At 49.9% G+C, this 72,089-nt stretch overlaps 1 protein-coding gene across 1 annotated transcript; it reads right to left on the reverse strand.

Annotated features, from left to right (window-relative positions):
- Positions 1 to 25,637: 25,637 nt before the first annotated feature.
- LOC147097547 (hepatic lectin-like) lies at positions 25,638 to 55,637 on the reverse strand. The gene is made up of 4 exons (XM_085971400.1): positions 55,598 to 55,637; positions 55,181 to 55,332; positions 28,142 to 28,254; positions 25,638 to 26,403 (listed from the first exon to the last, which is right to left on the reverse strand). Exons 1-4 carry the CDS (start codon positions 55,635 to 55,637, stop codon positions 26,274 to 26,276), a joined length of 435 nt encoding a protein of 144 aa, XP_085827526.1. The 3' UTR covers positions 25,638 to 26,273.
- Positions 55,638 to 72,089: the final 16,452 nt, after the last annotated feature.

Genomic DNA, 72,089 nt, shown 5'->3' on the forward strand with positions numbered 1-72,089 from the left:
TTGAATAATGATAAATCTGAAGAACAGAGAAAAATTTGCATCTGTGGAGACTTCAAGGTGACTGTAAACCCGGTGCTTCACACGGTACAGTATCCTCTTCCGAGGATAGAAGATATTTTCGCCTCACTATCCGGAGGGAAACGTTTCACCAAAATTGACTTGCACAGGCATATCTACAGATGGAGGTTGAAGAGGCCTCTAAAAAATATCTCACGATAAATACACACAAAGGTCTGTACCAGTACAATCGACTGGTTTTCGGAGTAGCATCCGCTCCAGCTATCTGGCAAAGAGCTATGGAGCAAGTCCTCCAAGGGATTCCGGGGACTCAATGCTACCTAGACGACATCCTTGTAACAGGAGAAAACGACAACGAGCACCTTGCCAATTTGGAGCAGGTGCTCACTAGGCTGAGAGAACGGGGCCTACGAGCAAATCGCCCCAAGTGCGAATTTTTCCAAAATCAAATATCATATTGTGGCCACATAATTAATAAGGAAGGGTTGCATAAGTCACCTGAAAAAATTGAAGTGGTCATAAAAGCCCCAGCACCTGAAAATGTTTCACAATTAAGGTCGTTCCTGGGATTAATAAATTACTATCATAAATTTTTACCGAACTTATCAACTCTTCTACACCCTCTTAATGAACTGCTACAAACAGGAGTAATTTGGAAATGGAGCAAAGACTGTAAACGTGCCTGCCATAAATGCAAAGACTTAATCATGTCCAAAGAAGTTTTGGCTCATTACAACCCATCACTGCCAATCAGACTGGCATGCGATGCATCCCCTTACGGCGTAGGAGCAGTATTATCGCATAAATTCCCTGATGGCTCGGAACGGCCGATAGCTTTTGCCTCACGCTCATTGAACTCAGCTGAGCGTAACTATGCCCAAATCGACAGGGAAGCACTCAGCCTGGTATGGGGAGTGAAGAAATTCAACCATTACCTACACGGACAAAAATTTACCTTGTTGACTGACCATTAACCCCTCATCTCCATATTCAACCCTAAAAAGGGTGTTCCCATTATGACAGCGCAAAGGCTACAGAGGTGGTCCCTTTTTCTAGGGGCACACCAATACAACATAGAATACAAAGGATCAAAACAGCATGGGAATGCTGATGGGTTATCGCGCCTACCGTTGCCAACGGTAGAAGAAGCACCTACCGTAGACCCAGTGGAGATTTTCCACTCTACCATAGTCGAATGTCTACGAGTAACAAATTCTGCCATTGAAAGGGAAGCTAGAAATGACCCGACTCTCTCACGAGCCTATGATTTAACAGTGAAGGGATGGCCAGCACATGGCGAACCACTGTTGCCAGCATTGTCACAAAGAAGAGAACAGCTGTCAGTGTGCCGAGGAACCTTGATGTGTGGATCCAGAGTGGTGATTCCACCCAAACTCCAGGATAAAGTTCTAAAGGAGCTTCACGAGGGGCATCTGGGTGGAGTGAAAATGAAGAACCTAGCCAGGGCATTTGTATGGTGGCCAGGTGTCGATGGAGACATCGAAGAAATGACCAAGAGCTGCCTAGGATGCCAGAAGGTCCAAAACGCTCCACCCCAAGCCCCTCTACATCCATGGGAGTGGCCCTCATCTCCCTGGCAAAGGGTACACATCGACTTTGCTGGTCCATTTATGGACTCAATGTTCTTAATCGCAGTTGATGCACACTCCAAGTGGCCGGAGGTAATAAAGATGTCCTCCACCACCACGGAAAAAACCATCACAGTATTAAGGACCATATTTGCCAGGAATGGGCTGCCGGAACAGATCTGTTCTGATAATGGACCGCAATTTGTGTCCGAAGAATTCAGAAAGTTCTTAAAAAACAATGGGGTTAAGCACTACACGTCCGCCCCATACCATCCCGCCACCAATGGATTGGCTGAAAGGTTTGTCCAGACCTTCAAGAAGGCCATAAAATCCATGGGTAATCAACACACAGACACAACAATATCCACTTCCGCGGATTGAAGATATTTTCGCCTCGCTATCTGGAGGGAAATGCTTCACTGAGATTGATCTGGCCCAGGCGTATCTGCAAATGGAGGTAGAAGAAGCATCAAAAAAATACCTCACAATCAACACCCAAAAAGGTCTCTACCAATACAACCGGCTGGTATGCGGGGTAGCATCAGCTCCGGCTATTTGGCAGAGGGCAATGGAACAAGTCCTGCAAGGGATCCCAGGGACCCAGTGTTATTTGGATGATATCTTGGTCACGGGCGAAAATGACAGTGATCACCTTGCCAACCTGGAGCAGGTGCTCACTAGATTGCAGGAATATGGGCTCCGAGCTAACCGCCCCAAATGCGAGTTTTTTAGAAAACAGATCTCGTATTGTGGCCACGTTATCGATAAAGAGGGGTTACATAAGTCCCCAAAGAAGATTGAGGCAGTAGTCAAGGCTCCGGCACTGGAAAATGTGTCACAACTGAGGTCGTTCCTCGGGCTGGTAAACTACTACCATAAGTTCTTGCCAAATTTGTCTACAATACTACACCCACTGAACACCCTACTGCAAACTGGGTGCCATGGAAGAGGAGTGACGAATGTAGATGAGCTTTCCAGAAGAGCAAAACACTAATCACATCGAAAGAGGTATTGGCCCATTACAACCCAGCATTACCAATTCGGTTGGCATGTGATGCGTCACCCTACGGCATTGGAGCGGTGCTGTCGCACAAATTCTCGGACGGCTCAGCGAGGCCAATAGCCTTTGCGTCACGATCACTAACCTCAGCCGAGCATAACTACCCCCAGATTGACAGGGAGGCCCTCAGCCTAGTGTGGGGAGTGAAAAAGTTCAATCACTATCTGCACGGGCAGAAATTCACCTTGCTGACTGATCACCAGCCTCTTGTCTCCTTTTTTAATCCGAAGAAGGGCGTTCCGGTGATGACTGCGCAACGACTACTGTGGAAGTGTAAATAAAATGGCCAACGAACTGGCTAACAAAATGGCTTCGCATAAGGAATGAATTGCATAAGGTAATAATAGATGTTTTTAGTTTTGGAAAGGGAGCAAAAAAAAAGGAACTTCAGCTTCGCAAAATGCAAGCATAGCAGAATCGGCAGTTTGCAAACTCAATAAGAAGGAAGAGGAACACCTGCTCTTTGACCTGTGGTTTAGTATTAAAGAACAATAAAGGTCACGAGGGCTTGATTGCTAGATGGAAGATTGAATCATTGCAGGATATGGTTAACTAGCTATTGTACGGCATCCAATCGCGATTCGGCACCTCAGAAAGGCATACGCTGTGGTAAGATAAGACAGGAACTTGTGCTTCAGATGGTTGGACTAAGTAGAGATAAGAAGTGGAATTGAAAGAATAGGCTTTGTTTAATGTAAGTTGTTTTTTGAGAAATTAGTGTTGCTAAACCAATGATGTAATATCCACAGATTATCTGGAACTTGTTTACTCCAATGTATAAATATGAGCCTCTTGTAAGCTTTCGTCGGAGTTGTAGCCTCAACCTTTGATTGAGCTGCCCTCCCCTTGTGACAAGTAAATACAAGTGTTGTTTGCCAGCTACTGTGTGTCTGAGTCTTGCTCGAACTTCGACACTACAAAGATGGTCACTTTTTCTAGGGGCGCCCCACTATGAGACTGAATATAAGGGCACGAAACAGCATGGAAATGCTGATGGGCTATCACGCCTGCCACTGCCTACTGCAGAGGAAGCACCAGCAGTGGATCCTGTCGAAATATTCCATTCGACTATCGTTGAATACCTACCGGTAACTAACGCTTGTATCGAAAAGGAAACCCGAAATGACCCGACACTGTCTCGGGTATATGATTTGACGGTGAAGGGATGGCCAGCACATGGCGACTCACTGTTGCCAGCATTCTCGACAAGGAGAGAACAGCTGTCAGTGTGTCGGGGAACATTGATGTGTGGATCCTGAGTGGTAATTCCACCCAAGTTAAGGGATAGAGTGCTCAATGAGCTTCATGAGGGTCATCTGGGAGGGGTAAAAATGAAAAGCCTAGCCAGGGCTTATGTGTGGTGGCCGGGAATCGATAAACAAATTGAGGACCTGACCAAGAGTTGCTCAGGATGCCAGAAAGTCCAAAATGCACCACCACAGGCCCCTCTACACCCATGGGAGTGGCCCTCATCTCCATGGCAATGGGTGCATATTGATTTTGCTGGTCCATTCATGGACTCAATATTTTTAATAGCCGTGGATGCGCACTCGAAATGGCCTGAGGTCATCAAAATGTCCTCCAGCACCACGGAGAAAACTATTGCAGTCCTACGGACCATTTTTGCCAGGAATGGCTTGCCAGAACAGATTTGCTCCGACAACGGACCGCAGTTTGTGTCCGAAGAGTTCCGGAGGTTCACAGAATCACAGAATCACAGAATCTACAGTGCAGATAGAGGCCATTTCGGCCCATCGAGCCTGCACCGACACATATCCCACCCTATCTCTGTAACCCCACGTATTTAATCCCCTAACACTAAGGGTCAATTTATCATAGCCAAATCAACCTAACCTGCACATCTTTGGACTGTGGGAGGAAACCGGAGCACCCGGAGGAAACCCACGCAGACACAGGGAGAATGTGCAAACTCCACACAGACAGTCGCCCGAGGCCAGATTTGAACCCGGGTCCCTGGCGCTGTGAGGCAACAGTGCTAACCACTATGCCACCGTGCCCCCTCTCTCTGCACTGTGGGGTTTCTGTGAGGTTCTTGAAAAAGAATGGGGTAAGGCATTACACATCCGCCCCGTATCATCCAGCCACAAATGGATTGACTGAGAGGTTCGTACAAACCTTTAAGAAGGCAATAAAGGCTATGTACAATGACAACATTCCGCTGCAGCACAAGGTGGACAATTTCCTATTCGTCTACCGGAATGCGACACATGCAGTCACCAACCAGGCCCCAGCCATGATGTTCTTTAACCGAAGAATAAGATCTCGCCTGGATTTGCTCAGACCAAACGTACGAAGAGATTTTGAGAGTAAGCAATTCCAGCACATCCATGAGAAGCCAACAAGGAGCTTCAATGTAGGGCAACCAGTCTTGGCCCGCGACTACCGAACAGAAAAATGGCAGCCAGGAACGATATGCACACGGCAGGGCCCACTAATGTACACAGTGGACGTTGGGGAGAGCATCGTGAGATGCCATGCTGACCAGATCCTAGAGTCACAGGAACAAGTCAACCCCATGCCTCGCCCATACGTACCTGGTGATGAACCCAATGTACAGGTCGCATCTACCCCAGAAACAGTAGCATCGGAAGCTGATGAACCAACCGACGACAGGGGGCCAGAATCGCCTCTGCACCAAGAGCAAGACACTCGGGAAAGGCGCTATCCAGAAAGGATCAGGAAGCCTCCCCAAAGACTGAATATATAAATAGACTATTTTCAGCTAATGTTGCATGTTAAAAGTGTTAATTGTAATTAGTTTGATATTTAATTGTTAAATGAGTGTTATGGTACTGTTAATCTAAAAGGGGAGGAATTGTAATGTATATACCTTTAAGGGGGGAACTATCTTTTACAGCTCATGTATACTGCATGTATACTGCAGTACCGGCAGTGACCACACACTGAGTAGTAATCTGTACAGATCAGTTGCAGCGTGATCCACGTTGAGTAAACACCTGTTGTACCGTTCTTCTGCAGTCTGTGTCTTATTATACACGGACACAACAGACAGGTTTTTAGTTTATACTAATTAAAGCCTGCTTATCTGCCCGCCAAATCAGTCTCGGTTCATTGTTAAATTTTCGGCGGGCTCGTTAACATTGATCTGTTCAAATTGTTTCATTGGTTTTGGAATTGGCCCCATCGATTGTTTAACCTCTTGTTTTAATTGTCAATTTTGTCCTTAGTCTTTGAGTTTCCTGTGGGGCCTTGAGATTGGCTAAACAATTTGCTTTATGCATGACTTGGATGGGTTCTGTGAGGCTGTTCTTCCGTGGGTCTATTGTCAGCATGTAAATGTCTTGATAGGGGCTGAGTGACGTTTACAGTTTCCCCCAGACAGTTTGATTACCTCGAATACTCAAACTGGCTACTGCATAGGTAGATCCGAAATTCTTTGTTGCAGCCTTTTTCCCAAACATGCCTGAACGTGTCCTTTTAAAATAACCAAAATCCTGGGGTTTTGACTTTAAGCCCCTTTTGGCCCAATATTCTTATACAGTCCAAAAATCTCTTCTCTTCTTGGTTTGGGGGAATCTGTAGAATTTTGCGAACCTTACACTTGCCCCACGGAACTTATCTCTTCCTATCTCGACTCTATTTTTTCTCCCCTTGTCCAGTCTCTTCTCACCTACATCTGCGACTCTTCCACTTTAACAGTTTCCAATTTCCTGGCCCAACTGCCACCTTTTCACTGTGGATGTCCAATCCCTCTACACCTCCATTCCCCACCAGGATGGCCCGAGGGCGCTCCGCTTCTTCCTTGAACAGAAGCCCAACCAGTCCCCATCCACCACTACACTCCTCTGCCTGGCTGAACTTGTTCTCACATTGAACAACTTCTCCTTTGACTCCACTCACTTCCTCCAAATCAAAGGTGTTGCTATGGGAACCCGCATGGGTCCAAGCTATGCCTGCCTTTTCGTGGTATATTTGGAACACTCTTTGTTCCAGTCCTACTCAGGTCCCCTCCCTCACCTGTTTTTCCAGTACATTGATGACTGTATAGGTGCCGTTTCCTGCTCTCGCCCTGAATTAGATAATTTATTTCACTTTGCTTCCAATTTTCACCTTTCCCTCACCTTCACATGGTCCATCTCTGACTCTTCCCTTCCCTTCCTCGACTTCTCCATCTCCATCTCTGAGGATAGGTTATTGACAAACATTCACTACAAGCCCACTGACTCCCACAGCTACCTGGACTACACTTCCTCCCACCACGCTTCCTGTAAGGACTCTATTCCATTCTCCCAGTTTCTCCATCTCCGCCACATCTGCGCTGACGATAGAGTCATAGGGGGAGAAATTTGGTTGTTAGCGCCACTGATTAACGCCTAAAGAGGCCGAGAAGTGGGGCGCTAGCCAATTTCCGGGCGGGCGCAAGGCGCCTAGCGCCTCGCCCATATTGAGCATGCATTTAGCGCCGGTGCTAAATCTTAGCACCCGCTCATGCGCGCAGGCTGATTATGACGTCATTTGAGTGTGCAACGCCTTTTGGGCACCCTGGACCGGAAATTCAGTGGCGCCCCCCTCCGTAGCGCCTGGCGCTAATAGTGACAGCTTACCTGGATCTTAGCAAGTTGCTATCGGGCTGGAGGAGCGTTATTTAAAGGGGAGCGCTGTGGTTTAAAAGCGGCAGCCATTTTTGGAGCACAACGTCGTCAAGAGCTACAAAGAGTTGCTGAGCTGCACACTGAGAGCCATTTGACCACCGAGCCAGTGCAGGCAGATGATCTTCAGCCTTCTGACCATCACCTTGCTGTTGGTGAACTTTGACAACGGGGAACCTTCCTGTGGGCACTTATTATGGGGGCTGCATTGGAGGGGAACGTCCTGCTGCTGAATCATCTGGAAAGGGCACTGAGACGCTGGGAGAGGGGGGCGGGCGTGGCCAGACGGAGGAGGGCCAACAGACGTCGCCATAGCAGACCTTACGCTGGCAGGGTTTTCCGACAGCAGTTTTCCTACATGAACATGCCGGAGGAGCAGTGTGTCAGAAGGCTGCGATTTAGAAAGGAGGTGGTAACTGAGCTGTGCCAGCTGCTTCAGCCAGATCTGCAGCCTCAGATAAGGTGCAGGACATCTCTGTCGGTGGCTGAGAAGATGCCTGTTGGCCTGAACTTCTACACGAGCGGCTCTTCTCAGGCTGCGCGTCAGAGGCTGATCAGAAGTAGCTTCTAGGCCCCTCTCACGGAATGCTTGCTGCCATTCCAAGAACAGGAATGGAACCGGTCTGATACCCCCAAGCCTGTGAAGGGCAAGATGCATGTAAATAGACGGCATGGCCATTGTAAATGAAGAAAGTGTTTCATTACACAAAATGTGGTTCCTTCAAACATGAGAAAGCTATGGCAACGGAAAGCAAAATGAATACACTGACACATAACTGCTCTCACACCTGGGAGACTGTCCAAAACATAAATCACATTCCGACCATCTTCCTTGGCCTTGATTCCACTGCGCCAACCAAAGCATCCAATGCCCCATCAGTGAGGCGTTCCACCCTCTGCCTCACCCTTTCCATGTCTTGCTAGGCTGGTGCGCCACAGGTAGGCTCCCACCGCTTTGAAGGCCTACAAGGCAGTGAGTGTGTCTGGTGATGCCAATTGACCTGCCCCTTTAAGAGCTGGCCGGCACCACTGTGTCTCAGGGAAAGTGATTGGGTTGCGCCGCCGGGTTAGCGCCTTAAGAGTAGCGTGCAGCGCCTGGCGCTAAACATTGCGCATCGCCAGGACTAGCGCCCCAAACGCGGCTATACCGAATTTCTAGGCCATAGAGTTATACAGTACAGAAAGAGGCCCTTCGGCCCATCGTGTCTGCGCCGGCCATCAAGCACTTGGTCCGTAGCCTTGTATGCTATGGCGTTTCAAGTGCTCATCTAAATGCTTCTTGAATGCTGTGAGGGTTCCCGCCTCTGTCACCCTTTCAGGCAGTGAGTTCCAGATTCCAACCACCCTCTGGGTGAAAAGGTTTATCCTCAAATCCCCTCTAAACCTCCTGCCCCTTACCTTGAAACTATGCCCCCTGGTTATTGACCCCTCTACTAAGGGGAAAAGTTTATTTCTATCTACCCTATCTATGCCCCTCATAATTTTGTACACCTCAATCAGATCCCCCCTCAGCCTTTTCTGCTCTAAGGAAAACAACCCCAGCCTGTCCAGTCTCTCTTCATAGCTGAAGAGCTCCAGCCCAGGTAACATCCTGGTGAATCTCCTCTGCACCCTCTCCAATGCAATCACATCCTTCCTATAGTGTGGCGACCAGAACTGCACATAGTATTCCAGCTGTGGCCTAACTAGCGTTTTGTACAGCTCCATCATAACCTCCCTGCTCTTATATTCTATGCCTCGGCTAATGAAGGCAAGTATCCCATATGCATGCCTTTTTAACCACCTTATCTACCTGTCCTGCTGCCTTCAGGGATCTATGTACATGCACACCAAGGACCCTCTGATCTTCTGTCCTTCCTAGGGCCCTACCATTCATTGTGTATTCCCTTGCCTTGTTAGTCCTCCCAAAATGCATCACCTCACACTTTTTAGGGTTAAATTCCATTTGCCACTGTTCTGCCCATCTGACCAACCCGTCGATATCGTCCTGTAGCCTGAGGCTTCCCTCCTTGCTATTTACCACTCCACCAATTTTTTGTCATCTGCGAATTTACTGATCATACCTCCTACATTCATATCTAAATCATTAATGTACACTACAAACAGCAAAGGACCCAGCACTGATCCCTGCGGTACACCACTGGACACAGGTATCCAGTCACAAACACAACCTTTGACCATCACCCTCTGCCTCCAGTCACTAAGCCAATTTTGGATCCAATGTGCCAAGTTGCCCTGGATCCCATGGGCTCTTACCTTCTTGACCAGTCTCCCATGCGGGACTTTGTCAAAAGCCTTACTGAAGTCCATGTAGACTACATCAACTGCACTTCCCTCATCCACACACCTAGTCACCCCCACGAAAAATTCAATCAAACTGGTTAGACATGATCTCCGCCTGACAAAGGCATGCTGACTATTCTTGATTAATCCTTGCCTCTCCAAGTGGAGACTAATTCTGTCTCTCAGAATTTTTTCCAATAATTTCCCTACCACTGATGTTAGGCTCACTGGCCTGTAATTCCCTGGTTTATCCCTAATACCCTTCTTGAATCATGGTACTACATTAGCTATTCTCCAGTCCTCTGGCACCTCCCCTGTGGCCAGAGAGGTTTTGAAAATTTGTGTCAGAGCCCCTGGAATCTCCTCCCTTGCCTCACACAGCAGCCTGGGATACATCTCATCTGGGCCTGGGGATTTATCCACTTTTAAGCCTGCTAAAACCGTTAGTACCTCCTCCCTCTCAATGCTAATTTTTTTGTTGAAGCATATCACAATCCCCCTGCCTGATTTCTATGCCTACATCGTCCTTCTCCATCGTGAACACAGATGCAAAATATTCATTTAAAACCTCGCCTACATCTTCTGGCTCTACACACAGATTGCCACTTTGGTCCCTAATGGGCCCTACTCTTTCCCTGGTTATCCTCTTGCCCTTAATATACTTATAAAACACCTTGGGATTTCCTTTATTTTGCCTGCCAGTGTTTTTTCATGCCCCCTCTTCGCTCTCCTAATTTCTTTTTTAAGTACCCCCTGCACTTTCTGTACTCCTCTAGGGCTTCCACTGTTTTTAGTCCTTTGTATCTGCCAATAGCCTCCTTTTTTTTCCTGATCCATTGTCGTATATCCCTTGACATCCAGGGTTCCCTGGGTTTGTTTGTCCCACCCTTGACCTTTACAGTAACATGTTGTCGTTGTACTCTCTCTATTTCCTTTCTGAAAGACTCCCAATGCTCTGATGTGGATTTTCCGACAGGTTGCTGATCCCAGTCCACTTTGGCCAGATCCTGCCATATCATATTAAAATCGGCCTTCCCCCAAATTAGAACCTTTGTTTCCGGTCCATCTTTGCGCTTTTCCATGACTACCTTAAATCTCACCGAATTATGGTCACAGTCACCAAAATGCTCTCCTACTGACACTTCCACAATTTGCCCGGATACATTCCCTAGAATTAGGTACAGTACCGCCCCCTGTCTTGTAGGACTTTCTACATGCTGGCTCAAAAAGCTCTCCTGGATGCACTTTAAGAATTCCGCACCCTCTAAACCTTTCACACTCTGACTATCCCAGTTAATATTGGGAAGTTGATATCCCCTACTATTATTATCCTATTATTTCTACACTTCTCTGAGATTTGCCTACATATCTGATCCTGTATCTCCCCCTGACTGTTTGGGGGCCTATAGTACACTCCCAGCAAAGTGCTTACCCCCTTTTTGTTTTTAAGTTCTACCCATATGGCCTCATTAGAGGAACCTGCTAAGATATCATCCCTCCTTACAGCAGTAATTGACTCCTTGATTAATATTGCGCCACCCCGTTCTCTTTTACACCCCCCTCTGTCTCACCTGAAGATTCTATACCTCGGAATATTGAGCTGCCAGTCCTGCCCCTCCCTCAACCATGTCTCTGTGATAGCAACAATATCATACTTCCATGTGTTCATCAACACCTTCAATTCATCTGCCTTACTCGCAAGACTCCATGCATTAAAATAAATGCCATCCAGCCTTGCCATACTCCCTTGTGCCGTTGCATATTTGCTCTGCCTTCCAGGCTGACTTGTTTTTTCCTCTATATTTGGCTATAGATATATACTATATCTATAGCTCCACTCCGTATCCCATCCCCCTGCCAAATTAGTTTAAACCTCCCCCAACAGTACTAGCAAAGCTCCCCGCAAGGATGTTGGTCCCGTTCCAGTTCAGGTGCAACCCGTCCGACTTGTACAGGTCCCACCTTCCCCAGAAGCAGACCCAGTGATCCAGGAAAATAAAGCCCTCTCTCCTGCACCAACTCTTTAGCCATGCATTCATCTGCTCTATCCTCCTATTCCTATACTCACTAGCACGTGGCACCGGGAGTAATCCAGAGATTACAACCTTTGAGGTCCTGCTTTTTAATCTGCTACCTAGCTCCCTAAATTCTTGTTGCAGGACCTCATCCCTCTTTCTACCCATGTCGTTGGTACCAATGTGAACCACGACCTCTGACTGTTCACCCTCCCCCTTCAGAATGCCCTGTAGCCATTCAGTGACATCCTTGACCCTGGCACCAGGGAGGCAACATACCATCCTGGAGTCACGTCTGCGGCCACAGAAACGTCTATCTGTTCCCCTTACGATAGAATCCCCTACCACTATTGCTCTCCCACTCTTTTTCCTCCCCTCCCATGCAGCTGAGCCACTCGTAGTGCCACGGACTTGGCTCTTGCTGCATTCCCCTGAGAAACCATCTCCCCCAGCAGTATCCAAAACGGAAAATCTGTTGGAGTAGGAGATGGACCCAGGGGACTCCTGCACTACCTTCCTAGTTCTTTTACTCTGTCTGGCGGTCACCCATTCCCTGTTTACCTGTGCACTCTATACCTGCGGTGTGACCACCTCGTTAAACGTGCTATCCACGAAGATCTCAGCTTCGTGGATGCTCCACAGTGACTCAAGCCGCTGCTCCAGTTCTGAAACGCGGATTTCGAGTAGCTGTAGCTGGAGACACTTCCTGCACATGTGTTCGCCCGAGACACCGAAAGTGTCCCTGACCTCCCACATCGCACAGGAGGAGCACTCCACGCTGCTGAGCTGCCCTGCCATGTCCCACCCTTAATTTACTCCCTTTACTTCCTTTAAATTAAAGAATATTAAATACACTAGGGACCTTATTTTCCTTTAAGCGCTACTTACTCTAAACTAGAGACCTTACTTTTACTTCAATGACTGGACTGTAGAAGTACTCACCAGGTCCTACTTACCAATCAGCTCCTTCCCTGGTTGTGACGACACTTTAGCGGTTTTGCAGCTGCTGTTGTTTGACTGCTCCCGCTCTCGGACTCTTTCCCAACTCGCAGCACTCCGGTGTCGGGCCTCCTCTGCCGCTCTCCTTTATGGCCACTCCGCCTTCTCTCAGGTCCCGTTGTCACTCCCACACAGGTCCGCCTCCTCCGGGTGCCACCTTCCATACCAAGCTTCCGACATGTCTTCCTTTTTCCTCAACCGAGGATTCCCCTCTACTGTAGTTGACACAGCCCTTGACCGTGTCCGTTCTATCTCCCGCTCTCCTGCCCGCACCACTGCCCCTCCCTCCTGGAACCACGGTAGAGTTCCCCTTGTCCTCACCTTTCACCCCACCAGCCTCCACATTCAACGCATCACGTTCCGCCATTTCCACCGCCTCCAGCATGATCCCACCACCAAACACATCTTCCCCTCACCTCCTCTTTCAGCATTCCGATGGGACCATTCCCTCCGTGACACCCTGGTCCACTCCTCTATCACCTGAAACACCCCTTCCCCTTTGCCCGACACCTTACCGTGCAAGCACAGCAGATGCAACACATGCCCTTGTACCTCCCCCCTTCCCACTGTCCAGGGCCCCAAACACCCCTTCCAGGTGAAACAGCGATTTACTTGTACTTCTTGCAATTTAGTATACTGTATTCGCTGCTCACGAGGTGGTCTCCTCTACATTGGAGAGACCAAACGCAGATTGGGTGACCGCTTTGCGGAACACCTCTGTTCAGTCCGTAAGTGGGACCCCGAGCTTCCGGTGGCCTGTCACTTTAATTCTCTGCTCCATTCCCACTCAGACCTCACCGTCCTCGGCCTCTTGCATTGTTCCACGGAAGCTCAGCGTAAGCTCGAGGAACAGCACCTCATCTTTCGATTAGGCACTTTACAGCCTTCTGGACTCAACATCGAGTTCAACAATTTCAGATCATAACCTCGGCCCCTATCATGTATATATTTTTTATCCACAACTTTTGTTTGTGTCTTCTTTTCTTGTCCCCCACACGGCAGCTGTCTTTCATTCTGCTGCACAATTCACACTTCATCTAGAGCCATCCTTTGTTTCTTAACCTGTCCCATTACCATCTCCTTTTGCCTTGAATATCTCTTAATGTCTCTTAATCTCTCCGACCTTCTATCCTATCACAGGCCTTCCCTTTTGTTCTTTCATCCCCTCCGCCCTTTCCCAGCTCCTACACTTGCTTAAAAATCTGTTCCATTTCCTGCTTTTTTCCAGTTCTGATGAAAGGTCATCGACCTGAAATGTTAACTCTGTTTCTCTCTTCACAGATGCTGCCTGACCTGCTGAGTTTCTCCAGCTATTCTGTTTTTACAGCAACAATATTAGCTAATCACCCTTGTGCAATCCCCTGGTGCCCTTCGTTACTGTGCCTTTGCCTACTCTAGCGCTCCTACGAAGTGTTGGCCCAGTGGCTGCAGTAGGGCAGGTGGAAGGCTGCTGAGTGTCCGTGCGGGAGACTTCAGATGGCCTTGCAGGACGTCCTGGACCAGCTCTGGGTCTAGAAGGCCCGGCTGTAGACTGCACCACCTCAGGCTGGGCGGCAGCAGTCTGGTCTGGCTGGATGGGCAGCGACAAGGGCAATGGTGGAGTGCCAGTGGTGGGAGCAGGAATGCTGTCATTCCGAGAGAGGACAGTAGGTTCCTGCTCCACTGACCCACTGCCACTCCCCCGGGCAGCACCTCAGCATCACTACCAATCTGCTGGAGCACAGATTGCTGGCCTGCTGCGACACCGTGAAAGCCCTGGTGGATGGTGGTCGGCCCAGCCATGATGGCAGCAGTCAGAGCTTGCATGGCATCAAGCTGAGACAGCATCAGAGCAGTCTGAGACTCGATGGCAGCAACCATAGGCTGCATTGCAACACTAAGACCTTGCGTCGCTTCCACCTGTGCAGCAATGGAAGCAGCAACATCACCCATCACACGCGGCATGAGGTCTGGGTCACCACGGTCTCTCTGGGAGTCCAACATCCTTTGCAGACTGGAAATGATGGGCTCCATGGTGCGCGCAGAGCCTTGTGCAATGTTGGAGGTGGACTCCTCCATGCTCCTTACCATTGCCGAGAGGCTCTCAGGCACCCTTGCCATTGCACCTATCGTCTCCGTGTGCATGCCCATCACCCTTCTTCTAAAGGCCTCCCCATTGAGGTCCTCATCTGAGTCCTGTGCAGCAGAACTCGCGTGCGAACTTGTCCTCTGGGGAGCTGACTCCTGAGCTACCCTTTCACCTGGCCTTGCTGCAGCGCACTCATCCCCGGTGCATCCCACTACTATACTAGCCTCTAAAGAACGCGTAGTGCCAGTGTCTGAGCTGGTGCCTGCGGGTGAACATGCAGTGACACGGTGTGTTCTTCCTCCTCCTCTTCTCCCGCCTCGCCCTCTATGGTGCCCTCAGGGACAGGCTGCTCAGGTGCTTGCTGATTATCTGAAAGCATAAAGGCACAAGAGACGTGTTAAGGTGAGGGGAGGGGGGCAGGAAGGGAGAAAGGCATGCACACAGCATGATTAGCTGGAAAGTGGGAAAGGCTTGTAGGGTGAGGGGGAAGTGGGATGTGAGAAGAAGGAGTAGGGATGAACATACCGTTGTTGTCCCCAGGGGGTCAATGTCGCCGGAGGTCATGGCGCCCACCAGCTGGCGCCCAATGATTTGCAGCACACTTTCCTCCAGCTCAGACAGTGATTGGGTGTCAGGTTGACCCCCGCCTGTGCACTCCTGCTCCCTCCTGTTGTGAGCGACCTTGGCCCGCTAGAGAGAGGTAAGTGTGTGAGTGTGAAGTAATGTGTTGGGGAGATGTGCCTGCCGTAGTTGAATAGCTGTCATTGTGTGTAAGGTGTGAGATGTGGGTGTGAGTGTTGGTAGGTGGAGGTTGTTGGTGGGTGAGTGCTGGGGCTCTGGTGCTTTGGGCAGTGTGTGTCTGCCCACAGTCAGCCAGCCTCTCCATCTGGCTGTGGCTGGGAAACTGAGGCTTCAATTGCAAATCCAGCCCTGCCGTTAAATTCGGCAGGGACTGTGGGAAACCCGTTCTCCCAGGATTTCCGACCGCTTCCGAGCCCCCAGCCCCCACTGCAAATCCGGCAAAGGATAAAATTCAGCCCATAATCACACTAGGAAGTGATTTCTGTCCTGAGTCAATATCACTTCAGATAATTATTCTCGTACCCAATTCAAAATCTATTTCCCCAGTGAGCGCTTACTCCCTCTGGACTGAAACATGACCTGCTGCACAAATTATTCTGGGGTTGCAGGCCTCAGGGTGAATAACGAACCCCTTGTACCATTAAGATAGACATTAGTGTAATGATCAATAACATGTCATTCTAGAGTGGTACACTAGATGGAGCCGTAGAGCTGTATAGAGCTGTATATTTAGTTGTATGTGTTTAAGACTACACGACCCACGATGCACTAGGCTACCCACAAGGCAGTAGTCAAGATGGTTGCCTGCACACAGAAGTACACATGCTGAATCTCTACAGATGCTGTACCTAGAGAAAGTGTACTGAATAAATAACTAGCTAGAAGCTAGCTGTTCATAATAAGAATGTCTAGTTATGAATGAACATAACATGGTACCAGGATTAGTGAAGATCTGCTCAAAATTGTGAAATGTGACATGGAGAATTTGAAGCCACCAGAGTTTTTGAATCTCACGGGAAATGTCGACTACAATTGGCGGACTTTCAAACAACAATTCGAACTCTACATTGCTGCCATCGGGTTCGGTACGAAGCCAGACGCAAGGAAAATAGCGTTGCTGCTCACGGTTGCAGGCCCACAGGCGATAGAGGTATTTAATACATTTGTATTTAATCCAGAGGAGAACAGAGAAAATTTAGACGATGTGCTAAAGAAATTTGATACACATTGTTCTCCCAAAAAGAATGAGACCTATGAAAGATATGTGTTCTGTTCAAGGACACAGCAGCAAAATGAGACTTTTGATAGCTTTGTGACTGATCTGAAACTGAAAGCACAGACATGTAATTTCTCTGAGCTGACAGCATCCATGATTCGTGACCAAATTGTGCTTGGTATTGATGATAAAAAGGTCAGGGGACATCTGTTGAGAGAAACCGAACTAACATTGGAAAATGCAGTGAAAATATGCCAAGCCAGTGAACTAGCTCAAAAGCATGCAAAGACTTTCAGTGAAATCAATAATGATGTGATTGTAGTCAGTGCTGCTCTCGGTGCTGTGTCCTACAAAGGAAAGAAAGGTGGGCAGAACAGAAATGAAAAGCAATCGGAGGATGACATTTGTGATAAAAATGATAACATCCGGGAAGTTATGTCATCACTTCCTGTGAACTATGAACTATGAACTATGAACTGTGTACATACCTCACTTCCTGTCATATGTCACTTCCTGCTGGACTGGTATAAATACTGGTCTGTTCAGTATTGTAAGAGGCTTCTATCAGAGGCATGGTAAAGACCTCTCTTGTGTATATAGTGTGTTTATAAGTTACTTAAAGCTTACTTTAAAGTTACTTGATGGTAAGTCTCCTTTTTCTTACATCAATTTAAGTAACTTAGTATTTACACTGACAAATACTAGACCTTCAGACAAACTCGGAAGTTAAGGATCTAGGGAACCACCCATCATGGAGAAAATCCTTAGACCTATTCGTCTGGACTTGGACCCGAATACACCAGCAGCTGGCAGGGTATGGAAGCATTGGTATCGTACTTTTGAGAATTTTCTGGATGAATGTAAAGCGGATGCTCCTGCTAAATTGAAGATACTTGTCAATTATGTGACCCCAAAAGTGTTCGAATATGTTGATGACTGGGATAGTTACGAAGAGGTGATTCGGGCACTTAAGAAACTGTATGCGAAGACCCCAAATGAGGTCTATGCTAGACATCTACTGGCCACAGCCCGACAAGGGCCAGGGGAATCAATTGACGAATTCCTGCAAGAACTTCGCAGGCTCAGCGTAGATTGTAACTTTCAGGCAGCCTCAGCTGAGCTGTACCGCCAAGAAATGATTCGTGATGCTTTCATCTGCGGGATTGCCTCTCCATTTATACGCCAGCGTCTACTAGAAAGTAAAACACTTGAGCGACAAAAAGCTTTTGACCTAGCTTGTTCACTGGATTTGGCAAAGAGAAATGCAGACCTCTATCAGCTGCCCAGATCTCGATCTGCTGCTGTAGCTGCAACCAGACAATTCAAGCGGTCTCAGGTGAACCCTATCATGGGGGAATCTAATTCTGATAATTCTGATGAAGAAGAGGAGGACGACCCCACTTTAGCAGCCTCTTGGCAATCTAGGAAGGAATGCTTCTTTTGTGGAGATGCTTTTCACCCTAGGAAAACCTGCCCTGCTCGCAATGCAATCTGCAGTTATTGCGGGAAAAAAGGACACTTTGCTAAAGTTTGCCTATCAAGGGCCTCTACGAGGGCCAATCCAGCTAAGGCCTACCGAACTGCCCCAATTAGGGCCTATCAAGATGCTCCAGCTAGGACCTATCAAGCTTCCTCTCGAGCTCTCTCCCGAAGAAGCACACCAAGAGTTTTAGCCACTCTCTGTGCAACGACACCAATTACAGCTGCTTGCCCACAGAACCTGTCTCAGGCAGCCACAAAAATTTCAATTAAAGGGCATACCTTAGATGCCTTAATTGACTCAGGCAGTACTGATAGTTTCATTAAGGAACAGATTGTTGCGAAATTGAAACTACATGTCTTCCCATCGGACCAGGCAATTGCGATGGCCCAGTCATCACTTAATACCAGAATCTCCGGCTTTTGTGTTGTTGATATGACACTTCATGGTCGTATGTATCCCTCCACCCGACTTTCGGTGCTCAAAGACTTATGTAGTGATCTCCTCTTAGGGCTGGACTTCCAAAAACAGCATAAGAAACTCACCATTGAGTTTGGTGGATCCAAACCCGGACTTACTATTTCTAATATACCATCTAAATTACCATTTTGTGCATTATCAGCAGCTTCACTTGATGAACCCTCATTATTTGCCAGTATTCCGCCTCAATGCCAACCGATAATAACGAAATCGCGGCGCTTTAATCAGGAAGACCAATCTTTTATTGCGGCTGAAATCTCTCGACTTCTAGCAGAGGATATCATTGAACCATGTTCGTCGCCCTGGCGGGCTCAAGTCGTCATTGTCAAGAACCCTCTAAAACCTCACAAACAGCGACTATGCATCGATTATTCGCAAACCATCAATCAATATACCGACTTGGACGCCTACCCATTGCCACGCATTGATGATATGGTTAATAAACTGGCCGAATACAAAGTGTTCTCAACTTACGATTTAAAAAGTGCCTATCATCAGTTACCCTTGAAGGTCTCAGATAAGCAGTACACAGCCTTTGAGGCTAATGGACGGCTGTACCAATTTCGTCGCCTCCCATTCGGGGTTACTAATGGAGTGGCTGTCTTTCAACGGGCAATGGATGGCCTGGTTAAGCAGGAAAACCTAAGGGACACTTTTCCCTATCTTGATAACATTACCATTGCAGGTCACGATCAACAGGAACACGACTCCAACCTCCAAAAATTTCGGGATGCCCTCCATCGCCGTAATTTGACCCTGAATGAATCCAAATCTGTTGAGTCGCAACCGACCATCAACATCCTTGGCTACTGCGTAGGCAATGGTATCATTAAGCCAGACCCAGAAAGACTTCGCCCGCTCCAAGAGCTCCCGTCACCTAAGAATCCGGCTTCTTTACGTCGGGCTCTCGGTCTGTTTGCATACTACGCTAAATGGATTCCTCATTTTTTGGACGAAATCCAACCCTTGCTGCATGCTAGATCATTTCCACTGGGAACAGCGGCTGTTGCAGCCTTTAACCTTCTCAAAAAACAGTTGGAGAAAGCGGCTCTTCACTCCATTGATGAGAATCTCCCTTTCGTGGTTGAATGTGATGCCTCGGAGGTGGCGATCTCGGCTACTCTGAATCAGGAAGGTCGTCCTGTAGCATTTATGTCCAGGACCTTACAAGGTGCCGAGCTACATTATCCTCCGGTTGAGAAAGAAGCCACAGCCATCATAGAGGCAGTACGGAAGTGGAACCATTTTCTAGCTCGCCAGCACTTTACATTGATCACGGACCAACGATCAGTCGCCTTCATGCTCGATAATCGAAAACGAACCAAAATTAAGAATAATAAAATACAACTTTGGAGGATGGAACTGGCCTCTTTTGGTTATACCATTCTCTATCGGCCTGGCAAGGAGAATGTGGCCCCGGACACCCTCACACGGGCATTCTGCTCCACTATGTCATCCTCCACTCTCATGGATGTCCACAATGGTTTGTGTCATCCTGGCGTTACGCGCATGCTACATTTCGTACGATCACGGAATCTCCCTTTTTCCACTGGAGATGTAAAGAAAATATGCTCAGAATGCCGGCTTTGTGCGGAATTAAAACCTCAGTTCTTCCGCCCCTCAGATGGTATACTCATACATGCAACCCAACCGATGCAACGACTTAGCATCGATTTTAAGGGCCCAGTGCCCTCTTCAACTCGGAACACATATTTGCTCACCATGATCGACGAATATTCACGTTTTCCGTTTGCCTTCCCCTGCTCCAATATGCTGGCGTCCACAGTAATCTGCTGCCTTGAGCAGGTATTTTCTCTCTGTGGCATGCCGGCTTATATTCACTCAGATCAGGGTCCATCCTTTATGTCAAGGGAACTCAAGGACTACCTCTCAGAACGGGGAATTGCTACAAGCAAAACAACACCGTACCATCCCATCGGAAATGGGCAGGTAGAGAGGTATAATGGTATCATCTGGAATTCCGTACGTCTCGCTTTAAGATCTCGGGGCCTACCAGACCAGCAATGGGAAACAGTGCTTCCGGATGCATTGCACTCTATACGGTCCCTGCTTTCTACAGCCACAAATACTACACCTCATGAGCGGTTCTTTGGATTCCAGCGTCGCTCATCTCATGGGACATCACTCCCGTCATGGCTAACTACTCCTGGACCTGTATTACTCCGAAGATACGTTCGGACGTCTAAAAATGACCCTCTTGTAGACGAGGTCGAACTAACCGATGCCAACCCCACCTATGCAAACATACGATATTCCGACGGCCGAGAATCTACCGTATCATTACGGGATCTGGCTCCCTGCCCACCAGGACCTAGTGGGACATCGGGTGATGGCATTTCACCAGGAAACTCTTGGGACCTATCGGGTACCCCTCTCCAGGATCCTGATCGGACACCAACTAGCTTGGTGCCGGTAGAACCCCGTGCTCAAGGTTGCGACCCTCCCAGTACCGCGCATGAAAGTACTGATCCGCCACAGACCAGCTCTGCACCTCCCTCTGAACAGAGGCAGTCCGACTTTGAACCTATTGGGGCTCGTACTCGAAGCCATGATCTCCCCGACCCTTCACAGGGCAATCCAGGCCACACAGACTCTGACCAATGGCCAACCGCATGTAAGCGGACCAGCGACCCTCTACGATGGGAATCCAAATGGGTGCGACTCTTCCTTGTTCGGCGGCTGCGGACCAAAAGGTAGACCACAGCCTCCTAATCCTGCAGGAGGGAAGAATGTGATAAAAATGATAACATCCGGGAAGTTATGTCATCACTTCCTGTGAACTATGAACTATGAACTATGAACTGTGTACATACCTCACTTCCTGTCATATGTCACTTCCTGTTGGACTGGTATAAATACTGGTCTGTTCAGTATTGTAAGAGGCTTCTACCAGAGGCATGGTAAAGACCTCTCTTGTGTATATAGTGTGTTTATAAGTTACTTAAAGCTTACTTTAAAGTTACTTGATGGTAAGTCTCCTTTTTCTTACATCAACATTTTTAATTGTAAACACTGTGGTTACAAACACCAGTTAAAACAATGCCCAGCATTTGGAAAAATGTGCACAAAATGTCATGGAAAGAATCACTTTGCCAAACAATGCTTTTCAAAAGTAAAAACAAAGAAAGGGCAACAAGTCGATGTGATTGAGGACACTGATTTAAGTGAGACATTTTTTGTACGAATGGCGTCATGTGACAATCTCAAAAAGGATACAGAAAATGTGCAGCCCTCAGGAATAAACAATGTTGAGCATAAAGTTAATGCAGTAAAAGAGGACAAATGGATGATCCCACTGCAGGTAAATGGAGCATTAGTTGCATTGAAACTAGACACTGGGGCAAAAGCAAACTTAATCAGTATGAGTGACATTAAAAATATGAAAGAAAAGTCCAAAATACAAAAAAAATCAGTACTACTGAAGAACTATAATGGACAGAAAATAGATAGCTTAGGTGTATGCAGACTTAAAGTGATAGTCAAAGACAAAGTGCATCATCTCATGTTTTCTGTTGTGGCTGAAGGACTTGATTCACTACTGGGTGACAAAGCTTGTGAAGACTTAGAACTGGTCAAGAGAGTCTACCATATAAACTGTGCCATAAGCAGACCAGATGACTCGGTGGATTCTGTAGTAAATAATTTCCAGGATGTGTTCAAAGGATTTGGAGTTCTACCATTCACTTATAAGATCCAGCTAAAGGAGGATGCTCAGCCAGTGGTACATGCTCCATGAAGAGTTCCAGCACCCCTGCGTGACCGGCTCAAGAAAGAACTGGAATGACCACACTAGGAGTCATCAGGAAAGTCGAAGAGCCAACAGACTGGGTTAACTCCATGGTATGTGTAAAGAAAAAGAACAATGATCTAAGAATATGCATGGATCCAAAGGACTTAAATGCAAACATAAAACGTGAACACTACCAGATTCCCAAGCGAGAAGAAATCACCAGTGAAATATCAGGTGCCAGATACTTTACAAAGCTCGATGCCTCACAAGGATTTTGGCAACTAAAACTGGATGAAGAGAGCACCAAATACTGTACCTTCAACACACCATTTGGCAGGTATTGTTTCCTCAGAATGCCTTTTGGGATAATATCTGCGTCTGAAATCTTTCATAGAGCGATGGAACACATAATTGAAGGTCTGGAAGGAGTTCGGGTCTATGTTGATGACATCATCATCTGGGGCTCCACACTGAAAGAACACAATGAGAGACTGACTAAAGTGCTACAGAGCATATGCCGGAATGGACTGAAGCTCAACAAAGCCAAGTGTCAGTTTGGTGTCCAGGAATTCACTTTCCTAGGAGATATTCTATCTGGTAAAGGAATAGAGCCAGATATGGAAAAAGTAAACGACATACACAACATACCCCGACCCACTGACAAAAAAGGAGTACTACGCATCAAGGGGATGATAAACTTCATTGGAAAGTTAATTCCTAACTTGTCAGCCAAGACAGCCTGTCTGCGAGACCTGCTACGTAAAACAAATGAGTTCGCATGGACAGTCAGACATGAACAAGAGTGGATGAATCTTAAAACAGTGCTGACAACCACACCTGTACTCACTTTCTTTGACCCAACAAAGAGAATCAAAGTGTCAACGGATGCATCAAAAGATGGCCTAGGCGCGGTCTTGCTACAAGCAGAGGGTGAAGATTGGAAGCCTGTTGCCTATGCCTCCAGGTCTATGACTGATACTGAGTGTCAATACGTCCATATTGAAAAGGAATGTCTAGGCTTGGTAGTTGGATTAGAAAAGTTCCATGGCTACATATATGGACTTCCCACCTTCACAGTTGAGACAGACCACAGCCCACTGGTTGCCAGCATTAAAAAAAATCTGAATGAGATGTCTCCAAGGATTCAATGACTCATGATGAAGCTGCAAAGATATGACTTTGAACTGATCTACACACCAGGCAAATTCATAGTGTTAGCAGATGCACTATCCCGAGCACACACAATGAGTCAAGTGAGCTCTGCTGAAGAAGACGTGGATGTTCATGTGAGTATGGTCACTGCTGCGCTGCCCATGTCAGACATAAAATCAAAGCAAATAGTAGAAGAAACAGTAAAAGAGACAGTGTTACAAACAGTAATAGAGAACATTCATCATGGTTGGCCAAAAGGTTCCTGTCCAAAATACTATCACATAAGGTCAGAGTTGAGTGTCGTAAGTGGACTATTACTAAAACAGAACAGAATAGTCATTCCACAGGCTCTACGTCAAGACATGCTCAAAAGGATTCATGAGGGACACCTCGGAATTGAAAAATGCAAAAGGAGAGCAAGGGACACTGTTTATTGGCCTGGCATAAAGAAGGACATTGAGAACATGATAGGCATATGTGAGACATGTCAGAAACACCAAAACAAAAAAACAAAGGAACCAATGATAGTAGCTGACATACCAACAGCACCATGGCAAAAGGTTGGTATGGACCTTTTTCATTTAAATGGTAAAGAATATCTAATAGTGATTGACTACTATTATAACTATCCTGAGATGGCGCTGCTCTCAAGCACCACAGAAAGCAGTGTCATAATGCATGTGAAATCCATCTTCGCCAGACATGGAATTCCCAGGATTGCCATTAGCGATAATGGTCTGTGCTTCAACTGTAAGGAGTGGCAACAGTTTGCAGCACAGTATGACTTTCAGCACATCACATCCAGTCCTCTGTATGCTCAGTCGAATGGTAAGGCAGAGAAAGGTGTTCAAGTTCTCAAGCAGCTACTGAAGAAAGCGACAGAAAGCAAGTCTGATCCTTATCTCGCCCTGCTGAGCTACCGAGCCTCACCTTTAGACTGTGGTTCTTCACCTGCTGAACTACTAATGGGTCGCAAGTTGCGCACCATGCTGCCCTGCTGTGCAAAAGAACAGCAAAGTAAGGTACTGAGACAGAGACTTCAACTGTTAAAGCTGAAACAGAAATCATACTATGACAAGTCATCCAAAACTCTAAAACCATTGACAAGAGATGATGTTGTCAGGATTGAGGATCCAGATGCATGGAACAGGAAAGCTACAGTTCTTGAGGAAGTAGGACCAAGGTCATACACTGTTAGAACTGAGGAAGGACAGATTCTCAGGAGGAACCGCAGTTCCCTCCTAAAAACACAAGAGACTATCCAAGAGCAGATTGATGACAATGCCGAAACTGAATCTTGTCACTCACCACCAGAACAATCTCATGAAAACACATCAGACTTACCCGTGTTGAGAAGATCCACACGTGAAGTAAAAAAGCCTGATAGACTTAATCTTTGAGTATAAAGTGAAGCTTTGAAAATGTGTTGACTGTTGTGAAAATGTTTATGTTTATAGAGCACTAACAAAGTGTTACTGATATCATCTTTATCGTTTTTCTTGAAAGTTGATTGATATTGATTTTGTTAAACCTCAAAGGTGGATGTAATGATCAATAACGTCATTCTCGAGTGGTACACTGGATGGAGCCGTAGAGCTGTATAGAGCTGTATATTTAGTTGTATGTCTTTAAGACTACACTACCCACGATGCACTAGGCTACCCACAAGGCAGTAGTCAAGATGGTTGCCTGCACACAGAAGTACACATGCTGAATCTCTACAGATGCTGTACCTAGAGAACGTGTACTGAATAAATAACTAGCTAGAAGCTAGCTGTTCATAATCAGAATGTCTAGTTATTAATGAACATAACAATTAGGACCAGTAAGAATCTCACTGTCCCTTCCTGATCACTCCGACTGCTGATAAATAACACACTAACAGACCACCAGACTCAGAAATACAAATCACGTTTATTAAGAATTAAGGTTACCAGAAACAAGATTAAAGCAAGCAGCAGATTTCACTAGATTATAATACCTAAATACTGGAACACAATCTTGCAGTTACAGATCTAATGAGGTGGCCCAGAAACCATGTGAGCAATGGGAGGTGGGGGTAGATTGGGAGGTGGGGGTGGAGGGGGAGGTGGGGGTAGATTGGGAGGTGGGATGAGGAGGTGGGGGTGGAGGGGGAGGTGGGGGTGGAGGGGGAGGTGGAGGGGGAGGTGGAGGGGGAGGTGGGGGTGGAGGGGGAGGTGGAGGGGGAGGTGGGGGTGGAGGGGGAGGTGGGGGTGGAGGGGGAGGTGGAGGGGGAGGTGGGGGTGGAGGGGGAGGTGGAGGGGAGGTGGGGGTAGAGGGGGAGGTGGGGGGAGGGGGAGGTGGGGTGGGAGGGGGGATGGGGAGGTGGGGGGGAGGGGGAGGTTGGATGGTGAGGTGGGGCGGAGGGGGATGGGGACGGGCCTGGGTTGGCAGCTCGACTGTCTGGGATCAGATTTGAGTGAAGCAAAGGACACAGTCTTTTCTGTCTACAATCTGAGTGCTGCAGAGAGCAGGGACTGTTGAAAACCCATGACATCCCTCACAGGGGGCGGAGGCATTGCATGGTTTCCAAATGGCACTGTGAGTTTGAGATTCCCGGAGCAGCTTTGCTCCAATGGGCCTGAGCTGGAGGGATGTGAGGAAGCAGAACCCGCTGGTGTACAAACACTGCACTGGCACTTTTCAACATTCCGCAAAACTGGATCTGGTTCACCACAGTACAGGACAATAGGGACATTCTACCACGTGGGTCTTTGCATTGCTGGATTAAGATAAAGGGGCAAAACTGAGTGTGTCCAGTGGGCTTTGGGACAGTTCCAAACAGGAGAGGAGGGAGGGAGAGCCCTGGCCACACACCCACCATACCGACACCAGCTCAGGGCAGCTTACCCATTGTACATGTACTGAACATTTAAAAAAAGATTCACTTTGCACTAAGCACTGACTGTAACGATAAGCAAAATAGCATTATGGTGATTTCTCACACATGAAATTATGAAGATCATCACATGATTGATCATTCCACGTTCCAGTAACATACATTTCAGCACAGTCTTCATTATTATGATCATTGTTGGGTTCCCCCTTGTTCCAAAACCTAAATAACAAAACATGACGAGAATAAAATTAATTATAGAATTCCCGCTTGAAACTGATGCTCAATGATTAAGCAGGCCGTGATATCCCAGTGAGAATAATGTGGAGCTGATTAACTCCAGTGTAGCAATGTACCCAGGAATCATTCAACAGGTGTTCGAGAGAAACCTGTTAGACTGTGGGAAAGGGCAGATCCAGGGGAGTAATAGAGAGAGAGGGAGGGGGGCGATGGAGAGGGAGGGGGCGATGGAGAGGGAGGGGGGCGATGGAGAGGGAGGGGGCGATGGAGAGGGAGGGGGGCGATGGAGAGGGAGGGGGCGATGGAGAGGGGCGATGGAGAGGGAGGGGGTGATGGAGAGGGAGGGGGCGATGGAGAGGGAGGTGGGTGATAGAGTGGGAGGGGGTGATGGAGAGGGTGGGGCGATGGAGAGGGAGGTGGGTGATAGAGTGGGAGGGGGTGATGGAGAGGGTGGGGGTGATGGAGAGGGAGGGTGCGATGGAGAGGGAGGGGGTGATGGAGAGGGAGGGGGCGATGGAGTGGGAGGGGGCGATGGAGAGGGAGGGGGGTGATGGAGATGGAGGGGGTGATGGAGAGGGAGGGGGTGATGGAGAGGGAGGGGGTGATGGAGAGAGAGGGGGCGATGGAGAGGGAGGTGGGTGATGGAGTGGGAGGGGGTGATGGAGAGGGTGGGGGCGATGGAGAGGGAGGGGGCGATGGAGTGGGAGGGGGCGATGGAGAGGGAGGTGGGTGATGGAGAGGGAGGGGTGACAGAGAGGGTGGGGGTGATGGAGAGGGAGGTGGGTGATGGAGTGGGAGTGGGTGATGGAGAGGGTGGGGGTGATGGAGAGGGAGGGGGGCGATGGAGAGGGAGGGGGCGATGGAGAGGGAGGGGGCGATGGAGAGGGAGGTGGGTGATGGAGAGGGAGGGGGCGATGGAGTGGGAGGGGGTGATGGAGAGGGAGGGGGCGATGGAGTGGGAGGGGGTGATGGAGAGGGAGGGGGCGATGGAGAGGGAGGGGGCGATGGAGAGAGAGGGGGCGATGGAGAGAGAGGGGGCGATGGAGAGGGAGGGGGTGATGGAGAGAGAGGGGGGGGTGTCCCAGTGATGGAAAAGGACCCAGAATGGGTAGTGTTGCAGCTACGTCCGTTGGGAAGCTGCCAGAAAGCCGGCGTTCAATGTCAAGGAACATTGAAGAGTCTGACACCAACTTGGCACAGGGCTTAGCACTGATCATGGAGCCCACCCTTTCCAGTGTAGACTGGGTGTCTACCTCCATCCACATGCCTGTGGAGCAACTAAGCTGTAAGTAGTTAATGATCCTATAAATAGCACTGGTGGGGGGGTCCTTCATGTCATTGAATTCCTGTTCAGCTGTGTGATATTAAGAGAGGGTGTAGGCTGGAGCATGAAGCTCCAAAATGACAGCACACTGATTGACGTCATGATCTGCGAGCTCTGCATGATTCCGGTGGGCATTAGGTACGTGCGCACAAATCCCTTTACCAATATGGCGTCCGCCGCTCTTCGTGTCAGAAGTCTGTGCCCGCAAGCAACCAACGCCATTTTGGAACATCGTAGAGCCCAAAAAACGAACATTACCGAGCTCCTTTGCCTCTAAATTGCTTCCCCTGTTAAGCTAAATATCTGAAGTTGAAACTTTAAAACCATTCCAGCTTTCTGTTTAATGTTCAGCATCGCAGATATTGTACAGAATGCGTAATTGAAAAGGGAACTCACTTTACAGAGGAAATATAATTCGTCCCATCCACCCAGCGCCAGTCACCTTCAGAGATCGAATCACTGAGACCAATCCAGTGATCATAGTTTTGATTCCAGCTTTGTATAAACATCTGTCATGTAAATAAAAGTGTCACTACAGTATATGAAGCAGGAGGGTTCGACCTGAAACGTCAACTCAAATTTCTCTCCACGGATGTTGCCTGACCTGCTGAGTTTTTCCAGCATTTTCTGTTGTTATTTTAGATTGTCAATACTGTGGCACCCCACCTCCCTTTTTTCCTTCCCTATCATTTCTGAACGCCTTGTACCCTTGAATATTAAGTGCCCAGTCCTCACTGTTTTTAAGCCACATTTCCATTATTGCCACAGCATATTGCCACACAGCTAATTGTGCTTGTTGCTTACCAACCTTATTCACCACACTTTGTGTGTTTACACACATGCATTCTAAACCCATTTTTGAATTTTCTGTAGTCTTCAGCTGCTTCATCAATGACCTTCCCTCCAACATAAGGTCAGAAATGGGGATTTTCGCTGATGACTGCACAGTGTTCAGTGCCATTCATAACTCCTCAGATAATGAAGCAGTCCATGTCCGCATGGAACAAGACCTGGACGACGTTCAGGCTTGGGCTGATAAGTCGCAGGTAAGATTCGCTCCACAGAAGCGCCAGGCAATGAGCATCTCGAACAAGCGAGAGTCTAACCACCGCCACTTGACTTTCAATGACATTACCATCACTGAATCCCACACCATCAACATCCTGGGGATCACCATTGAGCAGAAGCTTATCTGGACCAGCCACATAAATACTGTGGCAACAAGAGCAGATCAGAGGCTGGGTATTCTGTGGCAAGTGTCTCATCTCCTGACTCCCCAAAGCCTTTCCACCATCTACAAGTCACAAGTAAGGAGTGTGATGGAATACTCTCCACTTACCTGGATGAGTGCAGCTCCAACAAAACTCAAGAAGCTTGACACCATCCGCTTGATTGGCACCCCATCCACCACCTTAAACATTCACTCCCTCCACCACCAGTGTGTCGTGGCTGCAGTGTGTACCATCCACATGATGCACTGCAGCAACTCGCCAAGGCTACTTCGGCAGCACCTCCCAAACCTGTGACCTCTTCCACCTAGAAGGACAAGGGCAGCAGGCGGATGGGAACACCACCACCTCCAAGTTCCCCTCCAAGTCACACACCATCCTGACTTGAAAGTATATCGCCAATCCTTCACCGTTGCTGGGTCAAAATCCTGGAACTCCCTCCCTAACAGCACTGTGGGAGTACATTCACCACACGGACTGCAGCGGTTCAAGAAGGCGGCTCACCACCACCTTCTCGAGGGCAATTAGGGATGGGCAATAAATGCCGGCCTTGCCAGCGACGCCCACATCCCATAAACGAATATAAAATAAATAAACGCGGAGATCAGAGTAGCCTGTTGCTAAAGCAGCGTGGTTATAATGGGAGACTTTAATGTTCACCAAGACTGAGAGAAGCAAACAGCTCAAGTCCCAACGGCAGCGAATTTCTTCAGTGTTTTCAAGACAGATTTCTGGGACAATGTGTTCTTGAACCAACAAGCAGACAAGCCATTCTAGATTTAGTACTGACTAATGAGCCAGAATCAATCTAATGGTAAGGGAACACCGAGCTAACAGTGACCATTACATCATTGAATTCGATATTTGTTTTAAACAATATTCTGTTGTTCACTGGAATAGGAACGAGTTCAGCCTTCTGGTTACAATCAATTTATTTTTTCCACTTTAAAATAAAAACAATCTAAAAGTGGAATATAATTTCTTCAGTGTGTAACGCAATTTACAAGCGGAGTTTTGTGAGCAGATTTGAATGTAGGCAAGTGCCCATCCTTGTATGTTTCTCTCTTCTAAAACTTAGCACAAAAGCTTCTTTTTTATACATTGTTTTCTCCTTATCCAACTGGAAATGGATTTGCCTTATATGGTTTGGGCCTAGGGCAAAACACCATCCTTCAGCCGATTCTTATGCACACAAGTTTGCCTTCCACTACAGCATATGAACATCAACAGCCTATCAATTGCCCTTGTTGTTGTGACCGGAACAGGTATAATCTAAAAATTCTATTAGCATTCTTTGAACATCCCAAGGCCTTAATTCAATCATGAACACTGCACTACTGGGACAGTGCACTAAGGGAACAGTGAGTTACACGTTGCACTACTGGGACAGCGAGTCACATGTTGCACTATTGGGACAGTGAGTCACACACTGCACAACTGGGACAGTGAGTCTCACACTGCACTACTGGGTCAGCGAGTCGCACACTGCACTACTGGGTCAGTGAGTCGCACACTGCACTACTGGGACAGTGAGTCACATGTTGCACTACTGGGACAGTAAGTCACATGTTGCACTATTGGGACAGTGAGTCACACACTGCACTACTGGGACAGTGAGTCTCACACTGCACTACTGGGTCAGTGAGTCGCACACTGCACTACTGGGACAGTGAGTCACATGTTGCACTACTGGGACAGTGAGTGACATGTTGCACTACTGGGACAGTGAGTCTCACACTGCACTACTGGGTCAGTGAGTCGCACACTGCACTACTGGGTCAGTGAGTCGCACACTGCACTACTGGGTCAGTGAGTCGCACACTGCACTACTGGGACAGTGAGTCACATGTTACACAATTTGGGATAGTGAGTCACATGCTGCACTACTGGGACAGTGAATCTCACGCTGCGCTACTGGGACAGTGAGTCACATGCTGCACTACTGGGACAGCGAGTCTCACGCTGCGCTACTGGGAGGTGAGTCACATGCTGCTCTACTGGGACAGCGAGTCTCACGCTGCGCTTCTGGGACAGTGAGTCACATGCTGCACTACCGAGACAGTGAGTCTCACACTGCGCTACTGGGACAGTGAGTCACATGCTGCACTACCGGGACAGTGAGTCTCACACTGCGCTACTGGGACAGTGAGACTCACACTGCGCTACTGGGACAGTGAGTCGCATGCTGCAGTACTGGGACAGTGAGTCTCACACTGCGTTACTGGGACAATGAGTCACACGTGGCACTAGTGGGTCAGTGAGTCACACACTGCACTAATGGGACTGTGAGTAGTACGTTCCACTACTGGGACAGTGAGTCGCACACTGCACTAATGGGACTGTGAGTAGTACGTTGCACTACTGGGACAGTGAGTCACAAACTGCACTACCGGGACAGTGAGTCACAAACTGCACTACTGGGACAGTGAGTCACACGCTGCACTACTGGGACAGTGAGTCACACGCTGCACTACTGGGACAGTGAGTCACACGCTGCACTACTGGGACAGTGAGTCACACACTGCACTACTGGGACAGTGAGTCACAAACTGCACTACTGGGACAGTGAGTCACACACTGCACTACTGGGACAGTGAGTCACACACTGCACTACCGGGACAGTGAGTCACAAACTGCACTACTGGGACAGTGAGTCACACGCTGCACTACTGGGACAGTGAGTCACATGCTGCACTACTGGGACAGTGAGTCACACACTGCACTACTGGGACAGTGAGTCACAAACTGCACTACTGGGACAGTGAGTCACACACTGCACTACTGGGACAGTGAGTCACACACTGCACTACTGAGACAGTGAGTCACATGCTGTACTACTGGGACAGTGAGTCACACACTGCACTACTGGGACAGTGAGTCACACGCTGCACTACTGGGACAGTGAGTCACACGCTGCACTACTGGGACAGTGAGTCACACACTGCACTACTGGGACAGTGAGTCACAAACTGCACTACTGGGACAGTGAGTCACACACTGCACTACTGGGACAGTGAGTCACACACTGCACTACTGAGACAGTGAGTCACAAGCTGCTCTACTGGGACAGTGAGTCACACGCTGTACTACTGGAACAGTGAGTCACACACTGCACTACTGGGACAGTGAGTCACACACTGCACTACTGAGACAGTGAGTCACATGCTGCACTACTGGGACAGTGAGTCACACGCTGTACTACTGGGACAGTGAGTCACACACTGCACTATGGGACAGTGAGTGACACACTGCACTATTGGGACAGTGAGTCACATGTTGCATACTGGAACAGTGAGTCACACACTGCACTACTGGGACAGTGAGTCACACACTGCACTACTGGGACAGTGAGTCACACACTGCACTACTGGGACAGTGAGTCACACTCTGCACCACTGGGACAGTGAGTCACGCACTGCACTACTGGGGCAGTGAGTCACATGCTGCACTGCTTGGATAGTGAGACACAAACTGCACTAATGAGACATTTGGTCACACACTGCACTATGAGACAGTGAGTCACACACTGCACTATGGGACAGTGAGTGACACACTGCACTATTGGGACAGTGAGTTACACGTTGCATACTGGGACAGTGAGTCACACACTGCACTATGGGACAGTGAGTCACACTCTGCACTACTGGGACAGTGAGTCACACGTTGCATACTGGGACAGTGAGTCACACACTGCACCACTGGGACAGTGAGTCTCACACTGCACTACTGTGACAGTGAGTCACACACTGCACTACTGGGACAGTGAGTCTCACACTGCACTACTGGGACAGTGAGTCACATACTGCAATACTGGGACAGTGAGTCACAGACTGCACTACTGGGACAGTGAGTCACACTCTGCACCACTGGGACAGTGAGTCACACACTGCACTACTGGGGCAGTGAGTCACACGCTGCACTGCTTGGATAGTGAGACACAAACTGCACTAATGGGACATTCGGTCACACACTGCACTGCTGTGACAGTGAGTCACACACTACACTATGAGACAGTGAGTGACACACTGCACTATTGTGACAGTGAGTCACACTCTTCACTACTGGGACAGTGAATCACACAATGCACTACTGGGACAGTGAGTCACATGCTGCACTACTGGGACAGTGAGTCACATGCTGCACTACTGGCACAGTGAGTCACACACTGCATTACTGGGACAGTGAGTCACACTCTGCTCTACTGGGACAGTGAGGCTCATGAAGCACTACTGGGACAGTGAATCACACACTGCACTACTGAGACAGTGAGTCACACACTGCACTACTGGGACAGTGAGTCGCACGCTGCACTGCTTGGATAGTGAGACACAAACTGCACTAATGGGACATTCGGTCACAAAATGCACTACTGGGACAGTGAGTTACACACTGCACTACTGGGACAGTGAGTCTCACACTGCACTACTGGGACAGTGAGTCACACACTGCACTACTGGGACAGTGAGTCACATGCTGCACTTCTGGGACATTGAGTCACATGCTGCACTACTGGGACAGTGAGTCACACACTGCACTAGTGGGACAGTGAATCACACGCTGCGCTACTGGGACAGTGAGTCACACGCTGCTATAATGAGACATTGAATCACACGCTGCACTAAAGGGAAAGTGAGTCACACACTGCATTACTGGGGCAGTGATTCACACACTGCACTACTGGGACAGTGAGTCACACGCTGCTATAATGAGACATTGAATCACACACTGCACTACTGGGACAGTGAGTCACACGCTGCACTATTGGGACAGTGAGACACACACTGCACTGCTGGGACAGTGAGTCACACGCTGCAATGGAGGGACAGTGAGTCCCACGCTGCACTACTGGTACAGTGATTCACACACTGCACTACTGGGTCAGTGCGTCACATACTGCACTACTGGGGCAGTGAGTAACATGATGCGCTATCGGGTCAGTGAGTCACAGACTGCACCACTGGGACCGTGAGTCACACGCTGCACTACTGGGTCAGGGAGTCAAATGCTGTGCTACTGGGACAGTGAGGCACATGCTGCGCTATTGGGACAGTGAGTCACACACTGCACTATTGGGACAGTGAGTAACACACTGCACTATTGGGACAGTGATTCACACACTGCACTATTGGGACAGTGAGTCACACACTGCACTACTGGGACAGTGATTCACACACTGCACTATTGGGACAGTGAGTCACATGCTGCTCTACTGGGACAGTGAGTCACAAACTGCACTATTGGGACAGTGAGTCACACACTGCACTATTGGGACAGTGAGTAACACACTGCACAAGTGGGACGGTTAATTACATGCTGCACTACTGGGACACTGAGGCTCAGGCTGCATTAACAGGGGAGTGAGACACACACTGCACCATTTGGACAAAAGTCACACACTGCACTATTGGGACAGTGAGTCACACACTGCACTATTGGGACAGTGAGTCACACACTGCACTATTGGGACAGTGAGTCACATGCTGCACTATTGCGAAAGTGAGTCACATGCTGCACTATTGCGACAGTGAGTCACACACTGCACTATTGGGACAGTGAGTAACACACTGCACTACTGGGACTGTGAGTCACACACTGCACTACTGGGACAGTGAGTCACACACTGCACCATTGGGACAGTGAGTCACACAATGCACTACTGGGACAGTGAGTCACACACTGCACTACTGGGACTGTGAGTCACACACTGCAGTACTGGGACTGTGAGTCGCACACTGCACTACTGGGACAGTGAGTCACATGTTGCACTACTGGGACAGTGAGTCACATGTTGCACTACTGGGACAGTGAGTCTCACACTGCACTACTGGGTCAGTGAGTCGCACACTGCACTACTGGGTCAGTGAGTCGCACACTGCACTACTGGGACAGTGAGTCACATGTTACACAATTTGGGATAGTGAGTCACATGCTGCACTACTGGGACAGTGAATCTCACGCTGCGCTACTGGGAGAGTGAGTCACATGCTGCACTACTTGGACAGTGAATCTCACGCTGCGCTACTGGGAGAGTGAGTCACATGCTGCTCTACTGGGACAGCGAGTCTCACGCTGCGCTTCTGGGACAGTGAGTCACATGCTGCACTACCGAGACAGTGAGCCTCACACTGCGCTACTGGGACAGTGAATCACATGCTGCACTACCGGGACAGTGAGTCTCACACTGCGCTACTGGGACAGTGAGTCTCACACTGCGCTACTGGGACAGTGAGTCGCATGCTGCAGTACTGGGACAGTGAGTCTCACACTGCGTTACTGGGACAATGAGTCACACGTGGCACTAGTGGGTCAGTGAGTCACACACTGCACTAATGGGACTGTGAGTAGTACGTTCCACTACTGGGACAGTGAGTCGCACACTGCACTAATGGGACTGTGAGTAGTACGTTGCACTACTGGGACAGTGAGTCACAAACTGCACTACCGGGACAGTGAGTCACAAACTGCACTACTGGGACAGTGAGTCACACGCTGCACTACTGGGACAGTGAGTCACACGCTGCACTACTGGGACAGTGAGTCACACGCTGCACTACTGGGACAGTGAGTCACACACTGCACTACTGGGACAGTGAGTCACAAACTGCACTACTGGGACAGTGAGTCACACACTGCACTACTGGGACAGTGAGTCACACACTGCACTACTGAGACAGTGAGTCACATGCTGCACTACTGCGACAGTGAGTCACACGCTGTACTACTGGGACAGTGAGTCACACACTGCACTACTGAGACAGTGAGTCACATGCTGCACTACTGGGACAGTGAGTCACACACTGCACTACTGAGACAGTGAGTCACACACTGCACTACTGAGACAGTGAGTCACACACTGCACTACTGGGACAATGAGTCACACACTGCACTACTGGGACAGTGAGTCACACACTGCACTACTGGGACAGTGAGTCACACACTGCACTACTGAGACAGTGAGTCACATGCTGCACTACTGGGACAGTGAGTCACACACTGCACTACTGGGACAGTGAGTCACACGCTGTACTACTGGGACAGTGAGTCACACACTGCACTATGGGACAGTGAGTGACAAACTGCACAATTGGGACAGTGAGTCACATGTTGCATACTGGGACAGTGAGTCACACACTGCACTACTGGGACAGTGAGTCACACACTGCACTACTGGGACAGTGAGTCACACACTGCACTACTGGGACAGTGAGTCACACTCTGCACCACTGGGACAGTGAGTCACACACTGCACTATGAGACAGTGAGTCACACACTGCACTTTGGGACAGTGAGTGACACACTGCACTATTGGGACAGTGAGTTACATGTTGCATACTGGGACAGTGAGTCACACACTGCACTATGGGACAGTGAGCACTATTGGGACAGTGAGTCACACGTTGCATACTGGGACAGTGAGTCACACACTGCACTACTGGGACAGTGAGTCTCACACTGCACTACTGGGACAGTGAGTCACACACTGCAATACTGGGACAGTGACTCACAGACTGCACTACTGGGACAGTGAGTCACACTCTGCACCACTGGGACAGTGAGTCACACACTGCACTACTGGGGCAGTGAGTCACACACTGCACTACTGGGGCAGTGAGTCACACGCTGCACTGCTTGGATAGTGAGACACAAACTGCACTAATGGGACATTCAGTCACACACTGCACTACTGTGACAGTGAGTCACACACTACACTATGAGACAGTGAGTGACACACTGCACTATTGTGACAGTGAGTCACACTCTTCACTACTGGGACAGTGAATCACACAATGCACTACTGGGACAGTGAGTCACATGCTGCACTACTGGGACAGTGAGTCACATGCTGCACTACTGGCACAGTGAGTCACACAATGCATTACTGGGACAGTGAGTCACACACTGCTCTACTGGGACAGTGAGGCTCATGAAGCACTACTGGGACAGTGAATCACACACTGCACTACTGAGACAGTGAGTCACACACTGCACTACTGGGACAGTGAGTCACACGCTGCACTGCTTGGATAGTGAGACACAAACTGCACTAATGGGACATTCGGTCACAAAATGCACTACTGGGACAGTGAGTCACACACTGCACTACTGGGACAGTGAGTCTCACACTGCACTACTGGGACAGTGAGTCACACACTGCACTACTGGGACAGTGAGTCTCACACTGCACTACTGGGACAGTGAGTCACACACTGCACTACTGGGACAGTGAGTCACACGCTGCACTTCTGGGACATTGAGTCACATGCTGCACTACTGGGACAGTGAGTCACACACTGCACTAGTGGGACAGTGAATCACACGCTGCGCTACTGGGACAGTGAGTCTCACACTGCATTTCTGGGACAGTGAGTCACACGCTGCACTACTGGGACATTGAGTCACACACTGCACTACTGGGACAGTGAGTCACACGCTGCACTACTGGGACAGTGAGTAACACGCTGCTCGACTGGGACGGGGAGTCACATGCTGCATAAAAATCCCAGTTTGGCATAAAAATAAAACAAAAATGGTAACTCAACCGTGGCTAACAAGGGAAATTAGGGATCGCATAAGATCCTAGAAGAGGACATACTACAGGGACATTGAGTCACATGCTGCACTACTGGGACAGTGAGTCACACACTGCAATAATGAGACATTGAGTCACACGCTGCACTACAGGGACAGTGAGTCACACACTGCACTACTGGGACAGTGAGTCACACGCTGCACCACTGGGACAGTGAGTCACACGCTGCACCACTGGGACAGTGAGTCACACACTGCACCACTGGGACAGTGAGTCACACGCTGCACTGCTTGGATAGTGAGACACAAACTGCACTAATGGGACATTCGGTCACACACTGCACTACTGTGACAGTGAGTCACACACTACACTATGAGACAGTGAGTCACACACTGCACTACTGGGACAGTGAGTCACACGCTGCACTGCTTGGATAGTGAGACACAAACTGCACTAATGGGACATTCGGTCACAAAATGCACTACTGGGACAGTGAGTCACACACTGCATTACTGGGACAGTGAGTCTCACACTGCACTACTGGGACAGTGAGTCACACGCTGCACTACTGGGACATTGAGTCACACACTGCACTACTGGGACAGTGAGTCACACACTGCACTACTGGGACAGTGAGTCACACGCTGCACTTCTGGGACATTGAGTCACATGCTGCACTACTGGGACAGTGAGTCACACACTGCACTAGTGGGACAGTGAATCACACGCTGCGCTACTGGGACAGTGAGTCTCACACTGCATTTCTGGGACAGTGAGTCACACGCTGCACTACTGGGACATTGAGTCACACACTGCACTACTGGGACAGTGAGTCACATGCTGCACTACTGGGACAGTGAGTCACACGCTGCACTATTGGGACAGTGAGACACACACTGCACTGCTGGGACAGTGAGTCACACACTACAACGGTGGGACAGTGAGTCACATGCTGCAATACTGGGACAGTGAGTCACACGCTGCAATGGAGGGACAGTGAGTCCCACGCTGCACTACTGGTACAGTGATTCACACACTGCACTACTGGGTCAGTGTGTCACATACTGCACTACTGGGGCAGTGAGTCACAGACTGCACTACTGGGGCAGTGAGTAACATGATGCGCTATCGGGACAGTGAGTCACAGACTGCACCACTGGGACCGTGAGTCACACGCTGCACAACTGGGTCAGGGAGTCAAATGCTGTGCTACTGGGACAGTGAGGCACATGCTGCGCTATTGGGACAGTGAGTCACACACTGCACTATTGGGACAGTGAGTAACACACTGCACTATTGGGACAGTGATTCACACACTGCAGTATTGGGACAGTGAGTCACACACTGCACTACTGGGACAGTGATTCACACACTGCACTATTGGGACAGTGAGTCACATGCTGCTCTACTGGGACAGTGAGTCACAAACTGCACTATTGGGACAGTGAGTCACACACTGCACAAGTGGGACGGTTAATTACATGCTGCACTACTGGGACACTGAGGCTCAGGCTGCATTAACAGGGGAGTGAGACACACACTGCACCATTTGGACAAAAGTCACACACTGCACTATTGGGACAGTGAGTCACACACTGCACTATTGGGACAGTGAGTAACACACTGCACTACTGGAACTGTGAGTCACACACTGCACTACTGGGACAGTGAGTCACACACTGCACTACTGAGACAGTGAGTCACATGCTACACTACTGGGACAGTGAGTCACACGCTGTACTACTGGGACAGTGAGTCACACACTGCACTATGGGACAGTGAGTGACACACTGCACTATTGGGACAGTGAGTCACATGTTGCATACTGGGACAGTGAGTCACACACTGCACTACTGGGACAGTGAGTCACACACTGCACTACTGGGACAGTGAGTCACACTCTGCACCACTGGGACAGTGAGTCACACGCTGCACTACTGGGGCAGTGAGTCACACACTGCACTACTGGGACAGTGAGTCACACACTGCACTACCGGGACAGTGAGTCACAAACTGCACTATTGGGACAGTGAGTCACACACTGCACTATTGGGACAGTGAGTAACACACTGCACAAGTGGGACGGTTAATTACATGCTGCACTACTGGGACACTGAGGCTCAGGCTGCATTAACAGGGGAGTGAGACACACACTGCACCATTTGGACAAAAGTCACACACTGCACTATTGGGACAGTGAGTCACACACTGCACTATTGGGACAGTGAGTAACACACTGCACTACTGGAACTGTGAGTCACACACTGCACTACTGGGACAGTGAGTCACACACTGCACTACTGAGACAGTGAGTCACATGCTACACTACTGGGACAGTGAGTCACACGCTGTACTACTGGGACAGTGAGTCACACACTGCACTATGGGACAGTGAGTGACACACTGCACTATTGGGACAGTGAGTCACATGTTGCATACTGGGACAGTGAGTCACACACTGCACTACTGGGACAGTGAGTCACACACTGCACTACTGGGACAGTGAGTCACACTCTGCACCACTGGGACAGTGAGTCACACGCTGCACTACTGGGGCAGTGAGTCACATGCTGCACTGCTTGGATAGTGAGACACAAACTGCACTAATGAGACATTTGGTCACACATTGCACTATGAGACAGTGAGTCACACACTGCACTATGGGACAATGAGTGACACACTGCACTATTGGGACAGTGAGTTACATGTTGCATACTGGGACAGTGAGTCACACACTGCACTACTGGGACAGTGAGTCTCACACTGCACTACTGGGACAGTGAGTCACACACTGCACTATGGGACAGTGAGTCACACGCTGCACTTCTGGGACATTGAGTCACATGCTGCACTACTGGGACAGTGAGTCACACACTGCACTAGTGGGACAGTGAATCACACGCTGCGCTACTGGGACAGTGAGTCTCACACTGCATTTCTGGGACAGTGAGTCACACGCTGCACTACTGGGACATTGAGTCACACACTGCACTACTGGGACAGTGAGTCACACGCTGCACTACTGGGACAGTGAGTCACACGCTGCTCGACTGGGACAGGGAGTCACATGCTGCATAAAAATCCCAGTTTGGCATAAAAATAAAACAAAAATGGTAACTCAACCGTGGCTAACAAGGGAAATTAGGGATAGCATAAGATCCTAGAAGAGGACATACTACAGGGACAGTGAGTCACACGCTGCACTACTGGGACAGTGAGTCACACACTGCAATAATGAGACATTGAGTCACACGCTGCACTACAGGGACAGTGAGTCACACACTGCACTACTGGGACAGTGAGTCACACGCTGCTCTACAGGGACAGGGAGTCACACGTTGCATAAAAATCCCTAGTTTGGCATAAAAATAAAACAAAAATGGTGACTCAACCATGGCTAACAAGGGAAATTAGGGATAGCATAAGATCCTAGAAGAGGACATATACATTGGCCAGAAATAGCAGTAATCCAGAGGATTGGGGGCAATTTAGGATTCAACAAAGGAGGACAAAGGGATTCATTAAGAAAGCGAAAATAGAATATGAGAGTAAGCTTGAAGCGAACATAAAAACTGACTGTAAAAGCTTTTATAGATATGTGAAGAGAAAAAGATTGGTGAAGTCAAGCGTAGGTCCCTTGCAGTCAGAATCAGGGGAATTTATAAGGAGGAACAAAGAAATGGATGACCAATTAAATACATATTTTGGTTCTGTATTCTCAAAGGAGGACACAAATAACCTCCCAGAGATGTCGGGGAACATAGGGTCTGATGAAAGAGAGGAACTGAAAGAAATCAGTATTTGTATGAAAATGGTGTTAGGGAAATTGATGGGATTGAAGGCCGATAAATCCCCAGGGCCTGATAATCTACATCCTAGGGTACTTAAGGAAGTGGCCCTAGAAATAGTAGATGCATTGCTGATCATCTTCCAACATTCAATGGAATCTGGAACAGTACCCATGGATTGGAGGGTAGCTAATGTTACCCCACTATTCAAAAAAGGTGGTAGAGATAAAACGGGGAATTACAGATCAGTAAGCCTGACATCGGTAGTGGGGAAAATGCTAGAGTCCATTATAAAAGATGTAATAGCAGAACACTTGGAAAACAGTGACAGGATTGGACAAAGTCAACATGGATTTACAAAAGGGAAATCGTGCTTGACTAATCGACTGGAATTTTTTGAGGATGTAACTGGTAAAATAGATAAGGGAGAAGCAGTGGATGTGGTGTATTTGGACTTTCAGAAGGCTTTCGATAAGGTCCCGCATAAGAGATTTGCGTGTAACTGGTAAAATAGATAAGGGAGAACCAGTGGATGTGGTATATTTGGACTTTCAGAAGTTGGAATAAACTGGTCTTTTTCTGAGTGGCAGGCAGTGACTAGTGGGGTACCGCAGGGATCGGTCCTTGGACCCCAACTATTCACAATATATATTAATGATCTAGATGACGGAACTAGATGCAATATCTCCAAATTTGCAGTCGATACAAAGCTGGGTGGGCATGTGTGCTGTGAGGAGGATGCCGAGAAACTCCAGGATGATTTGGACAGGTTGGGTGATTGGGCAGAAGAAGCATGGCAGATGCAGTATAATGTTGGGGTCGATAGAAATCAACAGGCTGAGACTTTTCTTTAAGCAAAGGCAAAACGTGTCTTGCTTTAATCACACTCCACGAGGTCTGAAGGCTCAGCCCCGTGCAGGGGCTATGACGTCATCACGCAACCGACGTTATGACGTCATCATGCTACCGACGCTCTTAAAGGGACCCTGCACCTATAACCCAACCCAGAACGTACACATCACAACATTGCTATACATAGTGAATTGTGTTTATAGGTACATATAACAGCATTGGCTATACATTGTGTTATTGTCCCTATGTGGTCTCCGCCGCAATAACATGGATAAATGCGAGGTTATCCACTTTGGTGGAAAAAAAAAGGCAGATTATTATCTGAATGGCAGTAGATTGGGAGAATGGGAAGTGCAAAGAGACCTGGGTGTCCTTGTGCACCAATCGTTGAAGGTAAGCATGCAGGTGCAGCAGGCGGTTAAGAAGGCAAATGGTATGTTGGCCTTCGTAGTGAGAGGGTTTGAGTACAGGAACAAGGATGTCTTGCTGCAGTTGTACAGGGCCTTGGTGAGATCACATCTTGAGTATTGTGTGCAGTTTTGGTCGCCTTATCTGAGGAAGGATGATCTTGCCATGGAAGGAGTTCAGCGAAGATTCACCAGGCTGATAACTGGGATGGCAGGAATGACGATTGGTCGATTGGGCTTGTACTCGCTGGAGTTTAGAAGAATGAGAGGGGATCTCATTGAAAGTTACAAAATTCTGACAGGACTGGACAGACTAGATGCAGGAAGGATGTTCCCGATGGTCGGGAAGTCCAAAACCAGGGGTCACAGTCTAAGGATAAAGGGTATGCCATTTAGGACAGAAATGAGGAGGAATTTCTTCACCCAGAGAGTGGTGAACCTGTGGAATTCTCTACCACAGAAGGCAGTAGAAGCCAATTCATTAAAAATATTCAAGAAGGAGTTGGATATATTTCTTAAGGCTAAAGGGATCAAGGGGTATGGGGAGAAAGCAGGGACCGGGTACTGAATTTGGATGATCAGCCATGATCACATTGAATGGCGGAGTAGGCTCGAGGGGCCGAATGGCCTACTCCTGCTCCTATCTTCTATGTTTCTATGTAAAGTTAAGGCACATGGGATTGGGGGCAAGGTATTGACTTGGATGGAGAACTGGTTGGCAGACAGAAAGCAAAGAATTGGAATAAACGGGTGTTTTTCCAAGTGGCAGGCAGTGACTAGTGGGATACCTCAGGGATCGGTCCTTGGACCCCAGCTATTCACAATATATATTAATGATCTAGACAAGGGAACTAGATGTAATATCTCCAAATGTGCAGACGACACAAAGCTGGGTGGGCGTGTGTGCTGTGAGGAGGATGCCGAGAAATTCCAGGATGATTTGGACAGGTTGGGTGATTGGGCAGAAGCATGGCAGATGCAATATAATGTGGATAAATGCGAGGTTATCCACTTTGGTGTCAAAAACAGGAAGGCAGATTATTATCTGAATGGCAATAGATTGGGAGAAGGGGAAGTGCCATGAGACCTGGGTGAACTTGTGCACCAGTCGCTGAAGGTAAGCATGCAGGTGCAGCAGGCGGTTAAGAAGGCAAATGGTATGTTGGCCTTCGTAGCGAGAGGGTTTGAGTACAGGAACAAGGATGTCTTCCTGCAGTTGTACAGGGCCTTGGTGAGACCACATCTTGAGTATTGTGTGCAGTTTTGGTCGCCTTATCTGAGGAAGGATGTTATTGCCATGGAAGGAGTTCAGCGAAGATTCACCAGGCTGGAAGCTGAGATGGCAGGAATGACGTATGAGGAGAGATTGGGTCGATTGGGCTTGTACTCGCTGGAGTTTAGAAGAATGAGAGGGGATCTCATTGAAACTTATAAAATTCTGACAGGACTGGACAGAGAAGATGCAGGAAGGATGTTCCCAATGGTCGGGGAGTCCAGAACCAGGGGTCACAGTCTAAGGATAAGGAGTAGCCCATTTAGGACAGAAATGAGGAGAAATTTCTTCACACAGAGAGTGGTGAACCTGTGGAATTCTCTACCACAGAAGTCAATAGAGGCCAATACATTAAATATATTCAAGAAGGAGTTGGAAATATTTCTTAAGGCGAAAGGGATCGAAGGGTGTGGGGAGAAAGGAGGGACCGGGTACTGAAATTGGATGATGAGCCATGAACATATTGAATGGCAGAGCAGGCGCGAGGGGCCGAATGGCCTACTCCTGCTCCAATCTTCTATGTTTCTATGACAGTGAGTCACATGCTGCACTACTGGGACAGTGAGTCTCACACTGCACTACTGGGACTGTGAGCCACACACTGCACGACTGGGTCAGTGAGTCACACATTGCACGACTGGGACAGTGAGTCACATGCTGCACTACTGGGACAGTGATTCACACACTGCACTACTGGGACAGTGAGTCACACACTGCACTACTGGGACAGTGAGTCACATGCTGCACTACTGGGACAGTGAGTCACACACTGCACTACTGGGACAGTGAGTCTTACACTGCACTACTGGGACAGTGAGTCACACACTGCAATACTGGGACAGTGATTCACAGACTGCACTACTGGGACAGTGAGTCACACTCTGCACCACTGGGACAGTGAGCCACACACTGCACTACTGGGACAGTGAGTCACACGCTGCACTGCTTGGATAGTGAGACACAAACTGCACTAATGGGACATTCGGTCACACACTGCACTACTGTGACAGTGAGTCACACACTACACTATGAGACAGTGAGTGACACACTGCACTTTTGTGACAGTGAGTCACACTCTTCACTACTGGGACAGTGAATCACACAATGCACTACTGGGACAGTGAGTCACATGCTGCACTACTGGGACAGTGAGTCACATGCTGCACTACTGGCACAGTGAGTCACACACTGCATTACTGGGACAGTGAGTCACACACTGCTCTACTGGGACAGTGAGGCTCATGAAGCACTACTGGGACAGTGAATCACACACTGCACTACTGAGACAGTGAGTCACACACTGCACTACTGGGACAGTGAGTCTCACACTGCACTACTGGGACTGTGAGCCACACACTGCACTACTGGGTCAGTGAGTCACACATTGCACGACTGGGACAGTGAGTCACATGCTGCACTACTGGGACAGTGATTCACACACTGCACTACTGGGACAGTGAGTCACACACTGCACTACTGGGACAGTGAGTCACATGCTGCACTACTGGGACAGTGAGTCACACACTGCACTGCTGGGACAGTGAGTCACACACTGCACTACTGGGACAGTGAGTCACATGCTGCACTACTGGGACAGTGAGTCACACACTGCACTACTGGGACAGTGAGTCACACACTGCACTACTGGGACAGTGAGTCACATGCTGCACTACTGGGACAGTGAGTCACACACTGCATTACTGGGGCAGTGAGTCACACACTGCACTACTGGGACAGTGAGTCACACGCTGCTATAATGAGACATTGAATCACACCCTGCACTAAAGGGACAGTGAGTCACATGCTGCACTATTGGGACAGTGAGTCACACGCTGCTATAATGAGACATTGAATCACACGCTGCACTAAAGGGACAGTGAGTCACACACTGCACTACTGGGACAGTGAGTCACACACTGCACTACTGGGACAGTGATTCACATGCTGCATTACTGGGACAGTGAGTCACACACTGCACTACTGGGACAGTGATTCACATGCTGCACTACTGGGACAGTGAGTCACACACTGCATTACTGGGGCAGTGAGTCACACACTGCACTACTGGGACAGTGAGTCACACGCTGCTATAATGAGACATTGAATCACACACTGCACTACTGGGACAGTGAGTCACACGCTGCACTATTGGGACAGTGAGACACACACTGCACTGCTGGGACAGTGAGTCACACACTACAACGGTGGGACAGTGAGTCACATGCTGCAATACTGGGACAGTGAGTCACACGCTGCAATGGAGGGACAGTGAGTCCCACGCTGCACTACTGGTACAGTGATTCACACACTGCACTACTGGGTCAGTGCGTCACATACTGCACTACTGGGGCAGTGAGTAACATGATGCGCTATCGGGACAGTGAGTCACAGACTGCACCACTGGGACCGTGAGTCACACGCTGCACTACTGGGTCAGGGAGTCAAATGCTGTGCTACTGGGACAGTGAGGCACATGCTGCGCTTTTGGGACAGTGAGTCACACACTGCACTATTGGGACAGTGAGTAACACACTGCACTATTGGGACAGTGATTCACACACTGCAGTATTGGGACAGTGAGTCACACACTGCACTATTGGGACAGTGAGTCACATGCTGCTCTACTGGGACAGTGAGTCACAAACTGCACTATTGGGACAGTGAGTCACACACTGCACTACTGGGACAGTGAGTCACATGCTGCTCTACTGGGACAGTGAGTCACAAACTGCACTATTGGGACAGTGAGTCACACACTGCACTATTGGGACAGTGTGTCACACGCTGCACTATTGTGAAAGTGAGTCACATGCTGCGCTATTGGGACAGTGAGTCACATGCTGCTCTACTGGGACAGTGAGTCACAAACTGCACTATTGGGACAGTGAGTCACATGCTGCTCTGCTGGGACAGTGAGTCACAAACTGCACTATTGGGACAGTGAGTCACACACTGCACTATTGGGACAGTGAGTCACACGCTGCACTATTGGGACAGTGAGTCACACGCTGCACTATTGTGAAAGTGAGTCACATGCTGCGCTATTGGGACAGTGAGTAACACACTGCACATGTGGGATGGTTAATTACATGCTGCACTACTGGGACACTGAGGCTCAGGCTGCATTAACAGGGGAGTGAGACACACACTGCACCATTTGGACAAAAGTCACACACTGCACTATTGGGACAGTGAGTAACACACTGCACAAGTGGGACAGTTAATTATATGCTGCACTACTGGGACACTGAGGCTCAGGCTGCATTAACAGGGGAGTGAGACATACACTGCACCATTTGGACAAAAGTCACACACTGCACGATTTGGACAGTGAGTCACACAATACACTATTGGGACAGTGAGTCACACACTGCAATACTGGGACAGTGAGTCACATGCTGCACTACTGGGACAGTGAGTCACACACTGCACTACTGGGACAGTGAATCACACACTGCACTATTGAGACTGTGAGTCACATGCTGTGCAAACAGGATAGTGAGCCACACACTGCGCTACTGGGACAGTGGGTCACACTCTGCACTATTGAGACTGTGAGTAACATGCTGCACTAATGGGACAGTGAATTACACACTGCACTGCTGGGGCAGTGAATCACATGCTGCACTATTGGGACAGTGAGGCACACACTGCAATACTGGGACAGTAAGTCACTCTCTGCACTACTGGGACAGTGACTCACACACTGCAATACTGAGACACTGAGTCACAGACTGCACTACTCTGACAATGAGGCACACACTGCTATACTAGGACAGATAGTCACATGCTGGTCTACTGTGACAGACAGTCAAACGCTGCACTACTGGGACAGTGCGGCACACTGTGCACTATTGGGACAGTGAGGCACACACTGCACTACTGGGACAGTGAGTCACATGCTGCACTACTGGGACAGTGATGCACACACTGCAATGCTGGGACAGTGAGACACACGCTGCACTATTGGGACAGTGAGTCACACACTACTCTATTGGGACACTGAGTAACACACTGCACTTCTGGGACAGTGAGTCACACACTGCACTACTGGAACACTGAGTCACAAACTGCACTACTCGGACAGTGAGTCACACACTGCACGAATGGCACATTGACTCACACACTGCACTGCTGGGTCAGTGAGTCACACACTGCACTGCTGGGACAGTGAGGCACACACTGCAATCCTGAGACAGTGAGTCACTCTCTGCACTACTGCGACAGTGACTCACACGCTGCAATACTGAGACAGTGAGCCACACACTGCACTACTGTGGCAGTGAGTCACACACTGCACTACTGGGACAGTGAGTCACTTGCTGCAATGGTGGGACAGTGAGTCACACACTGCACTACTGGGACAGTGAGTCACACTCTGCACTACTGGGACAGTGAGTCACACACTGCACTATAGGGACAGTGAGTCACACGCTGCACTATTGGGACAGTGAGTCACACACTGCACTATTGGGACAGTGAGTAACACACTGCACTAGTGGGATGGTTAATTACATGCTGCACTACTGGGACACGGAGGCTCAGGCTGCATTAACAGGGGAGTGAGACACACACTGCACCATTTGGACAAAAGTCACACACTGCACTATTGGGACAGTGAGTCACACACTGCACCATTGGGGCAGTGAGTCATACAATGCACTACTGGGACAGTGAGTCACACACTGCACTATTGGGACAGTGAGTCACACACTGCAATACTGGGACAGTGAGTCACATGCTGCACTACTGAGACAGTGAGTCACACACTGCACTATTGAGACAGTGAGTCACACACTGCACTATTGGGACAGTGAGTCACACACTGCACTACTGGGACAGTGAGTCACATGCTGCACTACTGGGCCAGTGAGGCACACACTGCACTACTGGGACAGTGAGTTACACACTGCACTACTGGGACAGTGAGTCACACACTGCACTACTGGGACATTGAGACACAAGCTGCACTACTGGGACAGTGACTCACACACTGCACTACTGTGACTATGAATAACATGCTGTGCAAACAGGATAGTGAGTCACACACTGCACTACTGGGACAGTGAGTCGCACTCTGCACTATTGAGACTGTGAGTAACATGCTGCACTAATGGGATAGTGAATTATACACTGCACTGCTGGGACAGTGAATCACATGCTGCACTATTGGGACAGTGAAGCACACACTGCAATACTGGGACAGTGAGTCACTCTCTCCACTACTGGGACAGTGACTCACATGCTGCGATACTGAGACACTGAGTCACAGTCTGCACTACTCTGACAGTGAGGCACACACTGCAATACTGGGACAGATAGTCACATGCTGGTCTACTGTGACAGACAGTGAAATGCTGCACTACTGGGACAGTGAGGCACACTCTGCACTACTGGGACAGTGAGGCACACTGCAATACTGGGACAGTGAGTCACACACTGCACTATTGGGACAGTGAGTCACACACTACTTTATTGGGACAGTCAGTCACACGCTGCACTACTGGGACAGTGGTGCACACACTGCAATACTGGGACAGTGAGTCACACACTGCACTACTGGAACACTGAGTAACACACTGCACTTCTGGGACAGTGAGTCACACACTGCACTACTGGAACACTGAGTCACACACTGCAATACTGAGACAGTGAGTCACACACTGCACTACTGGGACAATGATTCACACACTGCACTATTGGGACAGTGAGTCACACACTGCAATACAGGGACAGTGAGTCACACACTGCACTATTGGGACAGTGAGTCACACACTGCACTATTGGGACAGTGAGTCACACACTGCACTATTGGGACAGTGAGTCACACACTGCACTATTGTGACAGTGAGTCACCCACTGCACTATTGCGACAGTGAGTCACACACTGCAATACAGGGACAGTGAGTCACACACTGCACTACTGGGACAGTGAGTCACACACTGCACTACTGGGACAGTGAGTCACACACTGCACTACTGGGACAGTGAGTCACACGCTGCACTACTGGGACAGTGATTCACACACTGCACTATTGGGACAGTGCGTCACACACTGCACTATTGGGACAGTGAGTCACACACTGCACCATTGGGACAGTGAGTAACACACTGCACAAGTGGGACGGTTAATTACATGCTGCACTACTGGGACACTGAGGCTCAGGCTGCATTAACAGGGGAGTGAGACACACACTGCACCATTTGGACAAAAGTCACACACTGCACTATTGGGACAGTGAGTCACACACTGCAATATTGGGACAGTGAGTCACACACTGCACTATTGGGACAGTGAGTCACACAGTGCAATACTGCGGCAGTGAGTCACATGCTGCACTACTGGGACAGTGAGTCACACACTGCACTAATGGGACAGTGATTCACACACTGCACTATTGAGACTATGAGTAACATGCTGTGCTAACAGGATAGTGAGTCACACACTGCACTACTGGGACAGTGAGTCACACTCTGCACTATTGAGACTGTGAGTAATATGCTGCACTAATGGGAGAGTGAATTACACACTGTAATACTGGGACAGTGACTCACACGCTGCAATACTGGGACAAATAGTCACACGCTGGTCTACTGTGACAGAGAATCAAACACTGCACTACTGAGACACTGTGTCACAGACTGCACTACTCTGACAGTGAGGCACACACTGCAATACTGGAATAGATAGTCACACGCTGGTCTACTCTGACAGACAGTCAAACGCTGCACTATTGGGACAGTGAGGCACACACTGTAATACTGGGACAGTGAGACACATACTGCATTACTGAGACAGTGAGTCTCACACTGCTCTAGCGGGATATTGAACCTCACGCTGCACTACTGGGACAGTGAGTCACACACTGCAATACTGGGACAGTGAGTCACACACTGCACTACTGGGACAGTGAGTCACACACTGCACTACTGGACAGTGAGTCACACACTGCACTACTGAGACAGTGATTCACTTGCAGCAATGATGTGAAAGTGAGTCACACACTGCACTATTGGGACAGTGAGTCACACACTGCAATACTGGGACAGTGAGTCACATATTGCACTACTGGGACAGTGAGTCACATGCTGCGCTACTGGGACAGTGAGGCACACACTGCCCTACTGGGTCAGTGATTCACATGCTGCAATGATGTGACAGTGAGTCACAGGCTGCACTATTGGGACAGTGAGGCTCACGCTGCACTACTGGGACAGTGAGTCACATAATGCACTACTGGGACAGTGAGTCACATGCTGCGCTACTGGGACAGTGAGGCACACACTGCACTACTGGGTCAGTGAGTCACCCACTGCATTATCAGGACAGAGAGTCACACACTGCAATACTGGGACCGTGAGTCACACACTGCATTACTGGGACAGTGAGACACACACTGCACTACTGCGACAGTGAGTCACACACTGCAATACTGGGACAGTGAGTCACACCCTGCAATACTGGGACAGTGAGTCACACACTGCACTACTGGATCAGTGAGTTACACACTTTATTATTGGGACCGTGAGTCACACGCTGCAATACTGGGACAGTGAGTCACAGGCTGCACTATTGTTACAGTGAGTTACCCGCTGCTTTCCTGGGACAGTGAGTCGCACACTGCACTATTGGGACAGTGGGTCACACGCTGCACTACTGGGACAGTGAACCACATGCTGCACTACTGGGACAGTGAATCACATGCTGCAATAATGGGAAAGTGAGTCACACGCTGCAATGTTGGGACACTGAGTCACACGCTGCACTACTGGGACAGTGAGTCACACACTGCAATACTGGCACAGTAAGTCACCCACTGCACTACTGGGACAGTGAGTCACCACTGCACTACTGGGACAGTGCGCCACTTACTGCAATACTGTGACAGTGAGTCACACGCTGCAATACTGGGACAGTGAGTCACCCACTGCACTACTGGGACACTGAGTCACCACTGCACTACTGGGACAGTGCGCCACTCACTGCACTACTGGGACAGTGAGTCACATAATTCACTACTGGGACAGTGAGTCACACGCTGCACTACTGGGACCGTGAGTCACATACTGAACCACTGGGACAGTGAGTCACACACTGCACTCCTGGGACCGTGAGTCACACGCTGCACTACTGGGACAGTGAATCACACGCTGCACTACTGGGACAGTGAATTTACACGCTGTGTTATTGGGACAGTGAGTCACACACTGCACTACGGGGACAGTGAATCACACGCTGCACGAGTGGACAGTGAGTCACACACTGCACTACTGGGACAGTGAGTCACACACTGCACTACTGGGACAGTGCGACACACACTGCCCTACTGGGACAGTGAGGATCACACTGCAATACTGGGTCAGTGCGTCACACACTGCACTACCGGAACAGTGAGTCACACACTGCACTACTAGGTCAGTGCGGCACACACTGCACTACTGGAACAGTGAGTCACACGCTGCACTACTGGGACAGTGAGTCACACATTGCACTACTGTGACAGAGAGTCACACGCCGCACTACGGGAAATTGAGGCAAATGCTGCACTACTGGGACAGTGAGTCACACACTGTACTATTGGGACAGTGAGTCACACACTGCACTACTGGGACAGTGAGTCACATAATGCACTACTGGGACAGTGAGTCACACACTGCACTACTGGGACAGTGAGTCACACACTGCACTACTGGGACAGTGAGTCACATGCTGCAATGATGTGACAGTGAGTCACAAACTGCATTACTGGGACAGTGAGTCACACACTGCAGTACTGGGACAGTGAGTCACACACTTCGCTACTGGGACAGTGAGTCATACACTGCACTACTGGGACATTGAGTCACACACTGCAGTACTGGGACAGTGAGTCATACACTGCACTACTGGGACATTGAGTCACACACTGCAGTACTGGGACAGTGAGTCACACACTGCACTATTGTTACAGTGAGTCACAGGCTGCTTTCCTGGGTCAGTGAGTCGCACACTGCACTATTGGGACAGTGGGTCACACGCTGCACTACTGGTACAGTAAGTCACACACTGCACCACTGAGACAGTGAATCACATGCTGCACTACTGGGACAGTGAATCACATGCTGCAATAATGAGAAAGTGAGTCACACGCTGCAATGTTGGGACACTGAGTCACACGCTGCACTACTGGGACAGTGAGTCACACACTGCACTCCTGGGACAGTGAGTCACACACTGCACTACTGGGACAGTGAGTCACACACTGCACTACTGGGACAGTAAAACCTATGCTGCACTAGTGGGACAGTAAGTCGCACGCTGCAATACTGGCACAGTAAGTCACCCACTGCACTACTGGGACAGTGAGTCACCACTGCACTACTGGGACAGTGCGCCATTCACTGCAATACTGGGACAGTGAGTCACACGCTGCAATACTGGGACAGTGAGTCACCACTGCACTACTGGGACAGTGCGCCATTCACTGCAATACTGGCACAGTGAGTCACCCACTGCACTTCTGGGACACTGAGTCACCACTGCACTACTGGGACAGTGTGCCACTCACTGCACTACTGGGACAGTGAGTCACATAATTCACTACTGGGACATTGAGTCACACGCTGCACTACTGGGACACTGAGCCTCACACTGCACTACTGGAACAGTGCATCACACACTGCACTACTGGGACCGTGAGTCACATACTGAACCACTGGGACAGTGAGTCACACACTGCACTCCTGGGACAGTGAGTCACACGCTGCACTACTGGGACAGTGAATCACACGCTGCACTACTGGGACAGCGAATTCACACGCTGTGTTATTGGGACAGTGAGTCACACACTGCTCTACGGGGACAGTGAATCACACGCTGCACTACTGGGACAGTGAGTCACACGCTGCACTACTGGGACAGTGCGACACACACTGCCCTACTGGGACAGTGAGGATCACACTGCAATACTGGGTCAGTGCATCACACACTGCACTACCGGAACAGTGAGTCACACACTGCACTACTAGGTCAGTGCGTCACACACTGCACTACTGGGACAGTGAGTCACACACTGCACTACTGGGACAGTGAGTCACACACTGCACTACTGGGACAGTGAGTCACACGCTGCACTACTGGGACAGTGAGTCACACATTGCACTACTGTGACAGAGAGTCACACGCCGCACTACGGGAAATTGAGGCAAATGCTGCACTACTGGGACAGTGAGTCACACACTGTACTATTGGGACAGTGAGTCACACACTGCACTACTGGGACAGTGAGTCACATAATGCACTACTGGGACAGTGAGTCACACACTGCACTACTGGGACAGTGAGTCACACACTGCACTACTGGGACAGTGAGTCACATGCTGCAATGATGTGACAGTGAGTCACAAACTGCCTTTCCGGGGCAATGAGTCACACGCTGCACTACTGGGACAGTGAGTCACACACTGCACTACTGGGACAGTGAGTCATACACTGCACTACTGGGACAGTGATTCACACACTGCAGTACTGGGACAGTGAGTCACACACTGCACTACTGGGACAGTGAGTCACACACTGCAATACTGGAACAGTGAGTCACATGCTGCACTATTGGGATAGTGAGTCACACACTGCACTACTGGGACAGTGAGTCACACACTGCATTACTGCGACAGTGATTCACATGCTGCACTATTGGGACAGTGAGTCACACACTGCACTACTGGGTCAGTGAGTCACACACTGCATTACTGCGACAGTGAGTCACACACTGCACTACTGGGACAGTGAGTCACACACTGCATTACTGCGACAGTGATTCACATGCTGCACTATTGGGACAGTGAGTCACACACTGCATTACTGCGACAGTGAGTCACACACGGTAGCTGGATTTCCCCACAGTGATGTCGTCCCCCAATGCAGGGAATCATTGTCTGTCCACATGGATTCACTCATGTGTTTATCAATAATTCCCCTGGGATACTCACATCGGAAGGTTATTGCTCCGTCAACGTGCAAATGGTGTGTGACTCCGATCAGACGATCGAGCACCTGAATGCACACTGCCCAGGGGAATGAAGCCATTCTAAGGCAGCAGAGGGAAGGATCTGGTTTTGAGCCCCAGGGATATGGACTGTTCAGTGATTATAACATAAATTAAACAGGAATTAGTAAAGTATTTGAACAGGAATATAATAGGGTTTGGGGAAAGGGCAGGAATATATGTTTAATGTAGCTAGATCCAGTTAAAGAGCTAGTATCAGCACAGGAGTGCGGGCCGAATGGCCTCTGTCCTTATGGTTCTACATCATCACTGAGCACGCTGACAAATTATCAGCTGTTGGTGAGTTTGAAAATATAATAAACTCCTACCTGTTCCTCAGCACTGTTAATGACAACAAGATTGGCATCCATTGATACACAGGATTCCTGGGCATCTGCCCAGTTTTTCATGTTTAATGAAATGTAATAACAGTTTGGCTGGAACCGGCTCCAGTGGTCAGGACAATGGAAATGAGTCAGATCTGTGAAGACATTTAAATAAATGTTAGAAACAGCTGGGGCACTACAGCACCTCACAATCTCCTCATTTACCGAGGTTTTACCCAGCATTGTAAAACTTCTGGTTACAGACCATCGAGTATCCGCCCCAGGGCATGTCCAACTCAGAGGCTCACACTTCAGAGCCGAGTAATTGGATCTCGCCTGAATCAGACGCGATCTCGGTGCAGCGCACACTGCGCGACTAAAGTGGCCCATGGCAGGACCACAGGAAATTGATCCTCCGGCCCCAATGGTTTATTACTGGCGAGCTGCAGGCCCCAGTCATGGTCCCAGAGGCAGCTCGCTGATCCCAGGCCCCAGAGGGAGCTCCCCAGACCCAGGCCCCAGAGGGAGCTCCCCAAACCCAGGCCCAAGAGGCAGCTCCACAGACCCAGGCCCCAGAGGCAGCTCCACAGACCCAGCCCCCAGAGGCAGCTCCCCAGACACAGGCCCCAGAGGCAGCTCCCCAGACCCAGGCCCCAGAGGCAGCTCCACAGACCCAGCCCCCAGAGGCAGCTCCCCAGACACAGGCCCCAGAGGCAGCTCCCCAGACCCAGCCCCCAGAGGCAGCTCCCCAGACACAGGCCCCAGAGGCAGCTCCACAGACCCAGCCCCCAGAGGCAGCTCCCCAGACACAGGCCCCAGAGGCAGCTCCACAGACCCAGGCCCCAGAGGCAGCTCCACAGACCCAGGCCCCAGGCAGCTCCCCAGACCCAGAGGCAGCTCCCCAAACCCAGGCCCCAAAGGCAGCTCCCCAGTCCCAAAATCCAAGACAGTCAATTACCGCCCCATCAGTCTACTCTGAATCATCAGCCAAGTGATGGAAGGTGTCATCGACAGTGCTATAAAGCAGCACTTACTCACCAATAGCCTGCTCACTGATGCCCTGTTTGGGTTCCGCCAAGACCACTCTGCTCCTGGCCTCATTACAGCCTTGGTCCAAACATGGACAAAGGAGCTGAATTCCACAGGTGAGGTGAGAGTGACTGTCCTTGACATCAATGCAGCATTTGACTGGGTGTGCCATCAAGGAACCCTAGTAAAACTGAAGTCAATGGGAATCGGGGGGAAAACTCTCCACTAGCTGAAGTCATACCTAGCACAAAGCAAGATCTTTGTGGTGGTTGGAGGTCAATCATCACAGCCCCAGGACATCGCTGCAGGAGTTCCTCAGGGGAGTGTCCTAGGCCCAACCATAGAGTCATAGGGCTAGAAATTGAGTAGTGCCCCAGAAAAATTAGCGCCCCCGCACTGGAACTTGAGTGGTTGCGCCCCAAGGGGGAAGCGGGGCGCTACTGGAAGCGCCCTGCATCCCTCTTGGGGCGCTGCGAGTCAATATTGCAGCGTTATGTGCCGCAGCGCCACACGCGCCGCAGTATTGCAGGCCTTCCTCCCCTTCTTAAAGGGGAGGGGCCTTGTGCAGCGCGACCTGGGGCCCAGCTGGGCGGCAGGGGGGGGTTCGTTTCAGGAGGTCTGGAATGGGAGCGCAGGCAGGTGCTGGCAGGTGGCCAGCAACAAAAATGGCCGCCCGCAACTCGCCTTTAAATTGCGCCTCCCCGGCCGCAGGTACGCCCCCCTGACCCCGTCGGACATAGCGCCCGGCGGTAAGTCAGGGAATGCTCCCGAAGATCGTGGCCGGGGCGTGAGCGGGGCGCTTTGCATGCCAATGATGTCATCACCAGCGGCACAGCGCCGCAGGGCGCTACCGGTTATCGCCACCACTAACCTCCCGCTGAATTTTGCGGGAGGCGTGGGAAGTGCCGCGCCCAGGCACTAGTTGGTTTGCATCCCATTAGCGCCCTCTTAAGGCGCTAATGGGAGGCGCAACCATCTGAATTTTTCCCCCTATAGAGTCATAAAGTCATAACGTCAGCAAAGGAGGCCATTGAGCCCATCGAGTCTATGCCGGCTCTCTGTAGAGCAATCCAGTCAGTCCCATTCCCACGCTCTATCCACGGAGCCCTGCAAGTTTATTTCCCTCAATTGCCGATCCAGTCTCCCCTTGAAAACATTGAATGTCTCCGCTTCCACCACTTCCGTCGGCAGCGAATTCCAGGTCCGCACCACTCGCTGCGTAAAAAAGTTTTTCCTCAAATCCCCCCCTGTATCTCTTGCACAAAACCTTAAATCTGTGTCCCCTAGTCCTTGTACCATCAACTAGTGGGAACAGCCTTTCCCCGTCTAGCCTATCCAAACCCGTCATAATCTTGTACACATCTATCAAATAACCCCTCAACCTCCTTTGCTCTACTGAAAACAAATCCAACTTCTCCAAACTGTCCTTGTAGTTAAGATACCTCATCCCCGGAACCATTCTGGTAAATCTCTTCTGCACCCTCTCAAGGGCCTTCACATCCTTCCTAAAGTGTAGTGACCAGAACTTAGAAACATAGAAACATAGAAGATAGGAGCAGGAGTAGGCCATTCGGCCCTTCGAGCCTGCTCCACCATTCAATGAGATCATGGCTGATCATCCAAATTCAGTACCCTGTCCCTGCCTTCTCCCCATATCCCTTGATCCCTTTAGCCTTAAGAAATATATCCAACTCGTTTTTGAATATATTTAATGAACTGGCCTCCACCGCCCTCTGTGGCAGAGAATTCCACAGGTTCACCAGTCTCTGGGTGAAGAAATTCCTCCTCATTTCAGTCCTAAATGGCTTACCCCTTATCCTTAGACTATGACCCCTGGTTCTGGACTCCCCGGCCATCATAAACATCCTTCCTGCATCTAGTCTGTCCAGGCCTGACAGAATTTTATAGGTTTCGATGAGATCCCCTCTCAATCTTCTAAACTCCAGTGAGTATAATCCCAATCGACACAATCTCTCCTCATACGTCATTCCTGCCATCCCAGGTATCAGCCTGGTGAATCTTCGCTGCACTCCTTCCATGGCAAGAACGTCCTTCCTCAGGTAAGGCGACCAAAACTGCACACAATACTCAAGGTGCGGTCTCACCAAGGCCCTGTACAACTGTAGCAAGACATCCTTGTTCCTGTACTCGAACCCTCTTGCTACGAAGGCCAACATACCATTTGCCTTCTTAACCGCCTGCTGCACCTGCATGCTTACCTTCAGCGACTGGTGCACAAGAACACCCAGGTCTCTTCGCACTTCCACTTCTCCCAATCTATTGCCATTCAAATAATAATCTGCCTTCCTGTTTTTGCCACCAAAGTGGATAACCTCACATTTATCCACATTACAGTGCATTTGCCATGTTTCTGCCCAATCACCCAATCTGTCCAAATCGTACTGGAGTTTCACGACATCCTCCTCACAGCTTACCCTCCCACCCAGCTTTGTGTCGTCTGCAAATTTGGAGATATTACATCCAATTCCCTCGTCCAGATCATTAATATATATTGTGAACAGCTGGGGTCCTAGGACCGATCCTTGCGGTACCCCACTAGTCACTGCCTGCCACTCGGAAAACGACCCGTTTATTCCAACTCTTTGCTTTCTGTCCGCCAACCAGTTCTCTATCCAAGTCAATACCTTGCCCCCAAACCCATGTGCCTTAACTTTGCATGCTAATCTCTTATGTGGGACCTTGTCGAAAGCCTTCTGAAAGTCCAAATACACCACATCCACTGGTTCTCCCTTATCTATTTTACCAGTTACATCCTCAAAAAATTCCAGCAGATTAGTCAAGCATGATTTACCTTTTGTAAATCCATGTTGACTTTGTCCGATCCTGTCACTGCTTACCAAGTGCTCTGCTATTACATCTTTTATAATAGATTCTAGCATTTTCCCCACTACCGATGTCAGGTTTACCGGTCTATAATTCCCCGCTTTTTCTCTACCACCTTTTTTGCAGCAATACTCCAGTTGTGGCCTAACCAGCGCTTTATAAAGGTTCAGCATAACTTCTCTACTTTTGTACTCAATACCTCTATTTATGAGGCCCAAGATCCCATATGCTTTGTTAACCACTCTCTCAATATATCCCGCCACCTTCAGGGACCTATGCACATCAACTCCCAGGTCCCGCTGTCCCTGCACACTCTTTAAAACTGTGCCATTAAGTGTATATTGCCTCTCCCTGTTTCTTCTGCCAAAATGCATCACCTCACACCAAGTTTGGTGTCATTGGCAAATTTAGAAATTCTACTCTGTATTCCAATATCCAGGTCATTTATATATACTGTATCAAAAAAAGCAGTGGCCCCAGCACTGACCCTTGGGGAACACCACGGTCTCTCATCCTCCAGTCTGAAAAACAGCCATTTACCACAACTCCATAAGACAGCACTCCATTCTCTCAGATCCAACCCCGACATTGTCATTAAACCTGCTGACAAGGGTGGTGCTGTTGTTGTTTGGCGAACCGACCTCTACCTAGCGGAGGCTGAAGGGCAACTCTCCGACACCTCCTCCTACCTCCGCCTGGGCCATGACCCCACTACCGAACATCAAGTCACCGTTTCCAAGACCATCATCTCCTCTGCAGATCTTCCCTCCACGGTCACCAACCTCATAGTCCCCCAACCCCGCACAGCCCGCTTCTACCTCCTTCCCAAGATCCACAAACAGGACTGCCCTGGTAGACCCATCATTTCAGCCTGTTCTTGCCCCACGGAACTTATCTCTTCCGATCTCGACTCTATTTTTTCTCCCTTTGTCATGTCTCTTCCCAACTACATCCGCGACTCTTCCGACGCCCTCCACCACTTTAACAGTTTCCAGTTTCCTGGCCCCAAACATTTCCTTTTCACTATGGACATCCAATCCCTCTACACATCCATCCCCCACCAGGACGGCCCGAGGGTGCTCTGCTTCTTCCTTGAACAGAGGCCCAGCCAGTCCCCATCCACCACCACCCTCCTCCACCTGGCTGAACTTGTTCTCAATTTGAACAACTTCTCCTTTGACTCCACTCACTTCCTCCAAATTGCTATGGCAACCCGCATGAGTCCTAGCTATGCCTACCTTTCGGTGGGATATGTGGAACATTCCTTGTTCCAGTCCTACTCAGGGCCCCTCCTTCACCTATTTTTCTGGTACATTGATGACTGTATCGGTGCCATTTCCTGCTCTCGCCTTGAGCTAGAAAATTTCATTCACTTTGCTTCCAATTTCCACCCTTCCCTCACCTTCACATGGTCCATCTCCGACTCTTCTCTTCCCTTCCTCGACTTCTCCGTCTCCATCTCTGGGGATAGGCTATTGACAAACATTCACTACAAGCCCACTGACTCCCACAGCTACCTGGACTACACTTCCTCCCACCCCGCCTCCTGTAAGGACTCTATTCCATTCTCCCAGTTTCTCTGTCTCTGCCGCATCTGCTCTGACAATGCCACCTTCCATACTAGTGCTTCCGACGTGTCTTCCTTTTTCCTCAATCGAGGATTCCCCTCTACCGTGGTTGACACGGCTCTTGACCGTGTCCATTCTATTTCCCGCATTTCTGCTCTCACCCCTTCCCCTCCCTCCCGAAACCACAATAGGGTTCCCCTTGTCAGAGAAACATAGAAACATAGAAGATAGGAGCAGGAGTAGGCCATTCGGTCCATCGAGCCTGTTCTGCCATTTAATGAGATCATGGCTGATCATCCAAATTCAGTACCCTGTCCCTGCTTTCTCCCCATGTCCCATGATCTCTTTAGCCTTAAGAAATATATCTAACTCCTTCTTGAATATATATTTAATAAGTTGGCCTCAACTGCCTTCTGTGGTAAAGAATTCCACAGGTTTACCACTCTCTGGGTGAAGAAATTCCTCCTCATCTTAGTCCTAAATAACTTACCCCTTATCCTTAGACTGTGACCCCTGGTTCTGGACTCCCCCGCCATCGGGAACATCCTTCCTGCACCTAGTCTGTCTAGTCCTGTTAGAATTTTATAAGTTTCAATGAGATCCCCTCTCATTCTTCTAAACTCTAGCGAATATAAGCCTAATCGACCCAATCTCTCTTCATACGTCATTCCTGCCATCCCAGGTATCAGTCTGGTGAATCTTCACTGCACTCCCTCCATAGCAAGAACATCCTTCCTCAGATAAGGCAACCAAAACTGCACACAATACTCAAGGTGTGGTCTCACCAAGGCCCTGTACAACTGCAGCAAGACATCATTGCACCTGTACTCGAATCCTCTCGCTATGAAGGCCAACATACCATTTGCCTTCTTAACCGCCTGCTGCACCTGCATGCTTACCTTCAGCGACTGGTGCACAAGGACACCCAGGTCTCGTTGCACTTCCCCTTCTCCCAATCTATTGCCGTTCTTTTCCTGTTTTTGCCACCAAAGTGGGTAACCTCACATTTATTCACATTACATTGCATCTACCATGCATCTGCCCAATCACCCAACCTGTCCAAATCATACTGGAGTTTCCCTGCATCCTCCTCACAGCACACACGCCTACCCAGCTTTGTGTCATCTGCAAATTTGGAGATATTACATCTAGTTCCCTTGTCTAGATCATGAATATATATTTTTAACAGCTGGGGTCCTAGCACCGATCCCTGCGGTACCCCACTAGTCACTGCCTGCCACTCGGAAAAAGACCCGTTTATTCCAACTCTTTGCTTCCTGTCCGCCAACCAGTTCTCTACCCAAGTCAGTACCTTACCCCCAATCCCATGTGCTTTAACTTTGCACGCCAATCTCTTATGCGGGACCTTATCGAAAGCCTTCTGAAAGTCCAAATACACCACATCCACTGGTTCTCCCTTATCTATTCTAGCAGTTACATCCTCAAAAAATTCCAGTAGATTAGTCAAGCATGATTTACCTTTTGTAAATCCATGTTGACTTTTTCCGATCCTGTCACTGTTTTCCAAGTGTTCTGCTATTACATCTTTTATAATGGGCTCTAGCATTTTCCCCACTACCGATGTCAGGCTTACTGGTCTATAATTCCCCGTTTTATCTCTACCACCTTTTTTAAATAGTGGGGTTACATTAGCTACCCTCCAAACCATGGGAACTATTCCAGAGTCTATAGAATTTTGGACGATGACCAGCAATGTCATCACCTTTCACCCCACCAGCCTCCACGTTCAACGGATCATTCTGCGCCATTTCCATCACTTCCAGCGTGATCCCACCACCAAACACATCTTCCCCTCACCTCCCCTTTCAGCATTCCGAAGGGAATGCTCCCTCCGTGACACCTTGGTCTACTCATCTATCACCCCCAACAGCCCTTCCCCTTCGCCCGGCACCTTCCTGGGCAAGCACAGGAGATACAACACATGCCCTTTTACCTCCACCCTTCCCACTATCCAGGGCCCCAAACACTCCTTCCAGGTGAAACAGCGATTTACTTGTACTTCTTGCAATTTAGTATACTGTATTCGCTGCTCACGATGTGGTCTCCCCTACATTGGAGAGACCAAACGCAGATTGGGTGACCGCTTTGCAGAACAACTCCGTTCAGTCCGTAAGGGTGACCCCGAGTTTCCGGTTGCCTGTCACTTTAATTCTCCGCTCCACTCCCACTCTGACCTCACCGTCCTCTGCCTCTGACACTGTTCCAATGAAGCTCAGCGTAAGCTCGAGGAACAGCACCTCATCTTTCGATTAGGCACTTTACAGCCTTCTGGACTCAACATAGAGTTCAACAATTCCAGACCATAACCTCTGCCCCTATTCTCTTTTTTCCATTTTTTTCTCTCTCTCACATGGCTGTCTTTCATTCTGCCAGCGCCATTTACACTTCAGCTAGAGCCATCTTTTGTTTCTTAACTTGTCCCATTACCATCTCCTTTTGCCTTGTACCATCTCTTAATGTCTCTTAATCTCTCCTGCCTTCCATCCTATCACAGACCTTCCCTTTTGTTCTTTCCTCCCCTCCCCCCTTTCCTGGCCCCTACACTTGCTTAAAAACCTGTTCCATCTCCAGCTTTTTCCAGCTCTGATGAAGGGTCATCGACCTGAAACGTTAACTCCGGTTCTCTCTCCACAGATGCTGCCTGACCTGCTGAGTATTTCCAGCATTTTCTGGTTTTATTTACTACAACTCGCTGTTTTCTGTCCTTAAGCCAATTCCTTATCCAAGCTGCCACTGACCCACCTATTCCAGGAGCCTCAACTTTGTTAACCAGCCTTCTATGTGGTACTTTGTCAAGCGCCTTCCGAAAATCCATGTAGACAACATCCATTGCATTCCCTTCATCAATCCTCCCTGTTACTTCATCAAAAAATTCAATTAGATTAGTCAAACACAATCTGCCTTTTACAAATCCGTGTTGGCTCTTCTTAATTAGCTTAAACCTCTCCAAGTGCCCGTTAACTTTTTCCTTGATTATTATTTCTAAAACTTTACCCACCACTGATGTTAAACTGACCGGCCTGTAGTTACTAGGATTGTCCTTACACCCTTTCTTGAACAATAGTGTCACATTTGCCACTTTTCAATCTTCAGGCACCTCCCCCGCATTGAGGGAAGATTGGAAAATTAAGGCAAGCCCTTCCACTATCTCCTCCCCCAAATCCCTTAGAAACCTGGGATGCAAGCCATCTGGACCAGGCGACTTATCCACTCTAAGCATACCCAGCCTTTCTAGTACATCCTGTCTATCAATTTTCACCCCTTCCATTGCTTCTACCTTTTCCACTTCTACTGATATTTTATCAGCATCCACCTCCTTAGTAAACACCGATACAAAGTACTCATTGAGTATTCCAGCCCTGCCTCTAAGCATATATCACCTTCTTTGTCCCTAATAGGCCCCATCCCGCCTCTTACTACCCGCTTACTGTTTACATGCTGGTAGAAGATTTTTGGGTTCCCTTTTATGTTAACTGCCATTCTACTCTCATATTCTCTCTTTGCCAATCTTATTTTCATCCTCACTTCACCTCTCAACTTATTGTATTTGGTCTGGTTCTCCCTTGAAGAATTCACCTGACATTCATCATACACCCTCTTTTTTTGTTTCATCATCTTCTCTATCTCCCTCGTCATCCAAGGAGCCCTTGTTTTGGTTCCCTTACCCTTCCCTCTTATTGGAATGTACCTAGCCTGTACTTGGAACATCTCCTCCTTAAATATCACCCATTGTTCCATTACAGTTTTTCCTGTCAGTCTTTGGCTCCATTTTACCCTGGCTAGATACTTTTGCATCCCATTGAAGTTAGCCCTATTCCAGTTTAGAAGTTCCACTCTAGATTGTTCCTTGCTCTTCTCCATTGCTAATCTAAATCTTATGATACGATGATCACTCGTACCCAAGTGTTCTCCCACAGACACTTGGTCGACCTGGCCCATCTCATTCCCCAGCACCAGATCCAGCAATGCCTCCTTCCTAGTTGTGCCAAGAACATACTGGTCCAGGAAATTCTCCTGAACACATTTCAGAAATTCCTCCCCCTCCTTTCCCTTTACCCTAGCATTATCCCAATCGATATTTGGGTAATTAAAGTCCCCCAATATCACCACTCTATAGCTCTTGCATATGTCTGCGATTTCCATGCAGATTTGCTCCTCTACCTCCCTCTCACTATTTGGAGGCCTATAGAATACCCCCAATAGCGTGATCATACCCGTATTGCTCCTCAACTCTAACCAAATGGATTCTGTCTTTGTCCCCTCAAGAACATCCTCCCTTTCCAGCACTACAATGTCTTCCTTAATCAGCACTGCCACCCCACCTCCCTTTTTTCCTTCCCTATCTTTTCTGAACACCTTGTACCCTTGAATATACCTATCAATTCCTCCAATAAAAGGCGAAGAGTTACGAAGGTGACTAAAGGTTTTTATTGACTAAATAACAGAGCCCACTCTCGTGGGTGATCCGATCCAAGCAGGAGGAATACCAGCCAGTCGCTCACCTTTATACCTGGCCTGGTGGGTGGAGCCAAGGCGGAGTCGGCAGTGGTCATCCCAGGTATAGCAGTGTGGCAAGAGGCGACCTCGTACCGTGATACAATAGTGGTCAGTGATACAGTTATAACGAACAGTGGTGAACAGTGCTAACTACTAACAGTGATACGATAGTGAACGTGGTTTACCACATTCACCCCTTGTTTAGAATTAAGTCCGGCGGGGTGAAGTGTACTACCAATTCTGGTAGGTCAGTCTGTCCGGAGGCTTCGTAAGCCTCTCCGATCGCCGCAGCGGTGGTGTTGCCTTATCCGGTGCTGGTGCCTTATCCGGTGTTGATGCTGGTGTTTGCGTGGTCGGCGAGGGATCGTGGGGTTCCGGCATGCCGTCTACCTGGACTGAGGTTGGGGGGGGTGGTGGCGGTGTTTCCGGATCGGCTGAGGGTGTGAGGTCTCGTAGGGAGACAGTGTCCTCCCGCCCGTCTGGGTACGCCACGTAGGCGTACTGGGGGTTGGCGTGCAGGAGGTTCACCCTCTCGACCAGGGGGTCCGTTTTATGGGTCCTCACGTGTTTCCGCAGCCAGACCGGCCCCGGGGCGGTCAGCCAGGTTGGTAGAGTGGTTCCCGTAGTCGACTTCCTGGGGAAAACGAACATTCGTTCATGGGGGGTGGTGTTAGTGGCCGTGCAAAGTAATGACCGGATGGAGTGCAGCGCTGTCGGGAGGACTTCTTGCCAGCGGGAGGTTGGGAGGCCCTTAGACTTTAAGGCTAAGAGGACGGCCTTCCATACCGTCGCGTTCTCTCTTTCCACCTGACCGTTACCTCTGGGGTTGTAGCTGGTGGTCCTGCTTGCTGCAATACCTCTCTCTAGGAGGAATTGCCGGAGTTCCTCGCTCATGAAGGAGGAGCCCCGGTCTCTGTGTATATAGTTCGGGAACCCGAACAAGGCGAAGAGGGCATTCAGGCACTTAATGACCGTGCTACTGGTCATGTCGGGGCAGGGGAAGGCAAAGGGGAAACGGGAGTACTCATCAACGATGTTGAGGAAGTACACATTACGGTCAGAGGACGGGAGGGGCCCCTTAAAGTCGATGCTCAGGCGCTCGAAGGGGCGGGTGGCCTTGATCAGGCTTGCTCGGTCCGGCCTATAGAAGTGCGGTTTGCACTCCGCACAGGTCTGGCAGTTCCTGGTCATGGTCCTGACCTCCTCGATGGAGTAGGTCAGGTTGCGGGCCTTAATGAAATGGTAGAGTCTGGTGACTCCGGGGTGGCAGAGCTGGTCGTGGAGGGTCTGAAGCCTATCGATATGCGCGCTGGCGCATGTCATTCGTGAAAGGGCATCAGGGGATTCGTTCAGCTTGCCTGGCCGGTACAAGATCTCATAATCGTAGGTGGAGAGCTCGATTCTCCATCTCAAAATCTTGTCATTCTTGATTTTGCCCTTCAGCTTGTTATTAAACATGAAAGCCACCGAACGCTGGTCGGTGAGGAGGGTAAATCGTTTGCCTGCCAGGTAGTGCCTCCAGCGCCGTACTGCCTCCACGATCGCCTGGGCCTCTTTCTCGACCGACGAATGTCGGATCTCGGGGCCCTGTAGGGTCCTTGAGAAGAAGGCCACTGGCCTCCCCTCCTGGTTTAGGGTGGCGGCTAAGGCGAAGTCGGATGCGTCGCTCTCCACCTGAAAGGGGATGGACTCGTCCACTGCGTGCATCGTGGCCTTGGCTATGTCTCCCTTAATGAGGGAGAAGGCCGCGCACGCCTCCTCCGTGAGGGGGAAGGAAGTGGCTTTCAGGAGGGGTCTGGCTTTGTCCGCGTAATTGGGTACCCATTGGGCATAGTAGGCGAAAAGCCCCAGGGTTCTCCTAAGTGCTTTAGGGCAGTGGGGGAGGGGTAGCTCCATGAGGGGGCGCATTCTTTCTGGGTCGGGGCCGATGATTCCGTTCTCCACTACGCAGCCGAGGATGGCAAGGCGCGTGGTGTTAAACACGCATTTCTCCTTATTGTAGGTGAGGTTCAGCCGTTGGGCCGTACGGAGGAATTTCTCCAGATTCGCGTCATGTTCCTGCCGGTCGCGGCCGCAGATAGTGACGTTATCTAGGTAGGGGAATGTAGCCTGCAGTTCGTTCTGGTCAACCATCTGGTCCATCTCCCTTTGGAAGACCGAGACCCCATTAGTGACACCGAAGGGGACCCTAAGGAAGTGGTATAGGCGCCCATTCGCCTCGAAGGCGGTATACTGGCGGTCCTCAGGGTGGATAGGGAGTTGGTGGTAGGCCGACTTCAGGTCGATGGTCGAGAATACTTTATACTGTGCAATCTGATTGACCATGTCAGATATGCGGGGGAGGGGGTATGCGTCCAGCTGGGTATATCTGTTTATGGTCTGGCTGTAGTCGATGACCAGGCGGTTTTTATCGCCGGTCTTTACGACTACGACCTGGGCACGCCAGGGGCTGCTGCTCCCCTCGATAATGCCCTCTTTCAGGAGGCGCCGCACCTCAGAGCTAATGAAGGCTCTGTCCCCGGCGCTATACCGCCTGCTTTTGGTAGCGACGGGTTTGCAGTCAGGGGTAAGGTTAGCAAACAGAGAGGGTGGCGGGACCTTGAGGGTGGAGAGGCTGCAGGTGTTACGCGGTGGGCGGTTTAACGTTTGCTGGTTGTTGACTGTGAGTGGGGGGAGGGGTCCACCGTATGCTAGGGTTACGCTTTGGAGGTGGGATTGGAAGTCCAGCCCTAGTAGGACGGCAGCGCAGAGATGGGGGAGGACGAGGAGTTTAAAGTTTTTATACTCCGTGCCCTTAACCGACAGGGTCACGACACAGTAGCCGCTGATGTCCGTGGCGTGGGACCTCGATGCCATCGAGATTCGGCTGCGCGTTGGTAGGACAGAGAGGGAGTAGTGGCTCACCGTGTCTGGGTGGATGAAGCTCTCCGTGCTGCCGCTGTCGAACAGGCAGGTCGTGGCGTGGCCGTTCACTTTGATGTCCATCATTGACTTGGACAGATGGTGCGGGCGGGCTTGGTCCAGGGTGACGGAAGCTAGTGTGTAGCTGAGCGAGTTGTTGTCATCTGCGGGCGAGGCGGTCGGGCGTGGTGAGTAAAATGGCGTCTCCCACGAGGTAGGGCCCCATGAGGCACTATTGGGGTCGGTTGCCTTAATCAAAGATGGCTGCCCCCATGACTCATGTGTGGGGATGCTGGCCTCAGTTGCCCTAAACAAAGATGGCCGCCCCCATGACTCATGTGTGGGGATGCTGGCCTCAGTTGCCCTAAACGAAGATGGCCGCCCCCATAGTTCGCATGCGGCACTGCTGGCCTCTGAGGATCCGCTCCTGCAGGCCTTGGAGAAGTGGCCTTTCTTCAGGCAGGTTTTACATATGGAGTTCTTGGCTGGGCAGCGCGACCTCGGGTGCTTCTCCTGGCCACAAAAAAAACAGCCGGCGGCCCGATCGCGGATGCCCGATGTCGGGGCCGGTGCCGGGGGTGGCGGGGCCGGTCGGGTCCGGGACGCCGACGCAGAGGTAGGTCCCGGGGGCGGCGCTGGGGAGGGTGCTGTGGTAGGGGTCGGGCCCGAGTCCCAGGGTCGCGAGCAGTACCTGGTGAATGCTTCCTGATCTTGGTGGGCCACTTCCAGGGAGATAGCGAGGGCTTCAGCTTTTTCCATGCTGAGGTCTTTAGCTTCCAGCAGTCTTTGCCGTGAGTACTCGGACCGTAGGCCTTTCAGGAATGCGTCGCGGATATTATCTTCAGTATTTTCGGCTGCCGACACCGATTTAAAGTCACAGTTCCTGGCGAGTGCATATAGCGCCTGTGAGAATTCGGCTACTGATTCTCCTGGCTGTTGCGGCCGTGATCTTAGGAGGTGCCTAGCGTACATGTAGTTTACCGGGGTCCGGTACTTCTGTTTCAGCAGGTTGATGGCGGTCTCGTAGGTAGTCATGTCCTCGATGAGAGTGTATACTCTCGGGCTCAGTTGTGCCTGCAGGACACTTAGTTTGGATGCCTGAGGGACGCTGGATTCTCTCAGGTATGATTCGAAGCAGACCAGCCAGTGTTTAAAGTCTGCGGCTGAGTTTGCTGCTCGTGGGTTCAGGTCCAGGTACGGCGGTCTGAGGGCTCGCAGCCAAGCTGGCTGGTGTGGCTGTGCTCCTGGGAGCTGCGCTGGTGGCTCCTCCGCCGGTTGTGACTCGTTGTCGGACATCATTAAATTTAGTCAATAAAATTGATATACCTATCAATTCCTCCAATAAAAGGCGAAGAGTTACGAAGGTGACTAAAGGTTTTTATTGACTAAATAACAGAGCCCACTCTCGTGGGTGATCCGATCCAAGCAGGAGGAATACCAGCCAGTCGCTCACCTTTATACCTGGCCTGGTGGGTGGAGCCAAGGCGGAGTCGGCAGTGGTCATCCCAGGTATAGCAGTGTGGCAAGAGGCGACCTCGTACCGTGATACAATAGTGGTCAGTGATACAGTTATAACGAACAGTGGTGAACAGTGCTAACTACTAACAGTGATACGATAGTGAACGTGGTTTACCACACCCAGTCCTCACCATTTTTAAGCCACGTTTCCGTTATTGCCACAACATCATATTGCCACATGGCTAATTGTGCTTGTAGCTCACCAACCTTATTCACCACACTTTGTGCGTTTATGTACATGCATTCTAAACCCATTTATGAATTTTCTGTAGTCTTCAGCTGCTTCATCAATGACCTTCCCTCCAAAATAAGGTCAGAAATGGGGATGTTCGCTGATGACTGCACAGTGTCCAGTGCCATTCACAACTCCTCAGATAATGAAGCAGTCCATGCCCGCATGCAACAAGACCTGGAGGACATTCAGGCTTGGGCTGATCAGAGGCAGGTAACTTTGGCGGCACACAGGTGCCAGGCAATGATTATCTCAAACAACCGAGAGTCTAACCAACGCCACTTGATATTCAATGGCATTACCATTGCAGAATCCCCCACCATCCACATCCTCGGGATCACCATTGACCAGAAACTTAACTGGACCAGTCACATAAATACTGTGGCAACAACAGCAGGTCAGAGGCTAGGTATTCTGCGGTGAGTGTCTCACCTCCTGACGCCCCCAGAGCCTTTCCACCATCTACAAGTCACAAGTAAGGAGTGTGATGGAATACTCTTCACTTGCCTGATGAGTGCAGCTCCAACAACACTCAAGAAGCTCGACACCATACAGGACAAAGCAGCCCGCTTGATTGGCACCTCATCCATCACCTTAAACATTCACTCCTTCCACCACCGGCGTACTGTGGCTGCAGTATGTACCATCTACAAGATGCACTGCAGCAACTCGCCAAGGCTTCTTCAGCAGCACCTCCCAAACCTGCGACCTCTTCCACCTAGAAGGACAAGGGCAGCAGGCGCATGGGAACACCACCACCTCCAAGTTCCCCTCCAAGCCACACACCATCCTGACTTAGAAATATATCGCCGATCCTTCATTGTCGCTGGATCAAAATCCTGGAACTCCCTCCCTAACAGCACTGTGGGCGTATCTTCACCGCACGGATTGCAGCGGTTCAAGAAGGCGGCTCACCACCACCTTCTCGAGGGCAATTAGGGATGGGAAATAAATGCTGGCCTTGCCAGCGACGCCCACATCCCATGAACAAAATTTTAAAAATGCCCCAGTGGCAAATCACTGGGCCCAGGCCCCAGAGGGAGCTCCCCAGACCCAGGCCCCAGAGGCAGCTCCTCAGACCCAGGCCCCAGAGGGAGCTCCCCAGACCCAGGCCCCAGAGGGAGCTCCCCAGACCCAGGCCCCAGAGGCAGCTCCACAGACCCAGGCCCCAGAGGGGGCTCCCCAGACCCAGGCCCCAGAGGCAGCTCCACAGACCCAGGCCCCAGAGGGGGCTCCCCAGACCCAGGCCCCAGAGGAAGCTCCCCAGACCTAGGCCCCAGAGGCAGCTCCCCAGACCCAGGCCCCAGAGGGAGCTCCCCAGTCCCAGGCCCCAGAGGGAGCTCCCCAGACCCAGGCCCCAGAGGCAGCTCCACAGACCCAGGCCCCAGAGGCAGCTCCCCAGACCCAGGCCCCAGAGGGAGCTCCCCAGACCCAGGCCCCAGAGGGAGCTCCCCAGTCCCAGGCCCCAGAGGGAGCTCCCCAGTCCCAGGCCCCAGAGGGAGCTCCCCAGTCCCAGGCCCCAGAGGGAGCTCCCCAGACCCAGGCCCCAGAGGGAGCTCCCCAGACCCATGCCCCAGAGGGAGCTCCCCAGTCCCAGGCCCCAGAGGGAGCTCCCCAGACCCAGGCCCCAGAGGGAGCTCCCCAGGCCCAGGCCCCAGAGGGAGCTCCCCAGGCCCAGGCCCCAGAGGGAGCTCCACAGACCCAGGCCCCAGAGGGAGCTCCCCAGATCCACGCCCCAGAGGGAGCTCCCCAGACCCAGGCCCCAGAGGGAGCTCGCTGGTCCCAGGTCCCAGAGGGAGCTCGCTGGTCCCGGGCCCCAGAGGGAGCTCGCTGGTCCCAGGCCCCAGAGGGAGCTTGCTGGTCCCAGGCCCCAGAGGGAGCTCGCTGGTCCCAGGCCCAAGAGGGAGCTCCCCAGACCCAGGAAACACCATGATTGGCTGACCCAGACACCAGCAGAGGTCGTTTGGAGAGTTTGGGGTTGAGGGGGCGGGCAGTCAGGAGGGGGAGTGGAGAGACGGTCGGGGGAGGGTGGGCAATCGGCGGGGTGGGGTGTGTGGTGGGTGGATGAGAGGTTGCAGGCAGCGGCCCATAGAATTAATGTGGATTTGGGAGGAGAATTCCTGCTCTTCCCGGCTTCACAATGAGGGAAGTAAAAATATGATCACTTCACCATTCAGGTGTCAGCCTCCAGGGGCCCCTTTAAGGATGGCTGGTTTGGTTGCCAATTTGCTTAGATTACTGATCGCAGCGAGCACGGCGCACGCTGCAGTCACTCACTGACGGATTGTGTAAAGGTCTCATG

Source organism: Somniosus microcephalus, chromosome 31, assembly GCF_052327205.1.
Source record: "Somniosus microcephalus isolate GS21.2 chromosome 31, FLI_Smic_1.0, whole genome shotgun sequence".
Taxonomy (NCBI): Eukaryota; Metazoa; Chordata; class Chondrichthyes; order Squaliformes; family Somniosidae; genus Somniosus; species Somniosus microcephalus.

Bases quoted from the DNA above. Each gene is read 5' to 3' on its own strand.
- LOC147097547 (XM_085971400.1), bottom strand. From the start codon at position 55,637: ATGACTGGGGCCTGCAGCTCGCCAGTAATAAACCATTGGG. The intron at 28,255-55,180 runs GTAGGAGTTTAT...TTTACATGACAG, and splicing joins TTAACAGTGCTGAGGAACAG to ATGTTTATACAAAGCTGGAA. The intron at 26,404-28,141 runs GTGAGTTCCCTT...TTTGTTATTTAG, and splicing joins AATTATATTTCCTCTGTAAA to GTTTTGGAACAAGGGGGAAC.